This window comes from Hyperoodon ampullatus (assembly GCF_949752795.1).
Source record: "Hyperoodon ampullatus genome assembly, chromosome: 8".
Lineage (NCBI taxonomy): Eukaryota > Metazoa > Chordata > Mammalia > Artiodactyla > Ziphiidae > Hyperoodon > Hyperoodon ampullatus.
Window position 1 is genome coordinate 101,919,259 of NC_136921.1, and position 60,948 is coordinate 101,980,206.

The window sequence follows — 60,948 nt, forward strand, 5'->3', positions numbered from 1 at the left end:
ATCTTACTAAATTTTTAAGACTTTTTTGTGGCCTAACATATGATCTATCCTAGAGAATATTCCATGTGGAGTTGAGAAGAATATATATTCTGTTTTGGGGTGGAGTGTTCTGTATATGTCTGTTAGGTTTAATTGCTCTTAGTGTTGTTTGAGTCTTCTGTTTGCTTATTGATCTGTGTGGTCGTTCTATCCATTATTGAAAGTGGGGTATTGAGTGAACTGTTGTTATTGTTTAAGTATGTCTATTTTTTTCTTCAATTCTATCAGTTTGCTTTATATATTTTGGAGCTTTGATGTTTATCATTGTTATATCTTTTTCATGAATTGACCCTTTTGTTAGTGTTTAATGTTCTTTTTTGTCTCTTGTAACAATTTTTGACTTACAGTCTATTCTGTTTGATATTAGTATAGCCACTCTGGTTTTCTTCTGTTTCTATTTGCATGGAATATCTTTTTCTGTCCTTTCACATTAAAGCTATTGTGTCGTTAGATCTAAAGTGAGTCTCTTGTAGACAGCATACAGGAGCATCATGCTTTTTAAATTCGTTCTGCCAATCTGTGCCTGTTGATTGGAATGCTTAATTACTTTACAGATAAAGTAATTACTGATAGAGAAGGCATTTTATTTGTTTTTTGTATTTTTGTATTTTTTTGTCCCTCATTTCCTCCATCTCTGCCTATCTTTGTGTTTAGTTGATTTTTCTGTAGTGACGTAGTTTGATTTTTCTCACCTTTTTTAAAAATCTATATTCTGTTTTGTTGTGTGTGTGTGTGTGTGTGTGTACACACACACACATGAGGTTGCATATAACATCCTAAAGTTATAACAGTTTGTTTTGAATTGAAATCAACTTAATTTCAATCACATATGAAAACTCTATTTCTTTTTTTTTTTTTTTTTTTTTTTTTTTTTTAAGATGTTGGGGGTAGGAGTTTATTAATTAATTAATTTAGTTTTGCTGTGTTGGGTCTTCATTTCTGTGCGAGGGCTTTCTCTAGTTGTGGCAAGTGGGGGCCACTCTTCATTGCGGTGCGCGGGCCTCTCACTGTCGCAGCCTCTCTTGTTGCGGAGCACAGGCTCCAGACGCGCAGGCTCAGTAGCTGTGGCTCACGGGCCTAGTTGCTCTGCGGCATGTGGGATCTTCCCAGACCAGGGCTCGAACCCGTGTCCCCTGCATCGGCAGGCAGATTCTCAACCACTGCGCCACCAGGGAAGCCCGAAAACTCTATTTCTATATAGCTCTGTTCATCCCTGTTTATTGTTAGTGTCACAAATTACATTTTTATGCATTGTGTTCCTATTAACGTAGATTTAAAATTATTTTTGTGCATTTGTCTTTTATATCCTATAGAAAATAAAAAGTGAAGTTACAGACCAATATTGCAGTAATGCCGGTTTTTATATTTGCCCATGTATTTACCTTTACGGGCGGTCTTTATCTTCATATATCTTAGAGTTACTGTCTAGTGTTTTTTTCATTTGAACATGAAGAAATTCCATAGCATTTCTTGTAGGGCAGTACTAATAGTAATGAACTTCCTTAGCTCTTGGTAGATACAGAATTCTTCGTTGGCATTTTTTTTTCTTTTAGCACTTTTAATGTATTATCCCACGGCCTTGTGGCCTCCACAGTTTCTACTGATAATCTTTTTGAGGATCTACATAATGAGTGACTTTTCTCTAGCTGCTTTCAAGATTCTCTCTGTCTTTCAACAGTTTGATTATATTGTGTCTTGGTGTAGACCTGCCTGGGTTTGTCCTACTTGGAATTTATTGAACTCCTTGGATTTGTAAATTCGTGTCTTCTGTCACATTTGGCAAGTTTTTGGCCATTACTTCTTCAGGTAATCTCTCTGCCCCTTTCACTCTCTTCTTCTCAGACTCCTATAATGTTTATATTGATATATTGGTCTGCTTGATGGTGTCCCATAAGTTCCTTAGGCTCTGTTCACTTTTCTTTATTATATTTTTCTATTCCTCAGCCTTGATAATTTCAAATATTCTATATTTAAGTTTGCTGATTTGTCTTTATACTCAAGTCTACTGTTGAACCCCTTTATTTTATTCTTCAGCTCTGGAATTTCTGTTTGGTTCCCTTTTGTAATTTCTTTTTGTTGATAATGTAATTTTGTTTATATATTGTTTTCCTTGTTTCTTTTTTTTCTTTGTGTTTTCTTTTAGCTTTTTAAACATATTTAGGACAGTTGTTTTAAAGTCTTTATCCAGGGCTTCCCTGGTGGCGCAGTGGTTGAGAGTCCGCCTGCCGATGCAGGGGACACGGGTTCGTGCCCCGGTCTGGGAAGATCCCACATGCTGCAGAGCGGCTGGGCCCGTGAGCCATGGCCACTGAGCCTGCGCATCCGGAGCCTGTGCTCCACAACGGGAGAGGCCACAACAGTGAGAGGCCCGCGTACCGTAAAAAAAAAAAAAAAAAAAAAAAAAAAAGTCTTTATCCAGTAAGTTCCTCACCTATGCTTCTCTAGGGCTGGTTTTCCCACTTTATTTTTCTTCCTTTGAATGGGCCATGTTCTCCTGTTTTTTGTTTTTTGTATGCTTTGTCATTTTTTGTTGAAAATTAATCATTTGAAAAAATGATCACTTCTCCCTGCCTTTGCAGACTTGTTCTGTGTCTATCAGACCAGTCTTTCACTAATAAGCCGAGTGTGCTTTGGGGCTTAGGATCAGCCCAGTGTGAAGGCTTTTTGTCTTCTCAGGCCTTTTCTGGGCATACCTTTTGCTAAATCTCCATGTGACTTCTTCAGTTTCCCCATATCCACAACTGCCCTTTTTTTAAAAATGCTGATCCCAGTCTCTCTACCATTAACCTCCATTGGAGGTTAATGGGGTCCCACTGTCCTGCATCTTGTACCCCAAACTCTGACCTTTCTGCTGTATCTGACACTCCTTTTTTTAAAAAAGATTATTTATTTTGGCCACACCACATGTGCGGTCTTAGTTCCCTGACCAGGGATTGAACCTGCGCCCCCTGCAGTGGAAGTGCAGACTCTTAACCACTGGACTGCCAAGGAAGTCCCCACAACTGCTTTTAAAGGTCTTAAATTTCCAAAGAATCTTCCCCTTGAATCTTCTCCTCAGGGCCCTAGATGATCTGTTGTATGTATCATAATCTCTTGTTCCAGGCATTTGCAGGTCTGTAGGCCCCCTGCAGTTTACCCACATAGTACTGGCATCTTTTCCATCTGAGTTCTCAGTTAGGTACAACAGAGAGCAGTCAGTCCTTCAAGCAGCTCCCAGCAGCTTAGAACACTGCAAAGAAATTTGCTTTGTTCCCTCTAGTTTGGGGGAGGGATTTGGGAACCAGGCTGTTTGCTCCAGACCAAGACTGTGTAGGGAGGGGGTGGAGCAAGGTCAATAAAAATGCCACAAAATTTGTTTCTATTTTGAATGTAGCTTTTACTTGATTAGATATTTACTTGGTTGTTGTAGTCATTTAACTGTTTTCCAGAACTCCTAGTTTAACTGTTTTCCAGAGCTCCTATTTCACCAGCTTTCGGCTGACTTTAAATGTTCTGTGGGGGAATAAGGGCTTGGAGCTTCATAGTCCATCATGTTGCTGATGTCACTCCTGAGTATCTTATTTCTTTATATTGCCTACTAATAGTCTACTGTATAGATATATCACATTTTTCTTATCAACTCCTCAGGTGATGGACATTTGGGTTGGTTCCACTTTTTACTCCTATAAACAATGCTGCAGTGAATCCATTCAGTTTTGACGGAAAGACACTATGCATCAAAAATGTCCTATCCGTTTTATGAATCTTAAGTAACAACATATTAAATAGAAGTGTAAATATTTTAAATATACTTTAAAGATTTAAAGTATGTAAGTATATATGTATAGGCAGAATGGCATTTGTATTGTTAGAATGGCATCACTTTATAGCTCATACATCTCTGTTTAGTTAGTATTTTATTTTTGTCTGGAAATATCAATCAACATTTACATAGATATAAAAAGTTAATTTTTGCCTCTTTGTTAATTACCTATTCTGCATAAGAAGTTTCCTCAAAACTCAGGGGTTTAAAACAGCAAGCATTTGTTATCTCACAGTTTATGTGGAGCAGGAATCAGAGCACAGCTTATCTGGGTACTTTTGGCTCTGGATTCCTTACAAGGCTGCAGTGAGTTTTTTGGCCATGCTGTAGTCATTTTAAGGCTCACCTGGGGTGTGACCTGCTTCCTCATTCAGTTGGCTATTGGCAGGCTTAAGTCCGTGTTGGATGTTGGGTGAGATATTGTTTCTTTGCCATGTGAGCCTTTCCATAGGGCAGCTTACAGAATGTTGTCTGGCTTTCTTCAGAGGGTGCTACTGAGAGAGAGAGAGAGCAAGATAGAAGTCAGTCTTCTTGTAACCTAATTTCAGAGATGACATCTCATCATTTTTTTTCCTGTTCTTTTTGTTGAAAAGAGAGTCACTAGGTCCAGTTGTGCTTAACAGGAGGACATTACACAAGAACATGAAAATAAGTTTTCAGTATGCCATCTTGTTGAAGTGAATGCTTATAATTGAGGTTTTGGACAGTGAGGAACACTGTGATATAAAGGCTTTTCCCTAGTCTAAGCCTAAATGATTTTAGATAAAGACCTTAGATAGGTTGTGAGTGACATGAAATGTGTGGTCAGTGTAAATTATTTTGTTTGGAAAACTTCAGAAGATTATAGAGTGTTAATGATATTTCAATATAAATTATAGTTTTCATTTTTAACATATATTTTTGTGGGTTTAGTGTTTTAGAAAGTTGTTTGAATTATTGAGTTTCAGAAATACGTTACTTTGTTTTAAGTGTATTTTGATTAGATCCTGGAATGAGAATGATTCCAGGACAAAGGATATATTTTGGAAAATAAAGCCACATACAATCAGAATTTTAAAAAACTTTTTTACATGATACATAGAATATAGGTCATCTTTGCTTAGACTGAATCTTTATAGGCTGAAATGTCATGAGATGCTCTCAATTTACCGTCAGCTTCTCGTACACCACTTTCATAGATCTCATTTAGCTTGTAACTTATTCATATCAGGACAGAGTCTTCTAATCATTAGTTTCCTATAAACGTGAAAGTCATTAAAGTCTTGTTAGAACAGTTTAACAAATTTAGATTGAGTACCAGTTTTGACTGTCATTTGTTGCTGAGGATAAAGAGTTACATAACATTTTGTTTGATCTCAGTGAATTCATGATCTGCTTGCGGATGGGGGTGTGCTTAATTATAATGAAATGCACTTTAAATAATTAGTTGTAGTACAGTATGGCAAAATACTGTCACACAGTTGGGTTTTTCTTACCTATATTTTAGTGACATATCTCTGTTAACATGCATGACACTGCAGCAGTGTCTTTTCCTCTTTTCTTTATGGGTCCATGGGCTTTCTGAGTGTGGAGTGCAGAACTGTCTTACTAATGTCTTGCTCATTTTCTTATAGTGTGAGTATTTGTGTAGACCTTTTTTCCCCTGTTCTTTTATAATTATTTTTTCCCCTGTTCTTTTAGATTTAGTTTTTTATCTTTGCAAGCTAACTTCTCTCTTCTCTTATCCCCCACCTCCCACTTTTTTGCTTTCTGTCTTTCATTCTAAAATACTCAGTGCATTCTATGAGCCAGGCACTGTCCTGGGCATAGGAGATGCAGTAACCAACCATATCAATAAAGTCTCTGTTCTTAAGGCTCTTGTGTGCCATTGGGGGTGGAGGTACAATAAATAAGTAAATTAACTAAATTAAAAGTATTTTTGTATCATGATAAGTTCTATCAAGAAGCAAAAATAGGATGATGCAAAAACAATAATTGAGTGAGTGGGAGAAATATTTTATATTGGATGGTCAGTAGACATGAGCAGCCATTTAAGGACTTGGGGAAAGACTCTTAGATGTAGAAAAAACAAGTGCAGAGGCTCTAAGTTGGGTGTTGTGAATTGAACAAAGTCAAATTGGTTATGCACAATTACTATGTTCTTTTAGGTAAATAAAGGTAGCTACCAATCAATGAAGTTAAGTGAAGATCAGCTGCTTCCTTGTAATCTATTGGCTTATAATGAAAGTAAACCTTAGACTAAATTCTGCCAAATATAATAGACTTTTATTTCGCCAACATTTATTAGCAAGCAAGTTCAAAAATAGTAAGTGCCATTTGCTTTGTAAACATGTTAACTTCCCAACTTTCTATCCTTAAGGTACTTCAGCCATACCTTGCATGAAAGATAGACTTGATATATAGATGCAACAAAATTGTAGAGGCAGGAGTTGGTTAATCTTATTGGCAGCATCAAATAACCAGAATCCTCAAAATGAATGACTGACCTTGGCACTATCTTTAAGAATATAGGCTTTTACAGAAATAAACCAACACACCCACGGTCAGTTAATCTTTGACAAAGGAGGCAAGGATATACAGTGGGAAAAAGACAGTCTTTTCAGCAAGTGATGTTGGGAAAACTGGACAGCCGTATGTAAATCAATGAAGTTAGAACACACCCTCACACCACACACAAAAATAAACTCAAGATGGCTTAAAGACTTAAATATAAGACATAACACCATGAAACTCCTATAAGAGAACACAGGCAAAACATTGTCTGACATAAATCATACCAATGTTTAGGTCAGTCTCCCAAGGCAATAGAAATAAAAGCAAAAAGAAACAAATGTGACCTAATCAAACTTATAAGCTTTTGCACAGCAAAGGAAACCATAAACAGAATGAAAAGACAACCTATGGACTGGGAGAAAATATTTGCAAATGATGTGACCGACCAGTGCTTAATTTCCAAAATATACAAACAGCTCATACAGCTCAATAACAGAAAAAGAAACAACCTAATCAGAAAGTGGGCAGAAGACCTAAATAGACATTTCTCCAAAGAAGGTGAACAGATGGCCAACAGGCACACAAAAAGATGCTCAAATTGTAAATTATTAGAGAAATGCAAATCAAAACTACAATGAGGTACCACCTCACACCAGTCAGAATGGCCATCGTTAAAAAGTCTACAAATAAATGCTAGAGAGGGTGTGGAGAAAAGGGAACCTTCCTACACTGTTGGTGGGAATGTAAATTAGTGCAGCCACTATGGAAAACAGTATGGAGTTCCTTAAAAAACTAAAAATAGAATTGCCATATGATCCAGCAGTCCCACTCCTGGACATATATTGGGACAAAAAGATGCATGCACCCCAGTGTTCATAGCAGTACTATTTACAATAGCCAAGACATGGAAACAACCTAAATGTCCATTGACAGATGAATGGATAAAGAAGATTTGGTATATATACACACTGGAGTACTACTCAGCCATAAAAAAGAGTGAAATAATGCCATTTGCAGCAACATGGATGGACCTAGAGATTATCATATTAAGTAAGTTAGGCAGAGAAAGACAAATATCATGTGATATTACTATATGTGGAATCTAAAATATGACACAAATGAACGTACTTACGAAACAGAAACAGGCTCACAGACATAGAAAACAAACTTGTAGTTACTAAAGGGGAAAGGGGGTGGGGAGGGATAAATCAGGAGTTTGGGATTAGCAGATTCAAGCTAATCTATATAAAATAGATTTTAAAAAGGATTCTGTGTAGCACAGGGAACCATAATACACTATATTCAGTATCCTGTAATAAACCAAAAGAATATGAAAAAGAATATGTATATATATGTGTAACTGAATCCCTTTGCTGTACACCACAAACTAGCACTGTAAATCAACTATAATTCAATAAAAACATTCTAAAACTTTTAAAAAGAGAGTAAAGAATATGGGCTCTTATACGTTGTTCATGCAAGAGTAGAGGAATGTTTCTTTGGTATTTCAGCCAGCCTACTTATTTGAACCCCACCAGTTTCATGAATGAAAACTCATTTCTAATATCTTTCATGCCAGTTAATAACCACCAAAACACACATGCCCATTTTTATCATTTATTATGCATATAATAAAGGCTCTGATGTTGGGAATAAAAGGAAAAAGGATAGCAGAGACAGTAGTAACTGGAATGTAGCCTTTCTGAATAAATAGTAACTGAGCGTATTCCAATTTTGTCCATTGACCTAATAATGATCTCTATAGCATTGTTTCCCTCTAGTACAGGATCCAGTCTAGTGTCAGGATGGATTAAGTTGCCATGTCTCTTTACTCTCCTTGAATCTGCAACATTTCCATAGCCCTTCTTTGACTTCTATCTCACTGGCATTTCTGAGGAATGCAATCTCCCTTTTTGTTTAAATACAATGTTTCTTATTTTTTATTTGTCTCAAGTTTCTTTATGAATTGTATTTAGGTTATACATTCTCAGAAAACTGCTTAGTTTATGTTGTGTCCTTCTCAGAGTATCACATCTAGAGACACAGGATGTTCATCCGTCCTTTATATGTGACGTTAATTTTGATCACCTCATCAAGGACTTGCCCAGATTCTCCACTATATACTTAACTGACTCCATTAAATTTGTTAGAGTGAAGATATCATAGACAGAGTGTAAGGAGAAGACACAGACCATAATGAACATATCCAACAAAGTTCTTGTATCTAAAATTTTAAAATGTGCAAAATACTTAAGCAGTCATTTTACAAAAGAGGATATTAAAGTGGCCAGTAAACCAATGAAAATGGTACTCAACATCATTAATCATCATATAAATGTAAATTAAAACTATAGTGAGATATTACACAACCACCAGAATGACTAATAGTGTTTCTGAGGATGTGGAAGAACTGGAACTCTCTTACATTGCTGGTGAGAGTATATATATTTAACACAATCACTTTGAAGAAATGTTTGGCCATAACTGCTAAAGCTAACTATATGTATGTCTTAGAGATCTAGCAGTTCCCTCCTTGGGTATATATCCAACAGAAATATGTGTTTATGTTTACCAAAAGGCATGTTCAAAGAGGCTCATAGAAGTTTTATTTGTAGTAGCCAGTAACTGGAAACAACCTTCATGTCCATCAGTAGTAGAATGGGTAAATTAGTTGAGGTATAGGCTTATAATGGAATATTATTACACAGCAATGAAAGTGAACAAAATACTCATACAGGCAATGTGGAAGAATTTCAGAGACATAAAATATCAAGTGAAAATAAATACAGGGAATTCCCTGGTGGTCCATTTAGGTTAGGACTCCATGCTTTCACTGCCAAGGTTGTGGGTTCAGTTGCTGGTCGGGGAACTAAGATCCTGCAAACTGCACAGTGTGGCCAAAAAAAAGAAAGAAAAAAATACAAAGTTTGTCTTGTATGATTCAACTAACATGAAATTTTAAAAGGCAAAACTAATCTATGGCAATAAATGTCAAGATGATGGTTACCCTTGTGGGGAAAGGGTGACTGGGAATGGGTACAAAGGAGCCTTTATGGGTCCCGGAAATGTCTATATTTTTATCTGTTTGGTGGTTATGTGGGTAAATGCATATGTAAAATGTATATTTAAAATTTGTTCACTTTAGGTAAGCTCTGCATTCAAAAACTAAGGGTGGTAGGTAGAAAATGATGTTTATACCTCTGTTCCCTTCTTAGAGTTTTATAGATTTACCTTTTCCATTTAGTCTTTGATCCATTTTGAGTTAATTTTTACATATCATTTGAGGTAGGGGTCCAACTTAATGCTTTGGCATGTGGATATCCAGTTGTCCAGCACCTGTTATTGAAGACTGTTCTTTCCCCCATTGTCTTGGCACCCTTGTCAAAAATTATTTGACTATAGATGTTTGGGTTTATTTCTGGACTTTCAGTTCTATTCCACCAGTCTCTCTCCTTATGTCAGTACCCCCACTGTTTTGATTGCTATAATTTTGTAGTAATTTTTAAAATCAGGAAGTGTGAGTCCTCCAACTTTATTTTTCTTTTTCAATATTGTTTTGGCTCTTCAGGGTCTCTTGTAGCTCCATATGAATTTAAAGATCAGCTTTTCCATTTCTGCAAAGAAAGGCCATTGGAATTTTGATAGAGGATTTTGGTAGAGATTGCATTGAATCTGTATATCACTTTTTTTTTTTAGAGTATAATTGCTTTACAGTGGTGTGTTAGTTTCTGCTTTATAATGAATCTGTAGATCACTTTGAGAGTTTTGTCACCTTAAAAATATTTTGTTCCAATCCATGAACATGGGATGTCTTTCCGTATATTTAGATCTGTTTCAGTTTCTTTCAATAATGTTTTGTAGTTTCCAGTGTACAAGACTTTTTGTTATTCTTTTGATGCTGTTATAAATGGAATTTATTTCTAAATTTTATTTCTGTATTGTTCAGTGCTAGTGTATAGAAATACAACTGATTTTTCAGTGTTGATCTTGTATCCTGCAACTGTGCTGAACTCATTCATTAGCTCTAATATTGTTTTTGTGAACTTCTTAGATCTTCTGTATACAAGATTGTCAACTGCAAATAGGGATAGTTTTGCTTCTTATCCAGTCTGGATTCCTTTGATTTCATTTTCTTGCCTCATATTCTGACTAGGACCTCCAGTACAATATTAAGTATGAGTGGCAAGACTGGACATCCTTGCTTGTCCCTGATCTTAGGGGGCACATATGCAGTTTTTCATCATTAAATATGATGCTAGCTGTGGGTTTTTCATGGATCCCCTTTATCAGCTGGAAGAAATTTCCTTTTTTTCCTAGTCTTTTGAGTAGGCGGTTGGATTTTGGCACTTGCATTTTCTTTGTCTGTTGAGATGATCATGTATCTTTCTGTCTTTTATTCTACATTCTACATTTTATATCTACATTCTACATTCTACATTGTCTACATTCTACATTTTATTACATTGATTTTTGTATGCTGAACCTACCTTGCTTTTGTGGGATATATCCTACATGTTCATGGTGTAGAGTCCCTTTTTTTTTTTTTTTTTTTTTTTTGCGGTATGCGGGCCTCTCACTGTTGTGGTCTCTCCCGTTGCGGAGCACAGGCTCCGGACGTGCAGGCTCAGCGGCCATGGCTTACGGGCCTAGCTGCTCCGCGGCATGTGGGATCTTCCCGGACCAGGGCACGAACCCGTGTCCCCTGTATTGGCAGGCGGACTCTCAACCACTGCGCCACCAGGGAAGCCCTAGAGTCCCCCTTTTTAATGTTATGGATTAGGTTTGCTGGTATTTTGTTGAGGATTTTTCTATATTCACAAAGTTATCAATCTGTAGTTTTCTCTTGTAACGTGTTTGTCTGGTTTGGTTATCAGAGTAATACTAGGTTCAGTATTATTTTTTAAAAATAATTGGTGGTAATTCTTTCTTAAATGTTTGAAGCCATCTATCTGGGTTAGGACTTCTTATTTGTGAAAAGTTTTTAAATTTCTAATTCAATCTCTTTATTTCATCCAGGTGATCTAATCCATCGATATACAGTTCTTCATAGTATTGCCTTATCCTTTTTATTTCTGTAAGATTGGTAGTAATTCTCCTTTAATTCCTGAGTTTAGATATTTGTATCTTCCCTCTTTTTTTCCTTGGTTAATCTAGCTAAAATTTTGTCAATTTTATTGATCTTTTCAAGGAACCATTGTTTCATTGATTCAAAAAATTTCTATTGTGTTTTTGTTTTTTTGGTTTGTTTCCACTTCTAATCCTTATTGTTTCTTTCCTTCTACTTGCTTTGGGTTTAACATGCTCGTCCTTTTTTGGTGTTTTAAGGTAGAAGTTTAGTTTATTGATTTGAGATCTTTCTCTTTTTTTTTTTTAATATAAACACTAACCGTTACAAATTTCTCTCTCTCTCTCTCTCTCTCTCTCTTTTTTGGAGGGGGCCATGCTGCATGGCTTGCGAGATCTTAGTTCCTCCACCAGGGATTGAACCCGGGCCATGGCAGTGAAAGTGCTGAGTCCTAACCACTGGACTGCCGGGGAGTTCCCAACAGTTACAAATTTATCTTTAAGTTGTACTTTAGGTGTATCCAGTAATTTTCAGTATGTTTTGTTTTTATTTTCATTCTTCTCAAAGCATTTTCTAATTTTCCATGTGACTTCTTTTTTGTTCCATTGGTTCTTTAGGAATGTGTTGTTTAATTCTCACATACTTGTAAATTCCCCAAATTTCCTTCTATTATCAGTTTCTCATATCATTGCATTGTTGTCAGGGAACATACGTCATATTTCTTAAATCTATTTATACTTGCTGAGATAAGTTTTATTGCCTAACAAGTGGTCTGTCCTGGAAAATGCTGCACATGTATTTGAGAAAAATGTGTATTTTTCTGTTTTGGAGTTGAGTGTTCTATAGATACAGTGCTCTCTATCTATATAGCATTATTTTATCTGTATAGCATATTATAGCGTTATTTAAGTCTTCGTTTTTTCATTGATTTTCTTTTTACTTCTTTTATCCAGTATTGAAAATGAGGCATTGAAATCTCCAACTGTTATATTTGAATTGTTTATTTCAAGTCTATCTTTTTTTTTTTCCATGCATTTTGAGAGTCTGTTGTTAGGTGCATACATGTTCATAATTACTATATCTTGTTGATAAGTTGGCAATTTTTTCACTATAAATGTCCTTCTTTGCCACTAATAATGATTTTGTAATATATTCTTTTTTATATTTAATAATTATTTATTATTTACGGTTATAGGAAACAAATTTTAAACAAATTTGCATACATGTTTTGTTGTTGTGATATATGAGAGACTGATCAATAAAAGACTGTCAAGCATAAAAATATCAATGTATAACATCAGGATAAAATTCTGTAGGGGGGGCTTCCCTGGTGGAGCAGTGGTTAAGAGTCCGCCTGCCGATGCAGGGGACATGGGTTTGTGCCCCGGTCTGGGAAGATCCCACATGCTGCGGAGCAGCTGGGCCCGTAAGCCATGGCCGCTGAGCCTGAGCATCCGGAGCCTGTGCTCCGCAACGGGAGAGGCCACAACAGTGAGAGGCCTGCCTACCGCAAAAAAAAAAAAAAAAAAAATTCTGTGGGGGAAGTGAAATGGAAATATAATTTCAAGGAGTAAAAGGAATGATGTAAAATGTCTGATTCTTAAAGAGCTTGTCTTGTACTTTTAAAATGGATGATGGTGGCTCTCACATCATAATGATGCTTTTTTTTCCCCCAACATTTTTATTGGAATATAATTGCTCTACAATGGTGGATTAGCTTCTGCTGTATAACAAAGTAGATCAGCCATACATATACATATACCCCATATCCCCTTCCTCTTGTGTCTCCCTCCCACCGTCCCTATCCCACCTCTCTAGGTGGTCACAAAGCACCAAGCTGATCTCGCTGTTCTATGCAGCTGCTTCCCACCAGCCATCCATTCTACATTTGGTAGTGTATATATGTCCATGCCACTCTCTCACCTTGTCCCAGCTCACCCCTCCCCGTCCCTGTGTCCTCAAGTCCACTCTCCACATCTGCGTCTTTATTCCTGTTCTGCCCGTTGGTTCTTCAGAACCTTTTTTTTTTTTTTTTAAGATTCCATATATATGTGTTAGCATACAGTATTTGTTTTTCTTTTTCTGACTTACTTGGTATGACAGACTCTAGGTCCATCCGCCTCACTACAAATAACTCAATTTCGTTTCTTTTTATGGCTGAGTAATATTCCATTGTATATATGTGCCATATCTTCTTTATCCATTCATCTGTCGATGGACACTTAGGTTGCTTCCATGTCCTGGCTATTGTAAATAGTGCTGCAGTGAATACTGTGGTACATGACTCTTTTTGAATTATGGTTTTCTCAGGGTATATGCCCAGTAGTGGGGTGACTGGGTCATATGGTAGTTCTATTTTTAGTTTTTTAAGGAACCTCCATACTGTTCTCCATAGTGGCTGTATCAATGTACATTCCCACCAACAGTGCAAGAGGGTTCCCTTTTCTCAACACCCTCTCCAGCATTTATTGTTTGTAGACTTTTTTTTAAAATTTATTTTTGGCTGCGTTGGGTCTTCGTTTCTGTGCAAGGCCTTTCTCTAGTTGTGGCAAGTGGGGGCCACTCTGCATCGCGATCTGTGGGCCTCTCACCATCGCAGCCTCTCTTGTTGCGGAGCACAGGCTCCAGATGCGCAGGTTCAGTAGTTGTGGCTCACGGGCCCAGTTGCTCTGCGGCATGTGGGATCTTCCCAGACCAGGGCTCGAACCCGTGTCCCCTGCATTGGCAGGCAGATTCTCAACCACTGCGCCATCAGGGAAGCACCGTTTGTAGACTTTTTGATGATGGCCATTCTGACTGGTGTGAGGTGAAACCTCATTGTAGTTTTGATTTGCATTTCTCTAATGATTAGTGATGTTGAGCATCCTTTCATGTGTTTGTTGGCAATCTGTATATCTTCTTTGGAGAAATGTCTATTTAGGTCATCTGCCCATTTTTGGATTGTTGTTTGTTTTTTTTTGATATTGAGGTGCATGAGCTGCTTGTATATTTTGGAGATTAATCCTTTGTCAGTTGCTTCATTTGCAAATATTTTCTCCCATTCTGAGGGTTGTCTTTTCATCTTGTTTATGGTTTCCTTTGCTGTGCAAAAGCTTTCAAGTTTCATTAGGTCCCATTTGTTTATTTTGTTTTTATTTCCCTTTCTCTAGGAGGTGGATCAAAAAGAATCTCGCTGTGATTTATGTCATAGAGTGTTCTTCCTATGTTTTCCTCTAAGAGTTTTATAGTCTCTGGCCTTACATTTAGGTCTTTAATCCATTTTGAGTTTATTTTTGTGTATGGTGTTAGGGAGTGTTCTAATTTCATTCTTTTACATGTAGCTGTCCAATATTCCCAGCACCATTTATTGAAGAGGCTGTCTTTTCTCCATTGTATATTCTTGCCTCCTTTATCAAAGATAAGGTGACCATATGTGTGTGAGTTTATCTCTGGGCTTTCTGTCCTGTTCCATTGATCTATCTTTCTGTTTTTGTGCCAATACCATACTGTCTTGATTACTGTAGCTCTGTAGTATAGTCTGAAGTCAGGGAGCCTGATTCCTCCAGCTCAGTTTTTCTTTCTCAGGATTGCTTTTGCTATTCGGGGTCTTTTGTGTTTCCATACAAATTGTGAAATTTTTTGTTCTAGTTCTGTGAAAAATGCCATTGGTAGTTTGATAGGGATTGCACTGAATGTGTAGATTGTTTTGAGAGGTATAGTCATTTTCACGATGTTGATTCTTCCAATCCAGGAGCATGGTATATCTCTCCACCTGTTTGTATCATCTTTAATTTTTTTCATCATTGTCTTACAGTTTTCTGCATACAGGTCTTTTGTCTCCATAGGTGGGTTTATTCCTAGGTACTCTATTCTTTTTCTTGCAGTGGTAAGTGGGAGTGTTTCCTTAATTTCTCTTTCAGATTTTTCGTCATTAATGTATAGGAATGCCAGAGATTTCTGTGCATTAATTTTGTATCCTGCTCCTTTATCGATTAGCTCTAGTAGTTTTCTGGTAGCATCTTTAGGATTCTCTATGTATAGTATCATGTCATCTGCAAACAGTGACAGCTTTACTTCTTCTTTTCCGATTTGGGTTCCTTTTATTTCTCTTTCTCTCTGATTGCTGTGGCTAAAATTTCCAAGACTATGTTGAATAATAGTGGTGAGAGTGGGCAACCTTGTCTTCTTCCTGATTTTAGAGGAAATGGTTTCAGTTTTTCACCATTGAGAACGATATTGACTGTGGGTTTGTCATATATGGCCTGTATTATGTTGAGGTAAGTTTTCTCTTTGCCTACTTTCTGGAGGGTTTTTATCATAAATGTGTGTTGAATTTTGTCAAAAGCTTTTTCTGTATCTATTTTGATGATCATATGGTTTTTCTCCTTCAATTTGTTAATATGGTGTATCACATCAATTGATTTGCATCTATTGAAGAATCCTTGCATTCCTGGGATAAACCCTACTTAATCAGGGTGTATGATCCTTTTAATGTGCTGTTCGATTCTGTTTGCTAGTATTCTGTTGAGGACTTTTGCATCTATGTTCATCAGTGATATTGGCCTGTAGTTTTCTTTCTTTGTGACATCTTTGTCTGGTTTTGGTATCAGGGTGATGGTGGCCTTGTCGAATGAGTTTGGGTGTGCTTCTCCCTCTGCTATATTTTGGAAGAGTTTGAGAAGGATAGGTGTTAGCTCTTCTTTAAATGTTTGATAGAATTCGCCTGTGAAGCCATCTGGTCCTGGACTTTTGTTTGTTGGAAGATTTTTTAATCACAGTTTCATATTCAGTTCTTGTGTGTAATATATTCATTTTATGTGCTATTAGTATAGCTAGGTCTCCTTTGGCTACTGTTTGCATGGTATATCTTTTTACAGTCTTTTACTTTCAACCTGTTTTGTGCCTGAATCTATAATGTGTCTGATGTAGACAGCATATAGTTAGATCTTGTTTTTTAACCTCGTCTGCTAATCTCTGCCTTTTAACTGGTTTGTTCCTTTCTCTTATATTTTATATAATTACACATAAGGTAAGATTACATCTGCCATTTTATGTTTGTGTTCTATGTGTTTTGTATCTTTTTTGTTGTTGTTGTTCCTCATTCCTCCCTTACTGCCTTCTTTGTGTTAAATAGATATTTTGTTGTGTGCTATTTTAATTCTCTCATTTCTTTTGCCATTTAAAAAAATGTATTCTTCAGCCATTGACCTGGGGATTAAAATTAACATCTCAACTTAAAACAATGTAGTTTGAGTTAATGCCACTTAATTAGAGTGGCATACAAAACTTTCCTTTTAACTCCATCCCTCCTCTTTCCTTTGTACTACACAAAGGGAAATTTGTGTATATTGTTGTACAAATTATATCTATATATTGTACACCCAACAACACGCTTATAATTACTGCTTTATGCAGTTTCTTTAAACTTGTCTGTTAATTTCCTTCTGCTGTTTGTATAGAAAAGAGTTAACAGAGCCTCACTGCTTATCCTTGGAATGAACTGCTTATCATTGGCTGGCATGTGAGAACTTGGATTTCAGGAGAGTTCCCACCTGCCTAACTGATAAGAATGGGTTATTGTGCCTAAGCTGCTTATACAAACAATATAGTTTATGCTGAACACTTGCTTTTCATCTGGGAATCTGGAATTTTTTTATGTGTCTAGTTAGTCTGACATTTAGGCTTTCTCAGGGTCAGTTTCTGTTGATTGCTTTTTCTCTGTGTATGGACTAATATCTTTGTATGTCTCATTTTTTTCTTGAAAACTGGACATTTAAAATATTATAATGGGCCACCTCTGGAAATCAGATCCTTCTCCCTCCCCAGTGGTTTTTTGTTTCGTTGTTTGTTTGTTTTTTGGCTGTGCCACACAGCATGCTGAATCTTAGTTCCCTGACCAGGGATTAAACCTATGCCCCCTGCATTGGGAACATGGAGTCTTAACCACTGGACCACCAGGGAAGTTCGCTCCTCAGTGTTTTTTGTTTATTGTTCTTATTTGTTTGTTTAGTGACATTTCAGAACTCACTTTTTAAAGTCTGTATTCTTTGTCATATATGGTCACTGAAGACTGCTCTTAGTTTAGCTGTCATCTAATGATTAGACACAGATTTCCTTAGATACTTGGAACAGATAAGTCTCGAAGTCTTTTTTGAGTGGTTTTCTGTGTGTGTTGGGGGTGGCCTTTAACATTCTCCCAGGCGTTTACAACTCCACCTTATCCTTTACTTACTGCTACACAGAGCCTCCGAGTTAGCCAGAGGTGAAAGCCGAGGGCCTTCTTAGGCCTCTCTTGAGTAAGCAACAGCCTTGGGCATTTGTGTACCTTCTAGAGTCCCAGGAGTCTGTTGGAGCTTTTCAGAGTTCCCTGTTGACATCTCATTTCTCAGCTTTTCTAAAAAAGTTTTTTCTTAACCTATTGTTTGCCCAACTATTTTCCCCTTCCTCAGACAGTTGACATATGTTGTCCCTGATTGATTTCAGCAAACACTCCAAGTTCTTTGCAATGGAAAAGCTTTGAGTCAGGTTAAATAAAGGCAGCCTTTCAAATGGGGTCTATCAGCCAACCATTAGATAGGCCACATAATGACAGTTTTTTTGGAATCAGACTTTGAAGGCCTTCCAGTTCCATTCTGCGCTTTCCAGTTGCTGCCAGTCTGCTCATTTTCATGGTGACTGTGGGCTGTTGGTTTAGATTGCTACTTTGGAGCTGGGAGTAAGGGGCAGGAAGATAGGAATAGGGAAGGTCAGAATGCCACAAGGTTTTCTCTTTTTACTGTGACTCCTAAATGCTGCCCAGATTGCTGCAAACTTTGGGTTAATTCCTTTTTGTTGATTGTGATAATATTTTTTTATGGAGATTTGTAGGCCTTTACTATTTTGTTGATGTCTCTAAATATGACATTTGCCACTCAGTCTTTATATCTGCCATTGCCCTGTGGGAACTTCAGTTTTGTTTTTGTTTTTTTTGATATTTATTTATTTATTTTTGGCTGCGTCAGGTCTTGGTTGTGGTGCGCGAGCTTCTCTGTAGTTGTGATGCATGGGCTCCAGAGCACGTGGGCTCAGTAGTTGTGGCATGCCAGCTTAGTTGCCCCACTGCATGTGGGATCCTAGTTCCCCTACCAGGGATCAAACCCGCGTCCCCTGCATTGGAAGGCGGATTCTTATCCACTGGATCAACAGGGAAGTCCCAGAACTTGAGTTTATTAGATTATCTCTTAAGTTTTTTGACTCTCAAAAATCGTTTTGTTTTGTTTTGCTTTAGCTTAGATAGATAGGAACCTGAAAAATACTGAGGTAAATTTAATTTAAAATAATAATAATTTTCAGTTCCTTCTCAATAATTGAATATCTGGAAAAAAGAAAGCACTTCTCCCCAGCAAAATGTGTAAAGTATTAATATTGTACATTCACATTAGTGTTATTTATACTGACTTTTCTTTTTTTGTGGCTACCTCTTCTCTTCCTTCGTCTTATTAACGTGTTCATCTTTTTACGTTCTTAGGCAATAGAGAATGCTGATGAGAGAACCATTTCCCTAATTTTCACATAGTCAAGCTGATTGCCATGATGGGTGAGTTCCAACTAAAAGCATTTCTCATCTATAATTAAAGGATAAAATGGGAGGGAAAACTTTTTCTCTGTGTGTATGATAAGCTTTTTATGAAGAAATTTTATGATTAATTAGATCTATGTAATATTTTACATTTATTTACTTAGTAGATTTTCAATTAAAGCACTTTTGTGTTGCCTTTTACAGTTTTGGGATAACCAGTTTATGCAGGACGTAGTATGGACACATTCAAAATAAACTGTTAGGATGGATTGTGATTTTCTTAGAACCTGATGGCCAGAGAGAATACTTGGTAAAGAAACCAGATTTTAAAGATTGAATAAATGCTGAAGAATGAATTGTTATAATTACTCAACAGTGTAATAATATAGATAGGCTAAAGAAAATAACTGCATAAAAATAATAAATCATAAAACTTTATAAAAGAATAGAGCAGTAAATCATTGGTGCTTGAAGAGGATATGTTTTACAACTCTTGTGAATTTCCTGTGGTGTCATAATGTTAATGGAAAGAGAGGCTAAAGTATGGGAATGGATTGTGGGTATCCAGTTTATATATCATTTTGTTTTCTTCTTTACTCTCTTTTCTTTCTTTTCTTTTCTTCTCTTTTCTCCTTGGGATTGAGCGTTCCAATGTGAGGCAGGAATTGGACAGTTAAACACTAGAAAGAAATGGAGCAACTGGCCTGTCCTATCTTAAATGGGGAAAAATGGACTGGGTAGTTGGAAGCTAAGGTTTTAAACTTAGACCAGTATCTTATAACGGTATCTTAATGCTGACATGTATTTGCCAATGTTTGTCTTTGTCACACTTTTCCTACCACTTGCTTAACAAATGTATCAATATTAGTCACTCGGATTTCCCTGGTTGATGCAGTGGTTAAGAATCTGTCTGCTGGGGCTTCCCTGGTGGCGCAGTGGTTAAGAATCCACCTGCCAATGCAGGGGACACGGGTTCCAGCCCTGGGCCGGGAAGATCCCACATGCTGCAGAGCAACTAAGCCCGTGCGCCACAACTACTGAGCCTGCGCTCTAGAGCCCACGAGCCATAACTACTGAAGCCCATGCGTTCTAGGCCCAGTGCTCTGCAACAAGAGAAGCCACTGCAATGAGAAGTCTGTGCCCCACAACAGAGAGTAGCTCCCGCTTGCCGCAACTAGAGAAAGCCTGTGTGCAGCAACGAAGACCCAATGCAGCCAAAAATAAATAAATAAATTAAAAAAATATATTAGTCACTCATATATGTATATACATGGCATTTAGGCCAAGGAACTTTAATCTGTCCGTGTTCTTTAGTGGAAGGGCTAGCACACTTTCAGTGTGTCTACTCGTGGTAAGTGCGTAAAACAATCCTCCACTTTCCTACTTTCTAAATTTCTCTTCTACTGTCTCTTTTGTTTATTTATTTATTTATTTATTTACTTACTTACTTACTTATTTACTTATTTATTTATTTATTTAAATTTTAAAATTTTTGGCTGCGTTGGGTCTTCATTGCTGCACACAGGCTTTCTCTAGTTGCGGCAAGTGGGGGCTACTCTTCGTTGTGGTGCGCAGGCTTCTCATTGCGGTAGCTTCTCATTGCAGTGGCTTCTTTTGTTGTGGAGCATGGGCTCTAGGCGCGTGGGCTCAGTAGTTGTGACTCGCCGGCTCTAGAGCGCAGGCTCAGTAGTTGTGGCACACAGGCTTAGTTGCTCCGCGGCATGTGGGATCTTCCCGGACCAGGGCTCGAACCCGTGTCCCTTGCATTGGCAGGCAGATTCTTAACCACTGTGCCACCAGGGAAGCCCTACTTTCTCCTTTTTTAACCATGAGTGCAGTGCCATCATGTCCAAATTCTCCACTTTTGTCACCTTCGCCTCCAATTCCAAATTGGATATCCTTTTACTGAATTCATACCAACTTTTCATTTTTGTTGCTCTCACTTGCAGTCTGAACTTTATATTAAATTGATTTATACCATACTTCTCAAATGATACTTATAGTATGCAAAGAACATTCATTGCTTAAAAACATGTACAAAGCTAATCACAAGAAACTGAATATTTAAAAGTGTGTCACAGATAATTGAATGTTTGATTGAAGATTTTCTTCTGTAGTTTTAAAGTAAAATTAGAATATAAGATATCAAATTAAACATTTCTGATAAATTTTTTATTTGAAATTATTTCCCAAGTATTTTCCGGTTTTCTGCTCAACTCACTGTCCTTTTAACGTGTGTCAGAAATACACTGCTTCTCCTGTGTGACTGTTGGTCAGGCTCTGGGATCCTTCAAGCATCCTCTCTGCCATTTGGATCAACTCATGATCCTATGACGTTTATAACCTGTCTAATTCTCCTAGTACCTGTAACCACCATAGAGATTCTTAATAGAGTAAAACAGTCTAGGAATAGTTAGAACAGTGCTTGTAGTGTATGTCCACCACTTTGCTTGATCCTTTGGGGATTTGTTAGCTTACATCTTATCAAAAGTAAGTTATCTACTGGTTACTAATTTACCATCTGATTCTCCTTCATTCCAGAAAAAGAAGGAATTCAATTAAGTAACCCCTCAGTTGTATGTCATCTCCCTAAGAAGTTACTTTTATTCAGATGGCTCTCTTTACTTTTTTACATGTACTATAGAAAACAGTATTCATTTTTTTAAACAAGGAAGTTAGTATATGTAAATGTGATAAGAGATTTAAGCCAAAGCCTTCCCAGGCATTTATTTATTTTGGTGTTATAATATTAAACATGTAATATTAAACATTAAATATTGTGAAAATGCCTAAATTCAAGTGTTTAATGAAGAAAATAAAACATAGATATGTTTAAGAGTTTTCCTTTCCCCAGTATAGAATTAAGGGTCTTACTTTTCTTAAGAAGTTACATCAGATAATTTTATTCCAGTTCAGATCATTTTCAACTTATTCTTTTCCTAAGGGAGGATTTATTTTTATCAATAAATGACATAATCTGGCTTGGGCCCATATACAGTACACATGTTTTGATTACATTATACCCATCTGGCTCAGTTACTGTTTGGCTAAGCTAATATTATGTAGAAATTTTATTTTACAAAGAATACTTTGTGAAGGATTAACATTTTCTCCAGACCTGGAATTTATTAAAAACCTTTGGAGCCATTATTTTAATTTTAATATGCAAGTTTTTTCACTGTAGAACAGAATATATTGAGTGTTATAAAAAATTAACACGTTAGAGAAGTCAGCTGTTTGTGTGTTTGAAAGACTGATGAAGCCATTGACTTGCCTCATTCTTTTTAATGATCTCCCTTTACAGGATAAAGCATGTTTTAATTACTACTGCTCTGGAACATAAATTATTCTTCACCAAAATGGTTACATTTTAAAATGTAAGCTGTAAAGTCCCTCAGTTCCTTTATTTACCAGTTGTTGATTATCATTAGTAGAGTTGATTTACTAGTGAAAATCAATTAAATTGTCTCTGAAGTTTTCCAGAGATCATATAATTGACATTACTAGGAGGCTCATGCTTATAGTCTTAAAAAGAAATCTTTGATGTGTTTGGAAGAGATTAAAAGTTCATGGTTCATGATCCTTTCATTCAGTTTTATGGATTCATTACTTTTTTCTTTTAAGTTGTTAGTGCTGAGACCATTAAATAGTTTGTTAAATGTAGTCTTGTTGAACGTTATGGTGAAGAAGTTAAAAAAAAAAACACTTCCAAGTATCAGTAGGTCTTCATCCACTGATAAAGCATTTCTTTGTTTCTGACTTGAAGTATTGATGAAAGAGAAAAACTCTAAAAGGCGTTCCATACTTTGAACATAAATGTTAAATAATGATGGTATTTATAGAAAGTTGTTTATTTTTTCCCCACTTGTTTTAATTAAGATTTTAGATGTCTTGTTGATGTTTTGTTTAGGAGTCATAGAAAAGAATTTGTCATAACAGGGCTGTTTTGACCCATATGCTAGGATGTTACATCATTAGAAGCATCAGAATGACTTTACTTGCCTTATAAATGTCTCGTGTGAACACCTATGCAAGTAAGATGCAAGTGCTTGAGTCTAGTGCAGTTTTAATGTTACTTGTCTTCAGTTTTTAAATGACTAAATTTTTATTTCACCAAAATAGCAGGAATGTAGGCATTGAAAATGTTCTAGATGCATTTTTGCATTAAATTAATGTATTTTTGCATTAAATTTTACTATAAATTTTTGTATTGGTGTCTATGATAAATACATATTGAAATTACAATTCTGTGTATATGTTATTTTAAAAATACCTAGATGATCAGCAAGCTTTGAACTCAATCATGCAAGATTTGGCTGTTCTTCATAAGGCCAGTCGACCAGCATTATCCTTACAGGAAACCAGAAAAGCAAAATCCTTATCACCAAAAAAGCAGGTATTTGTCTCAATAATATTTTAATAAATATATATCGTTATTCTATGAATTACTTTCTTTGAATATCCTAATCTTATAGAGGGCTTGTTTAAAGTGATTAGCTTTTACACTTTCGAATCAAGTGTTTTGTTATTTGTCATACATTTTTCCATAGGGTGTCTGTTTTGTTTTTTTAAATGGTAGTTTCATTTAATGTGGTAACTTCTCTCTAGAGTTGATACTTCATCCAGTTCTTAAGGCATGTAACACAAGCAAATGGTTTTTATTTAAAATAGTCTATTATTCTGTATATTTACAGATGACCATTTTGATTCTTTTTTTAATTAATTTTTATTGGAGTATAATATAAAATTTGTTTGGGATGTCTAACATAAAAAGTGGAAATACAGTATTCTATATTTCCCTCTAACAGAATTAACAAATGTCGCAGACCCATGATGCCATCACTGATAGATCTTGGTGCTCTTTCCTGTTGAGCCCAGATTCAGCAACCTAATTCTCAGCTCAGCTCTTTGGTAGACACTATCAATTGATTGGAGTTGACACTGAAAATGAAACCTCCTTCCCCCTCTGCTCTATTTTAAATGAGTGACTAAGAAAAAAAAAAGTGATTTAGAAATTCTGGAATTTTTATCTGATCTCTGAAATGATTTATTATTTCATTACAGAATGATGTCCGAGTCAAATTTGAACACAGAGGAGAAAAAAGGTAAGGAAGGAAACATTATATGTCGGTTTATTGATATAATCAAATGCATGTCCTAGTAAAGACCATTAGAGGTTGCTTTTAGATTTTAATGAAGGTTCTTGGCTTACAAATTGAGAATGGAATAGTCCTTGGTAACTGTAATGTGTACTTGGACTTAAGATAGAACCTGTCAAAATTCAGGCTAAACATCAGAAATGATTAATGTTTTTACTTTGCAGTACTAGGAAATAAATAAGGTCATTGCATAATGCAGTTTTAAATATTACCATTTTTAAAAATTTTTACTCAGTGGAAATTAAATGTATTTCTCCTTATTATAATTGTATCATCCCTTCAGATACTATATAGAATTTAGGTGCATGGACTTAAATTCACAATTTTGATTATTCTCAAGAGACTTTAATCATATGACCTGTATTTAATTAACAACACTGAGAAAAGTGAGTTGGAATGGTGACTACAAATTACTTAGTGGAGGTGGAAGCCTAGCCTTCAACTGGGTATCTGTATCTCAGTGGAATGGTGGAAGTCATAGTAGTGGGGTTGACAACAGAATTGCTAAACAAGACCTAATAGGAGTTAGAGAAGATGGGATTTTACTTCTATTATTAGTGTCTCATTAAATTAATTTATTGAAAGATCTATCCATTTTAAGAAATTTTAAAAGGCTCATAAATCTAACAACCTGAAGATGTAAAAATGTTTTACACGGAGATGGTTAAAAAAAAGAGGGGGGGACATACCAGATATACCATACATGTATTGTCCAATCTACTTTTTTCCTATTTACAATTCTTTATGGATATTTTCTCAATTTTTTTTAATTCATTGAGCACTATTTATTGAGTACTTACTATATGCTAGGCTATGAAGGGACTAAAGTAAGTGAAATAGACATGATCCCTCCTGTTAAAAAACCTACGGTCTAGTAGAGTAGTCTCCAAGCTTAGGTGCATGGTCCCCAGGGGCAACACAAATCAATCCTTTGTGAAATACAAAGAAAATTCTAGAATTAAAAAATTTTAACTCTTTAAAGATATTTATCTGGGGGAGATATGCTTACACGATATATATATGTGCTCAGAAATGTTGAGTTGATAAGGGTATAGGAATCAAAATTTGGATCCCTGGAGAACAGCTTTATTCTTTTTAACAGTTTTGATGCATTTCATCGTATGGATGTCACATAGTTAAGTTTAATCACTTTCCTCAATGAACATTTTACATTGCTCTTTTATGTTCATGTAACACTTGCAGCACAAATTATAAAGTGCAAAACATTTAGAGAATTTCCTTTTTATAATTTTTATTAAGATAGAACAAACTTCAGAGTTCTTAAACTTTGTGTTGAAATATTGGTGCACTTGATCAAAAATGTGCCATTGTAGTGTTTAAGTGAATGTTTACATTTTAACTTAATTTTTATATTTCTCTATCCAAGTGATAACTGTTGCAAGTAAGTTGTTTTAACTATGCCTAAGAAAATAAAATATATAAAAATTCTGTCTATATAGAATCCTTCAGTTTCCCAGACCAGTTAAACTGGAAGATCTGAGGTCTAAAGCTAAAATTGCCTTTGGACAGTCTATGGACCTACATTATACCAATAATGAGGTAAACATGTACAGTTTAACTTTCAATAGTTCTTATTTTGGAAAACAGTGTGTTTATTTAAGAGATTGTTTTAGGATGGTTGTGCTTTTATTTGGGGCTTGATAAGGATATGGTATTTTAGAGAGGAATAAGATAACAAGTAAATTTTAACTTATGAGTTTTTTCATTGTGGAAGATACTGAAAGGTGCTACTGTGCAAATAATTGAGAATCTATTAAAGGAGGAAATATATGCATTACTTAGAGGTTTGCTGCTTATTTGTGTTTTATTTTTACTCTTTGTTCTTTATTGATGAACTCTCTTTTCTTTTCATACTGTATACTTGTCTACAGCAACAGAGCTTTGGTCATTGGACAGTTTAGTTAAAGCTTAAAGGATTACTTTCATGTTTGTAAGGACGTGATTAGATCATCATGTTTATGTTGGGGGTCAGTACGTGTAATATTAAGGGCTCACTGTGACATGCAGGAGCTCTGTGTTCTGGGGAATCCCTTTTGAACCTTCTGTAAAATTTGGATTGCAGATCTCTGAGATTTCTTTCAAGTCCTATGATCTCAGATCAAGATCTTGAGATTTAAAAAATTTTAGGGACAATTTAGTTAATTGGTTAATTTGGTTTTTTCCCTCTCGAAAAATACTGTTGAACTTGCCAGGCATGATGGCTGTGATTTATGAATTACAGCTCCTCATGGAGTTTATAGACTTGTGGTAGAAGCAGACAGTTAATAATTGAATTAAATAGATGAAGTTCTTTGAAGGAAATGCGTAAAGTGTTATGATAAAGACAAGGGCAGTAGGTGTCCTATTTAGGTAGTACTAAGGAAGAGCTGAGTGAGGTGGTAATATTTAATTGTTGAGATCTGAAGTATGAAAAGCCAACCCTGCAGAGAGTCTGAGGGGAACCACATTCCTGACAGAGCAGCTTGAGAACAGAGCACACACAGATCCTAAGATGGAAAAGACTTGTGTGTCAGGAATAGAAAAAGTGTCAGTGGGAATGGAGTGACAGTGGAAAGCTCGGTAAAAATTAATTTGAGAAAATGTGAACGTACTTTGCAAATGTTAAAGCATTGTGCTAATAAACATATTTGAAATACTAGATTTTCAAATGAATTATTATTTTAAAGCAAAAGAACATGCTAATGTAGCTTGTCTCAAGAAACCACTTATAACTGAAAGTGGAAAATATTTTGATAAAGTAAAAATCCATATCCAAATAATATTTCTGAACAAAGTGGTGAGTATTATACTGTGGTAATACCTTAAAGTGTTATTTTTCAAATACTTTTTTGGGTTTTCAGTTAGCCATGAACACCTCTTGTTGCCTGGCCCTCTCGTGATACTTATTTCTGTTTGTGCTGGCCTGGTTTCCATCTGCCAGCCCCTGAGACTCTGAGGGCTTTTCAGAGGTATGGCTGTAGGGTGTAAGCTGAAGTACATATGGCGGTGGGGAATTGGGATTGGCGATACGAGGCTCAAGGATGTGGTGGGAGGTGGGGATGGGTGGGCCCCGCTTACCCACGGTGGTAACTAGCTGGATCGGATACCCTTTATGGGGCTCCTTCTCTTCCCTGTCTTCCCCATTCCCCAATCCGTGTTTCCTAGTATCTTTTATAAACATACTTGAATCTTTATCTCATGTTCTGATTCTAAGGAACCCAGTTATATCTTTGTTTTGGTTTTGTTTGGTCTAAAATTGTATCATGGAAAACTTTGAAATGCCAAGATACATTGACTACAATATTGTCTTGATCTGTGAGCTTAGTAGTTCTGTCAAGAAAAATGAAGTTAGTTTGACATGATTTGTTCATATTATACCTGTCTGAGCTCCTAAAATTGCTGTTTGTTTTCTGAGTTCTCCCAATTTGTTTATAGGCACACCTTGGAGATACTGCAGGTTCAGTTCCAGACCACTACAATAAAGTGACTATTGCAATACAACTAGTCACATGAATTGTTTGGTTTCCCAGTGCATATAAAAGTTATGCTTACATTATAATATAGTCTCTTAAATGTGCAATAGCATTATGTCTAAAAAAATCATACTTAAAAATACTTTTATTGCTAAAAAATTCTAACCATCATCTTAGCCTTCAGCAAACTATAATCTGTTTGTAATAGTAACATCAAAGGTCACTGGTCATAGATCACCATAACAATTATAATAATAGTGAAAAAGTTTGAAATATTTGGAAGAATTACCAAAATGTGACACAGAGACATAAGGGGAGTAAATGCTGTTGGAGAAATGGTGCCAGTAGACTTGCAGCAGGGGTGCCACAGACCTTCAATTTGTAAAAAACACGGTATCTGTGAAGTGCAGTAAAGTGAAGCACACTAAAACAAGGGGTGCCTGCATATAATTTTTTCTAGGGTTTTCTTGAGGATTGACATCAAGCTAATCTGTAGTTTTAGGAACCCTCTCCCGTTGTCTAAAAATTGGAAAATGTCTCCATTTCCGTTTCTTTTTCTCATGCTTTCTAAAGGATTTCTGAGAGTGGTTTTGCCATTATGCTGGGTAGCTTCTTGGCAGAAATGTGGTGGAGGAGGCATTGGGGGAACCTTACATTGTTTAAAATTGTCTTGCAACTCTGAGTTTCTGTGAGAATCTGTGATTCTGTGAGTTAACCATGTCCTGGTTCACATCATGACAAGCCCAGGGCATGTCCTTGGACATTGGGGGCACCAGGGAAAGACTTAACAAGGGGTATTAGTTTCGTGGACTTGTAGACAAGCTAAAAACTCATTTAGACTGCTTGCTTTTCCAGTTCTATAAATATTTTTTCTCGTGTAATATAAAATCCTCTGTTCTAAAAGACTTTAAACTTCTGGTTTGCCAGAATTGAAACAAGCAAATTTAAGCTGGGATTGGTTGGATCTGTGAGTTAGGCTACTCTTTATCTAATAAAGTGTCGGGTGTGTGTGTATTGTCACAGGAGATAAATGGGGGTGTGCAGGCAAAAGTAAGTGGGTTTTCTAAGACCTTTCCCATTTTAGATAGGTAGAGGAGGACAAGCCTTTCTATGGGCAGTTTTCATGTTTCATTATGTAAAGTTAGGAAGATAATTAACTTATTTCAAATTTAGGTTCTATTTAACGGGGTTTTGGACTTAATTTTTAGTTTCCTTTCCAGAAATGATTTTTATTAACATACAACTGGATTTATCAGTAATAAGCCAGAGACAAATAGATTTTATGAATGAGGCCAAAATGAATTCACCAAGCAGGGAAATATTGGGTGACTTATTTAGTATAATTTAGGTAGGGTGGAACTTGTTCGTGACTCTTAGTCCTTGTTTTAAAATTTGTAATAAGTGATCTCAGTACATATGAGGGATTACATCAGTGATACAGACAGTAGTCCAGGGTGCCACTCCAGGTACTCCAGAATGTCCAGATTTCACTTTTGTAAGCTAAAGAAGAGCGGAATCATTTATGTTCATACTTTGTTACTGTGATTTAAATTAGTGTCTTTTGCTTCCAAAGCAGCAGTATCTTGGAGAAGTAAACAATCCAATTATAAATAATGTGTAGTTAAAGTAAACATTCAGGTTTCCCCCAAATGAAAAGTTGGCAGAACAATCCTCTTCATTGCTTTAAAATGTTTTCTAGTGCTTAAAATATAATTTAAAAACTATTAAAGATGGGGACAAGGTGTACCAATATGGTTCATGATTGATAGGAAAATGAAAGGAATTTAATTAAGTAGATCAGACTTGTTCTATGATACCAGTTAATATTCTTTTTTTTATTAGAAAAAAATTCTCACAGAGAAAAAAAGGCCTGATAGTAGCTAAATTGTGACAGTGTAAAACTAGCTATATGAACAGAAATTGGGACTATAATTTCAAATACAGAGTAAGTAAATGTAAGCAGATTGTATGATGTAATTCACATTAGTTCTGCTTTGTATTTGTGTCTGGCAGCCTTTCTTAAAACAAGGAATAGTTTTCATAAAGAAATCTATGGAGAATGAATGCACACCATGTCAGCTAGTGGGTTTGGGTGCAGATGAAGCTTTTACCCTATGATATTTATTAAACAATATTTACCAAGTATTTGGTTTTTGATGTGCTCTGTGTTCATTGCTGGCTTAGGGGGAGTCCTTACCCGCAAGGTATTTGTACTGTAGAGGACACTTGACTAACTAGGCCTTTACGTTTGATTGGCTTATATACTGTGTTAGTTAGTGCCGGCTCACAAGTATGGAATATGTTCACTTGTTTTTATTCTGTCCTTTCAATGAAACGGAATGTACTTTGAAGATTATTGACAAAGTCATCTTAAGCTACTAAGTTTACATTTTTTAAAAAAGAAGTATTTTGTTTAGTAGTATGAATCATGCTTTTTCCTCACAGGCTGTTCAGGTGCTTTTGTCCCTTAAAACATCTGATCCATGAGAGAGGACTAATGAAAGCAGATTTCAACATTCAGGGGTTACTGTAGGATGGCTCACCCATTTAGCTTACTTGTTTTAGACTGTAGTGGTCAAGTCAGAGATAAGAGCGCCAGGTAGGCTGTAGATCGCAGGTACATTACTGGTGGCACCCCTCCATGGCATCCGTCACTGATGCTCATTGTATTTTGTATGTTGGTAAGCATACAGGGTGAGGACGAGAATCTGTGGTTGCTATTAAAAAAGTAAAACTTTCATCAATGCAGATAAAAGATAGTACTTTTATTTTACATAGCTTTTGTATATGTTCCTTAATGCTGTTTTGAGGTGAAGATACTATAGCTTAAGTTTAATAATATTATGGAAATACCCTAGAAAATTGATCTTTAACCTTTAAATGTGTTTTCTAGAAGAGTTTAATGTTCAGTAAAGAAAAAAAATTTATTAATCCATATTCATTTTATGATTTTAGCGATGGTAGGATGGGAAGAGCAAAACAATCTAGATACATGTATTCATTCAGAATTTCATTATACTGACAAATCAAAGAGCAAGGTATTTTGAGATTTATAATTCCATAGTAATGGAGATGCTCCTGGGAGGACTTGACCTGGTGAGATGGCTACACAATTCCTATGTTCCCTTTTGTTTAGTTGGTGATTCCATTAACCACCCAAGATGACTTGGACAAAGCTGTGGAACTGCTGGATCGTAGTATTCATATGAAGAGCCTCAAAATATTACTTGTAATAAATGGAAGTACACAGGTATGAATTGGGATTTTTTTTTTCAGTGAGGATTATAGGATTTATGCTTGTAAAAGTCAATATATGAAACATAGTTACATAGAATGCCTGGGTTATATTTGGTAGGGGAAAGGATTCTGATTAAAGCCCTAAAGGGGAAGAATAGCATGAATCTTTTTTTCTTCGTAGGCTACTAACTTAGAGCCATTGCCATCACTAGAAGATTTGGATAACACAGTATTTGGAGCAGAGAGGAAAAAAAGACTTTCTATAGTAGGTAAGAAAGCTAGCGTCAAAATCATGAAATGGGTGATTTCTTGGTTTCATCTCCATCCTTTAAGGTAGGGCAACACCTAAACATAATCCTGATAAATAGCAGCCTATCTCTGTACTCTTTGTAATTTAGTTCAGTTAACTATGTTCTGCTATCTGATGTCCCTTGAAAAGTTAATGTCAAGTATTACACGATTAGCAGTCTCCAGTTTAAATATTTCCTTTCTTTATATACCCAGGGTATTTTGATGTTTAACAAGTTAAAAGTAAACCTCAAGAGCGTTTTAATTGTACAAATAAGCTGAAGGGAAAAAAATTAAAAGAAGTAATTCTAACATATTAAAATTAATGGATGGACTAAGTTCATAAACCTTTCTCTAAGTTTTAGTTATTGCCAAGAATGCTACCAAAAGAAAGATTGCTAAGAATTTCCAGATTATGTTTTATAATTACTTTATTAGTCATTAAAAATACACTTATATTTAAGTTTATGGTAAAAAGAAAAACGGATCCTGTGTGCCTTTTTTTTTTTTTTTTTTTTAAAGGAGGCCTATTAGAGGGGCATAGGCTGGGCAGAGGTGCTCTGAACTCCCCAGTTCTGTGTATCTTCTTCAATTTGTATAAAACATTGATAATCTACATTTTTATATGATAAAAACATTTCATTGCTCAAAAAACACTGTTATAAATCTTTTTAACAAGGCAGTGAATATGAGTATTAAAGATAGCATGAAAACATATGTGAGGGATGGATTTAAAGGGGGAAGTAGGAGACATAAAACAGATGAATAAGGAGGAAGCAGGAAGGGAATCTAAGACTGGTGATAGAAGAGGATTGTTAGTCATGAAAGAAAAGATTAAATTAGCATGTGAACCAACCAAAAAATCTGTTATTCATCTTCTGTTTTGGTACCCAAAAGCTTTTTTATGACTACTTCCTTCTAAGTGTCTGTCTTTTGTCTTACTTTGGGTTTCAGAAGTGTTGGAAGTATGACCAGCAGAGATAATATACAAGTAAAATAAAAATTGCTTGTCTTCATTTGGATGCATTTTGATATAATTTAAATTTTTGATGAAAGAACATTAGGGGTACCTGAATTCAAATTCCAGCTCTATAATTAACCTGAGACCAATAACATTGTCCTCATCTTTATTTTGTTTTTTTTTTTTTTTTTTTTTTTTGTGGTACGCGGGCCTCTCACTGTTGTGGCCTCTCCCGTTGCGGAGCACAGGCTCCAGATGCGCAGGCTCAGCAGCCATGGCTCACGGGCCCAGCCGCTCCGCGGCATATGGGATCCTCCCAGACCGGGGCACGAACCCGTATCCCCTGCATCGGCAGGCGGACTCTCAACCACTGCGCCACCAGGGAGGCCCTGTCCTCATCTTTAAATCATGGGATTGTTGTAGCAGTCAATTGAGAGAACACTTTTTTCTTTTTAATAAATTTATTTATTTATTTATTTTTGGCTGTGTTGGGTCTTCGTTGCTGCGCATGGGCTTTCTCTAGTTGTGCCGAGTGGAGGCTACTCTTCCTTGTGGTGCCTGGGCTTCTCATCGTGGTGGCTTCTCTTGTTGCAGAGCAAGGGCTCTAGGTGCACTGGCTTCAGTAGTTGTGGCGCAAGGGCTCAGTAGTTGTGGCGCCTGGGCTCTAGAGCACAGGCCCAGTAGTTGTGGTGCATGGGCGCAGTTGCTCCGCTGCATGTGGGATCTTCCCAGACCCAGGCTCGAACCTGTGTCCCCTGCATTGGCAAGAGGATTCTTAACCACTGCACCACCAGGGAAGTCCCTGAGAGAATACTTTTAAACTACATTTTGCTTTTCAAACTAGAAAGCATGACTATTATTAATCATACACTTCTTTCTTTATCCTTTTTCTTATCATTATAGTACCTATCATTTTAAAGTAAAAAATTGCTAATTCATCTTAGTTGCATTAGACAGAACAAGCTAAATACATTAAATTGACATTTTAAATTCATTTTGATGTAAAACTGTACTGAATGTCTCACTCTTATTCTACTAATAAATATTCTTGTTTGACTTCAGTGCCAACATAAGAAGAAACTGGAAATTGTAAAGTATAAAATTTACTAGTCTTTTCTTGGCACCTCTTTAAACTTGAAATGGCTTTGATAGATATGACCATTATCTTTTTTCCGTATGTATTGATCATTATCTCCTTCAATTATTTTTACAAAAGATAGAGGAAGAACTTCCTTTGGGATGGGAGTATATGCTGGTGTGGAGGTTTTGACCAAGAGTGCACTGGCATACCTATTAATAACAAAGTTTAAAAAAAATGGGTTATCAAGTAAGAAGATGAAGAAATTTTCTAAGCTTTTTTTCTTCCCTATCTGCTTCAAATAATGAGTATATTTATCTTCATTTATAAATAGGGGCATATGGAAGAAATAAAAATATTAGGGACATTGTGATCATAGTTCTTACAAAGCCCAAATCAACCACTGGCTCAGTAGTTCCTAATAATTTTGGAGTCCCGTGTAGAAAAATTATCTTTTTCACGCATATCTCTTGATAATCACTTTGTTTTCTTTCTCCCTATCTCTTCACTAACAAATGCCGACACGTATTTACAGTGACCCCTTTACATGAGGCAAAAGCCTTTTTTGCTTTAAATCTGACCAGAACTCAAATGCTCACATGATTTCATATTTTTTTAATAGTTTAATTTCAAAAAATAAGGAGGAAAGCTGAGAAACTGTATTAATAAACATAGCATAATTAGATGAACTGTATTAGATTCTCTAATTTTCTAAACTATGAAGAAATTTAAATTCCAGGAATATGGCTTGCCACCAAAAGCCTAATTTTAAGTACCCAAGAATAAAGTCCAGGATTCCAAATTGGAAACATTCTAATGTTGACTAAATGACTAAGAAGTAACCTCACTTTAGGTTTCTAAAGATTAAAGAGCGGCAATGAAAAGAACATCATGTAGACAGATGTGCACAGCATATGTTCATTACGAATAATTTTGCCATCACAACACCCTTGCAAAGGAGAGATTTAGTCCCATGTTTACAGATGAGGAAACAGGTTCATGGCGATTGGATAACTTTCCCAAAGACACAGAGCTGGTAAATAACTGGAACTGAGATTTAAATTGAGGTTAGACTGTAAAGCCCATATTCTTTCCACTACATCATGATGCCTTCCATAAATTACATTAAAGGGTAACATATACCAGGGTACAAGTGACCTTTGGAAGTGCAGAAGCAGTGGCATTTATCTAAAAGTCTTTATTATCAATATAATACTCATAATGCAGTTGTCAGCAGTCAGAAGAACATACCACCTAATAAATGTAAGTGAATATTACAATAAGGTTAACAATTACAGTAGGTGAGAGTTTAGAAAGGAATAAAAACATTTGAAGTTTTACAGACATGAGTGCTCCGACAAGCTTTAATAACAACTAGATTTCAGTTGCTAAAAGCATTTGTATTATAGTCCAGAAATTTTGAGTGTATATTTAATTAAAACAAGAATTGGTTCCCTGCTGGAATTTATAAAATCATATAATTTTTCTCCTTTGAGGTCCCACTAGTAGAGATAGAAGCTCCCCTCCCCCTGGATACATTCCAGATGAATTACACCAGGTTGCCCGGAATGGGTCATTTACCAGTATCAACAGTGAAGGAGAGTTCATTCCAGAGAGCATGGACCAAGTAAGCAAAATTTGGATGTGGTTTTTAATTTCATTTAAAGGGATGTTGTCAGGGAATAGTGTGGTTTGGCAGGTATATGGAGGAGGGGGTATTTGTTTTACCTCTTCTCCAATCCCATATCTTCCTTTATAAGCGAACAAAATAGCAGAAATATAGGAAAAACCCCACTAATTTACATGTGTCTGTGTGCATTCATGTATAAAGAAAGGTGGAATAAGGCTGATTTTCTTACGTTGCTCATCCATAAGTGAATGAATGCATTTGTTTATAATCCTGGGATTAACATTCGGATTTTTTTAAATTAACATTTGAAAGACACAATAAAACTATAAATATTTAACTTTGTGAAGCTGAGGTTTGTCTACTTTCTAAAACATTTTAAAATGTTTTTTAAAGTTTTGTGGTATTGAAGTATTTTCATGGATTTGCTATTGTTTTCTTAACATTACATTGGCTGCTTATATTATTACAGGAGTTTACATTTTCTAATAATGTAGCAGTCATGGTGTCATTTGTTTCAATTTGGGTGGTGCCTTTGTTCAGTTTTCAGTAAACAAAATTATGTGAAGTGTTTTAGCTTTTAATTATTTAGATAATAATCCAGAGAGAAAGAAATAGAAAATTCCTATTTTTCTGTTAGGAAATTTTGAAGTAGCCTACCTACAAGGACAACTATTTTTAAAACATTTAAAAATGAATAACTCTGGGGATGACTGCTGTTGGATATGGATTTTCTTTTTTGGGTACTGAAAGTGTTCTGAGATTATGGTGAGGGTTATACATTCTCAATATTAACCACTAAACTGCACTGTATACTTTAAATGGGTGAATTTTATGATACATGAATTATATCTCATTAAAGCTGTTTTTAAAAAACAGTAACTTCTGGTTATATCATGCAGACTCAAGGTGGACCCATTTATTTTTCTAGATGCTGGACCCATTATCTTTAAGCAGCCCTGAAAATTCTGGCTCAGGAAGTTGTCCATCACTTGATAGCCCTCTGGATGGGTAATGTTGATTGTAGTTTTTGTTTTTTAATATATGTGGGTAAATATGCATATATATAACATGTCGAAATATCAACTCTTTTGTGCTACATTCAGAGGAATGTAGTTGATACTCATCTATACTTACGGCAAATTGATTTTTTCAGTTTGGACAAATTTCTTAACTTCATGGGCTCAGTATCTTTTTTAGTTAAAATGATATCTGATTATAATATTTTGAGTTTCCTGCTTGCTAAATTGTGTTTGAAACTAAGGGCAAACTTAGAATTTATGTACGTTTACTTTTAAACCTGTGTTGGTGAAACTGCTGTCAAATTTTTCATAATAGGTTTTGTTTTGGAGATTCTTGAGTTGTTGCACCTTTCAGGATTATGTTCATTCTGGCACCAAATTATAAATAACATATATTCATGGTAATTATGTCCCAGTATTTTGCTCAATTAAAGTTTAAGTACTTTTGTGAGACAACTGTTCAGGAATATAAGCTGGGGCAAGTTGCATCTGTGAGTTTTTGGTTACAAGTGCTCCCTCTCTCTTGGTCTCAATCGGACAGTGTTCACCTGTAGCATGCAAAGTCAATATCTCTATTAAGATCATGACCTATTTAATCTATGGAATTGCTCTATGAAAGCAAATTTGGAAAATATAACTAATATTGTATGGAACTTTATGTTTAATTTTTTGTTACCCATATACATGAAACCTTTGTCTGTGCCCATGTCTATCTCAAGATAGATATTTAAAACATTTAAGAAATTCAGGGAAATTGTGTTGTGAAAGCTATCTATTGAGTACTTAATATTTGAAAGACACTGTCCTGAGGTATAAAATTGATGAGTTAGACATTATTATCTCCTTGTTACAAATGCAGAAATAGTCTCAGAAAGGTGATTTGCCAAGGTTGCAATAGCTAGTTTAAGTGGCAGAGCTAGGATTGAAACACAGGTGTTTCCATGCATCTGTAATTCCAAAATGTATCATTCTTACCACTGTACTCTGTGGGTTAATTTTAAAAGCCAGGCTTTTTGTGGTGCATGTACCAAATAAGTGTTTGAAAAGAAGTTCCCCCTTTCTCAGTTAATGTTTCAGAGAGAGCGTGTATATGTATATATATATGTATGCGTGTGTGTATATATGTATGTATATATAAAATATATGTTATTTTATATATGTATGTATGTATATATACACATACATACAGATAGATATTGGTATTGCATAAAGATTTTTTTAATGTCTTAAATATTTTGTCTTAAAATAACAAGACTTTTTCTACTTTTAGAGAGAGCTATCCAAAATCACGAATGCCTAGAGCCCAGAGCTACCCAGATAATCATCAGGAATTTTCAGGTTAGACTGTTCACATTCTAAATGTTTAAATGTTGTGTCATTGAGTAATCTTTTGACTGGGAGGGTGAGGGGACTTTTTTAAAAAATCAAATAAAAATGAGTAAATGTGTTTTTCATCATTGGAAATATTTGACTTTTGTATAACTTGTATACAACTTTCTTGTGTGTCTTAATAGACTATGATAACCCCATCTTTGAGAAATTTGGAAAAGGAGGAACATATCCAAGAAGGTATCATGTTTCATATCATCATCAAGACTATAATGATGGTAAGTTTATTAGATCAAAGAACAGTTTGTTAAAAATCTCAGAAACAATAAAAATAAACTTGTTCCTATATCACTTAGTTTTCTGCTTAAAACTTTTTTTAAAGATATTGGATCATAATTAAAACTACAATAACAGCTTTATGCCAACTTACCTCATAATACTTATCTTTCCCCTAGAAAAAAGAAAGGAGTGGTTAAAAATGGTATTAATTAGGAAATTATTCCTTGATATTGAAATGCATACTTGAATTGTCCTTTTAAGGAAAAAAAATTGCTGCCTACAAACTTTCCAATTTTTATTTTGTATTTTAAATCATTATTGGAAATGAGAGTAAAATATATTTTTTCTCCTTTTTATACAAAACTGAGGGAGTTCTATGCTTTTATGAATGTGTGTGTGTTAACATGAGGTTATTTGAATTTATATTCAGATTCTGTTTCTTTTTTCCCCACTTTTCATTTCTGCTTTCACTTTTCTCTTCTTTGTATTTTTATTTTTTACTTCATGATTCAGTGTTAACAAAGATATTTCTTTGCACTCTTAAAAAATACTATTCTTAAGTTTAAAACATATAATCAAATAATTGCTCTTTTAGTTTCTTAGCCTAGTCACAGAACAAATTTCTGTTCCTTATGTAACAAATTTTAAATACTTTTAATTATAATATATTAATAAAAGTTGCAAGGTAATTCTGTTTTCACTTTGTAGGTCGTAAAACTTTTCCAAGAGCTAGAAGGACCCAGGGGACCAGCTTCCGGTCTCCTGTGAGTTTCAGTCCTACAGACCACTCCTTAAGCACTAGTAGTGGAAGCAGTATCTTTACCCCAGAGTATGATGAGAGTCGAATAAGAAGAAGGGGAAGTGACATAGACAATCCTACTTTGACTGTAATGGACATCAGCCCACCCAGCCGCTGTGAGTAATAGAAATTAGCATAGTGAAATGTGTAGCAGAGCCTTTGCAGAATTTTATAGTATTAAAAAAGAATAAATACCAAGCCAGTCTTCACGGTGAGACCAGAATCTCAAAAGAGGTAAAAATGGTATTTCTAAAGGTGGTTGTAATGTCAGGTATAAGCATGGTATTACTGCTGTTACTTTAAATGATTCTGTCCTTTGCTTTTATTAGGAAAATTGTTACCAATTAGTCATTCATTCATTCATTCCGCATATCCTTATTGAGTGCTTAGCTCTGAGATTTCAAATATGGCCTCTAAGATGTAATCTAATGGGGAGAATGATGTGCATAGGAATTCACCAGTTAAGGAGGTGACATGTGCAAGAGGCCATGATATATTCTGAAAATGGGGAATAGTTCATTTTTGGCTGAAGTAGAGGGTATCTTACTTGAAACAGTGGAAGTAGAATTAGAATGGTAACTAAGGCCGGATTGTGAAGTATTTGAACTTTATCATGTAAGCAATGTATAAAAGATTCATGCTCAAAGATATTTATTGCAGCAATATTTTTATACTCTGAATTCCTCTCTTTTGTGCTAGTGTTGTCATATTTTACTTTCATATCTGCTACTCTCACTACATTGCTGCTATTTTTGCCTTAGACAACTATATTTTAAAGTGATTAAAAATAGGAGAAGACTGTCTTTTAAATATACCTCCAGTTTATTTCTGTAGATCTTTATGTAGATCCAAGATTCTGTCAGGTATCAAATTCCTTTTGCCCGAAGAATTGTTTTTAACCTTTTCTTGTAGTACGAGTCTACTGGTAATAAATTCTTTCAGCTTTTGTTTGTTTGAAAAACTCATATTTCTCCTTTATTTTTGAAAGATATATTTTTCTGGGTATAGAGTTCTGGGCAGTTTTTTTTCTTTCAGCACTTTAAAGTTATTTCTCCATTGTCTTCTGGCTTGTATACTTTCTGAGGAGAAGTCTGCTGTATTTCTTATCTTTGTTCCTCTGTATATAGTGTGCTTTTTCCCCCGCTGGCTGCTTTCAAGATTTCCTGTTGTTAGAATGAGAGCGATGGTCTTTCCAGCTTTCTACATTGTAGGCAGTTGAAAAACTAACTACAGATGTTACTGCAATAAAGATTAGACGTAGTGCATCTTACATAATCAGTGGCATCTTAAATTGAATGAAAGATGCTATTATGTTTATAATCAGGTGAAAAAAAATCTCATTGGAAAAAATTAGTCATAGGGATCTGAACCTTGTTTGGGTTTAGAATTCTTACAGTTTTCAAAGATGATGATCATTATGAATTTGGATGAACATGATTTTTCCTTAATATCCAAGCATATTCAATTAAGGATATCACTAATGCAGTAGTCCTTAACCATTGTGTGCCATTGGGCTATTCCATTTTAAGAAAATGTTCTTTTTTAGCACCTCGTGCTCCAACCAACTGGAGATTGGGCAAACTGCTTGGCCAGGGAGCCTTTGGCAGGGTCTACCTCTGTTATGATGTTGATACAGGAAGAGAATTGGCTGTTAAGCAAGTTCAATTTGACCCAGATAGCCCTGAGACCAGCAAGGTAAGAATCACTGCATAAGCTACTTTGTCACATTATAAGAAGCATTTTTACTAAAATAAATATAACACATAATAGAATTTTTTGTTTTTCCTCAATACAAATTATTTGAAAAAAAATAGATAACTAGATATGTTTGTTTACTTTGTACTATGGATTTTTCTCTTTTAGTACTCAGTTATATTCCTAATGTGATTTAGTGTTGCTTTAGCATACCATCAAGGACTGTTACAATAGTTATTATTGTTTAGAGACTTTAAAATGTTTATTCCTTGGGAAGTGAAAATTTCAGAGTGAAATCACCTTGATGGTCCATGAAGTTAGAATTTTTTTTGCTTTTACTAACAATGCTGTAAAGACTTAACAGTGAGTTCTGTCTTTCAGGAAGTAAATGCACTTGAGTGTGAAATTCAGTTGTTGAAAAACTTGCTGCATGAGCGAATTGTTCAGTATTATGGCTGTTTGAGGGATCCCCAAGAAAAAACACTTTCCATATTTATGGAATATATGCCAGGGGTAAGTTAGTACATCCTTTGAAAATAGAGATACTCTATTTAAAGTCTTAGTTGAGAATAAAGAAAAACAACAAAACTTTGATTATTAAATGCTAAGGACATTTTGAAAGAGTTTTAAATGAGAACTGGGTAATATAATTTTATTTTCTGTCTTCTTCATCTATCTTTGTATTTTTTAGCTCGTTTTTTAAAAATACTAAAGTGTACGAAAATAGGTTACAGACATCATAGCAGTCTATACTCAGATTTCCCTAAATGCCCTAAAAATAACCTGTAATAACTGGTTTATCCAAACCAGGACTTAGTCCAGGACCACACATTACATTTTGCTGCTATGTCTCTTATTCCTCTTTTAATCTAGAACAGTTTTAGTTGACAGATTTGACAAAGAGACCAAGCTATTGGTGCTTTGTGACCACCTCGAGGGGTGGGATAGAGAAGGTGGGAGGAAGACGCAAGAGGGAGGAGATATGGGGATATACATATAGGTATAGCTGATTCACTTTGTTATAAAGCAGAAACTAACACACCATTGTAAAGCAATTATACTCGCAATAAAGATGTTAAGAAAAAAAAAGAAAGAGACCAAACTAGTTGTTCTGTTGACAGTCTCATCTCATAGATTTCTCCCCTTGCATCCTTGTGATGGTGTTTAGTTTGTTCATTTATCCCTGTATGTCCTGTAAACTCCAAGTTAGATCTAAAATCTAAATTATATTCAAATTCAGCATTTATTTGCACGCATCCTAAATGATGCTGTGCATCCCATTAGGAGACATAGAATTTCTGGTTGTTCTACTGGTAGTGATGCTAAGGTTGACTGCTTGACTAGGGTGATTGACGTCCTGATTCTTCCATTGTAAAGTTTTGTTTTTTCCTGAAGACCAGAAAGTAATCTGGGCTTACAGCAGTGGCACATAGGAATATCCAGTTCCTTTTCAACCATCCACCTAATGTTTTTTACACAGATTGATAGTCATTGCCTGAGTCAGTAATTTCATTGGGAGGTGAAAAATGTGATTTGCAAAAAACTCTGTCATTCCTTCTTCATTATTTCTAGTATTTGTAGAGTACATTCTAATACTAATGATTTTCAAGATGGTGGTATATTTACTCACTTAAAAATACATTCATTCTTATAATAGGCAGTATACGATAGAAAAAGTCTTGATTTATGGGTCTTTAAGGAAATAGCTTATTAGAATTGCATGTAGAATGTACAGGTTGCAGTTTAATCTTATGGATCAATAAAACTGTGGATCAGTATCTCATAGTACAGTTGTCCCTCGGTATCCCCAGGGAATTGGTTCCAGGACCTCCCACGGCTATCAAAATCCAAAGATGCTCAAGTCCTTTATATAATGGTGTAGTATTTTTTGCATATAAGCTACGCATATCCTCCCATATACTTCGTCATCTCTTAATTACTTATAATAGCTAATACACTGTAAGTGCTATGTAAATAGTTGCCAGTGCAGCAAATTCAAGTTTTGCTTTTTGGAACTTTCTGGAATTTTTTTTCCCAAATATTTTCAATCAGCAGCTGGTTGAATCCCCAGATGTGAGGCCTGCAAATACAGGCCGATTGTAATGGTCTTAAACCATCCTCAGTCTTACAACAACAACAGTAAATTTTACTTTGATTTTTATGTTCGTGAATAATTGTTTATAGGGACACCACTGTTATTCATCATTGCTACTTTTTTATTTTCAAAGATTATTTTGGCAGTGTAAATTGTTTTTTAAAATTTAGTCTACAGCAGTAATCCAAAAGAAGGAGAAAGCTGTGAACCTTTATTTTAGTACTATCTGTGATGGAAAAAGTGGAAATATCAATTCCCCCAGTGGAAGTAAATTATGATGGCATTGTCCAAGGGAGTATATATTAAAAATTAAAATTGTGAAGCCCATGTAGCAAAGTTGGAGGAAGTACTTAGAGAGAGGAAAAGAATATAAAATGCTTTTTAATATTGGTAATGATTTTTTAAAAGTATCTGTATTTGGACAAGAACAGTAAAATGAAAATGTATTATGTTGGAATTGTGATTGACTTTTCTCTTATTCAGATTCCCATTACTGTTTGTGCAACAAATATTTAAATTAAAAATAAGGAAATAACTATGAATAAATGTGAATAGAGACCCAGATTGTTGAAGATAAAATTAATTAAAATGGCTCATTGGTTAGAACCAGTTTACATCGCAAATGGAGATATGGGTAATCTTTATATATTTAGCAATCTTAAGACTAAACTAGGACTATTCAGGAAGAGGCGTTAGATCATGTTTCTCATTAGGTTTTGTAAAGGCAGCTGTCTTTTCAAAGTCTAGGTTATCACTCCTTGAATTTGAAAAGCATGTTACTAAATTAATGATAGTTCACTGACAATCTAAATGAATTATGTGTATGGCAAGCCCATGGCATATATGGGATGGATGTAGATGTTCCTAGACTTTCCTGAATCTCCAAGTCTGTAAATGATGCTATATAATTTCTTTCATTAAATTTGGTATAATGGACCCCTTTATGCCCTGGATTCAAGCTTTGCCAAAATTGTCATTCCATTCTTCAGTTTTTCCCAACATAACATTCCATTCCTTAGTCTATCTAGAACTACTTTCACACCAGAACCATAACTTTCTTTTATTTCCAATACCTGGCCTAGCAGTTGACTTCTCTCTGTTACTCTTACACACACACACACACACACACACACACACACACACTGTTTTTATCTGATACAGTGCTTTCCAGCCCATTCCAGTTGTTCCCACTGAAGAAGGTAATATTTTCATGTTACACAGCAGTAAACAGACTGCACTGATGGAGCTGTTAGCACCATGGGCCACTGGCCCAGCTGCCTGAGGGCCCAGAGGATCTGTAAGTCTGACACTCATTTGCAGCCTACAAGTATCTGGGGGCTTATAGTTTGGAAAGCTCAGTTCTAGCTGTGTTATTTTGTGCATTACTGCAAGTAGAGACATAATAAGTTGACTGAAGAACAAGCTGCATTGAGTTATAGGTATGACTGGTTGTCTGGGTTCACTCACTGCCTAAGGCTTTCCACACGTGTTTGCAAGTTGGGGTCAGCAGAATTGCATCTTGCTGTCTCTTCAGGGATTGCTCATGAATAGTGGAAACAGCAAATGGCTAAACCTGTAAAATCCAAGGATCTATTTTTATATGACAAAGTACACAGTTTACCACATTCAAGGAAAGACAGGAACATTTGGATATGTTATCTCTAAAAGATTTTGTCCCTCAGGAAGCATTTTATTTCCATCTTTTAAAGTCGTGATTATGTATCAAATTTGCACATTGGAGTCAGCAGGGAAGCTTTTTCAAAATTCAGGTGCCTATGCCTCACCAGATTGATTCCCTCTTCTCAGAGATGGCACCTCATCCTGCCTAAAACATGTAAGAAAATTAGAAGTTCCTTTTTAATTTTCTCACGTTTTGAACTAAAATGGTGAGTATATAAAAGAAAAACTTCAAAATCTCACGTGTGTTCTGATCTTCTAATCATACCCATTCTTTCTCCTGAGAAGTAAATTTGCAGGTATCAATAAAACTGTTTTAAAAACAGAGTAAGAACAAAATAAACAAAATTAAAGTAGGATGTATATAGAAGAGCAAGTAGGAAAGTAAAAAATGTATTCAGGGCAAAAACAATGCAAGATAAAAGCACTGGAGAATTTTAAAGAATACAATTGCAAGGAACAGGAGATAGAACCGGCATAGTCATAGAAACAAGGGTATCAGTCAAAGAATAGTTTTAAAGGCTTCCTTCCACAATTCTAGTCAGGGAATATAGTAGAGCTTTATGTTAAATTAATGGCATATAATGTCCTTCCTCAGAATTCCTGTGCTGTCCAATTAAAGCCTCCCAGTCATGAACTAGGATGCTCCAAATTAAAATGTCTAGTTTTAAGATAAATAAGTCATGGGAATGTAATATACAGCATAAGGAATATAGTCAATAATACTGTAATAACTTTATACAGAGATAGATGGTTACCAGACTCATCGTGGTGATCATTTTGTAATGCATTTAAATGTCAAATCACTATGTTATACACCTGAAACTAACATGACATTGTATGTCAACTAAACTTCAATTAAAAATAAATAAAATATTGTAAAGCAGTTATACTGCAATAAAGATGTTAAAAATAAAATAAAGATCACTTTATTCAGTCGATAAGAATAATAAATACCCATGTACACATCTTTAAAAATAAAGATTTACTAGTAGTTTTCATTTCAAACCATACTAAAGTTTTCTTTCATCTTCTTTTATCCTAGGGTTCAATTAAGGACCAACTAAAAGCATATGGAGCTCTTACTGAGAATGTGACTAGGAAATACACCCGTCAGATTCTGGAGGGAGTCCATTATTTGCACAGTAACATGATTGTTCATAGAGATATAAAAGGTAAGTAATGAGGTATTTTTTAAGTACACAGTTATTTTCTTTTAACAAAACATGTGCTGTGGTTAAGAAATTCAACATTTAATACATGTACCTTTAAAATACCATGGGAAAACAGTTCCAGCTAGTTGTGTTGTTCGGGTCACCACAAGAGGGAAGCTCCCCTGTTGGGGCTCACAGGATCAGTAAAGTTCAAATGAACATGAAAATAAGACATGTTTTCACATATAGCGCACAGGCATTCGAACGTAGCGGTTAAGAATAGGGGCTCTGAATTTGACCTGATTCAGATTCAGGCTTTATCCATCACCACATGTGTGACCTTAGATGAGACAATCTCTCTATGCCTCAGTTCCTCATTTTTAAGGAGGATGATAATAGTGAACAGCTCACAGGATTCTTACAAGGATTAAATGAGTTAATACATATAACATGCTTAAAACCATTCTTGGTACCTAGAAAGCACTCAAAAGTTAGTTATGGTAATGATGTACTTTATGCTGAGATCATATTTAAAGCTGAGGGAGTGGACCTCATTACCTAAGGGAGAGAATGAGAAGAGAGACCAAGACTGAGCTTTGATAAACTGCAACTCAGTTAAGCTCACTTTTTAAAACTCAAAAACTCAACTCTTTTCATGGATCAGTTACATAAGGTAACTGCATGAAGTGAGACAGAATAGTGGTGGAAGTATGTAAGTTTGAGAGTCATAAAACTGTACTGCAAAGCACACTGAGAGGCTTCATTCTGTAAAAACCAGGTTGTGACCCGAATGTAAAGATCACTTTATTCAATCATTTGATGAGAATAATGAAAAAATACACAACACACATTTATAAATAATAAATTGAAAAATTTTTTTCATTGGTCTTTCTAGGTTCTCTTATGAGCTACCAGGAATTTACTTCCTTTCTGTGGTATATCACACCCTGAATATGGCCATATTCAGGCTAAAGAGAACATTCCTAACCATTGTCTGGTCACAGAGTAGGATCTGCTGCAGAATGTCTGAGCCAGATCACATGTAAAGAATGGACCTGACTAGTGAGTCTTAGAGGATGACAGCATGGCTCATGATCTGAAAGAAATAGGAGCCTGTCTTTCACCTCAGGGTCTACCCAGCTTAGGCAGACCTCAGCTATCAAGTTCAAAACCCTAAAGCTTAAGGAACCACATAAGGCGGTGACCATTTTGTAATGTACGGAAATACTGAATCACAATATTGTATATCCTGCAACTAACATAGTGTTGTAGGTCAAGTATACTTCAATTAAAAAAAAACACATAGGAAAATGATTTGATTGTGAATTATTCTATTAGGAATAATCTCTATTCAAGCCAGTTTCTCTTTACCCCTGATAATAAGATAAGGTAAAGGAACCAAGGGGAGCTACCCCACAAGTGGATCCTCCTCTAACCTTGCCAGTAAAATGAGGAGGTTGGAAACAAGCTGATTTAAAAACATTATAGGGGAAATATATCGATAAGAAAAATGTAAGGTATGAAATTGGATAAAGCAGTATGATCTCAAGTTTGTTCTTCTAGGTCATACTTTAATTTTACAATCTTTACATGATTATTTCCAAGTGGCAGAATGAGTGATATAGTTGTTTTTCTCCTGCATACTTTTTACTTTTTATGTATTTCCTAAATTTTGATAATGAGCAGTTTTTAAATGGCGAGGGCAAAGGAAAGCTAGCTGATTACTTTTAAGTTTAGACTCATGAGTTCATAATGAAACCTAGGGTAAAAATTAATTGATCATTGTTGCTAGGGAACCAACTCATTATTTCATAATAGGGTTTCTTTATTGGACCTTTTATGAACTGTACTGAGGACTAAATGGTGGATGAAAGGAAACTTACCTTTATAAAAATATTTTGGCTAACAAATGAAGCAGGAATGATAGAATAGTACCATTTTACAATGACTGACAGATTAGTAGACATAAGCACTAAACATTAATAGCTGTTAACATCACTTCACACAGACAGTCTATCGTTACATACTTCCTATTCATAGACTATATCATTATCTACAAAGTAGTTTTGCAAAGAAAAAATTTTTTTTGAACCTGAATCTGATCAAGCCTCTAGATTCAGCTACTAAATTGGAGAATTATAGAACATATATATAGAACAGATGAACATGTTAAATGACTCCTTGGGATGGACTCAGCAAAATCTAGACAATAAGAAAGCTATAGGCAGACAGCTTAGACTCTTCATAAACTACAAAGGAAAAAAAAAAAGGTTGGAGGGAACTTTAGGAAAGACTTAAAAGATGTATTAGTGATTCTCAATGTAAGGACCTTATTTGAATTCTGATTTTTTAAAGAAAAACAAAAAAACACTGAGTGTACATTTAATAATATTAAAGGAGTTACTGTCCATTCTCTTAGGTGTGATAAGAGTCTTTATCTTTTAAAGATATGGACTAAACTTTTTTTTTTTTTTTTTTTTTGATACGAGGGCCTCTCACTGTTGTGGCCTCTCCCGTTGCGGAGCACAGGCTCCGGACGCACAGGCTCAGCGGCCATGGCTCATGGGCCCAGCCGCTCCGCGGCATGTGGGATCTTCCTAGACCAGGGTACGAACCTGTGTCCCCTGCATCGGCAGGCAGACTCTCAACCACTGCGCCACTAGGGAAGCCCTGGACTGAACTATTGATTGATCGCGTTGTCTTTCATTTGATTCAGATAGTGTGAGGGGTTCATATGCGGTTCGGTCTGCTTTTCTGTATATTTGAAAACTCTCCTTCATAGCTTACTTTTAACATATCCAAAGTAAGTTTTTAAAAACTTAGATAACTGTATTGGGAACCTGGCTATACATTTTCTCCTCAGCCCTTTGTATGGATGGCCGTTGGTTCAGCATTGGTGATTACTCCCTGGAGATAGCTCTCTCTGTCTGTGACCTGCCTGGGACTGTTCCTTCCCAGCTGGTAACCAGTAAAAACTGGCTTGTTTCTTGTCCTTCCCCAGGTTAAATATTTTAGACACGGTGGCTTTTTTTGACAGAGTCCTTCTTTAAGAATTGGACAGCGGGAGTTGTTAAAAAGGCAGTGCTGTCTTAGAGAATCACTGGTACCATGGCATACTTAGGCTTATGGCATGCAGAGAATGGATCCTTAACCCTCCCCGGAGAGAGGCTTTGAAAAGCCTTAATTGACTAGACTGGGAAATTAGCTGGGAGAACAGAAAGACAGGTACAGAAGTTCATGGTGGGGATGGACAGTCTGTATTCTTTCCAGTCTATAATACAGATTTTCTCCACTATTCACTCTCCTTCTTAGAGGCCATTAAAAAAAAAAAAACAAACAAATAGGGAATCTTTTTTTTAATATAAAATATGATTAAGGTTAGGAAGACTTAAAAATGATTGAGGTAAATTTAGAAACTAAAATTAGATAAGCTAGTAAAGTGAATTGCTCATTTAAAAACAGGTAGTTTATAGAAAAAGCTAAAAATAAGATTAGAAATAATTTACGTAAGAAGAAACTAGAGAGGGACTTCCGGGTAAGATGGCGGAAGAGTAAGACGCGGAGATCACCTTCCTCCCCATGGATACACCAGAAATACAGCTACACGTGGAACAACTCCTACAGAACACATACTGAACGCTGGCAGAAGACCCCAGACCTCCCAAAAGGCAAGAAACTCCCCACATACCTGGGTAGGGCAAAGCGGAGAGATTCCCTCACAGAGGAGCGGTGCCGAGTGGCACTCACAAGCCCGAGAGGCTTGTCTGCTCGCCCGCCGGGGCGGGCGGCGCTGGAAGCTGAGGCTCGGGCTTCGGTCAGAGCGCAGGGAGAGGACTGGGGCTGGCGGCGAGAACTCAGCCTGAAGGGGGCTAATGCGCCACAGCTAGCTGGGAGGGAGTCCGGGAAAACCCTGGAGCTGCCGAAGAGGCAAGAGACTTTTTCTTCCCTCTTGGTTTCCTGGTGCGCGAGGAGAGGGGATTAAGAGCGCTGCTTAAAGGGGCTCCACAGACGGGCGCGAGTCGCGGCTGAAAGCACGGAGCCCAGAGACGGGCGTGGGACGCTGGGGCTGCTGCTGCCGCCGCCAAGAAGCCTGTGTGCGAGCGCAAGTCACTGTCCACACCGCCCTTCCGGGAGCCTGTTCAGCCCTCCACTGCCGGGGTCCCGGGATCCAGGGGCGGCTTCCCTGGGAGAACGCACGGCGCGCCTCGGGCTAGTGCAACGTCACGCCGACATCTGCCACTGCAGGCTCACCCCGCACTCCGTGCCCCTCCCTCCCGCCCGGCCTGAGTGAGCCAGAGTCCCCGAAGAGGCTGCTCCTTTAACCCTGTCCTGTCTGAGCAAAGAACAGACGCCCTCCGGCGACCTACACGCAGAGGCGGGGCCAAATCCAAAGCTGAGACCCAGGAGCTGTGAGAACAAAGAAGAGAAAGGGAAACCTCTCCCAGCAGCCTCAGAAGCAGCGGATTAAAGCTCCACAATCAAATTGATGTACTCTGCATCTGTGGAATACATGAATAGACAACAAATCATCCCAAATTGAGGAGCCAGGAGTCAGTGCTGTGCCTCTGAGGTGGGAGAGCCAACTTCAGGACACTGGTCCACAAGAGACCTCCCAGCTCCACATAATATCGAACGGCGAAAATCTTCCAGAGACCTCCATCTCAACACCAGCACCCAGCTTCACTCAACGACCAGCAAGCTACAGTGCTGGACACCCTATGCCAAACAACTAGCAAGACAGGAACACAACGCCACCCATTAGCAGAAAGGTGGCCTAAAATCATAAAAAGTCCGCAGACACCCCAAAACACACCACCAGACGTGGACCTGCCCACCAGAAAGACAAGATCCAGCCTCATCCACCAGAACACAGGCACTAGTCCCCACCACCAGGAAGCCTACACAACCACTAAACCAACCTTAGCCACTGAGGACAGACACCAAAAACAACGGGAACTACGAACCTGCAGGCTGCAAAAAGGAGACCCCAAACACAGTAACATAAGCAAAATGAGAAGACAGAAAAACACACAGCAGGAGAAGGAGCAAGATAAAAACCCACCAGACCTAACAAATGAAGAGGTAATAGGCAGTCTACCTGAAAAAGAATTCAGAATAATGATGGTAAAGATGATGCAAGATTCTATTTCCCAGATCCAAAATCTTGGAAATAGAATAGACAAAATGCAAGAAACAGTTAACAAGGACCTAGAAGAACTAAAGATGAATCAAGCATCGATTAAAAACACAATAAATGAAATAAAAAGTACTCTAGATGGGATCAATAGCAGAATAACTGAGGCAGAAGAACGGATAAGTGAGGTGGAAGATAAAATAGTGGAAATAACTAATGCAGAGCAAAATAAAGAAAAAAGAATGAAAAGAATTGAGGACAGTCTCAGAGACCTCTGGGACAACATTAAACGCATCAACATTCGAATCATAGGGGTTCCAGAAGAAGAAGAGAAAAAGAAAGGGACGGAGAAAATATTTGAAGAGATTATAGTTGAAAACTTCCCTAATATGGGAAAGGAAATAGTTAATCAAGTCCAGGAGGCACAGAGAGTCCCATACAGAATAAATCCAAGGAGAAATACGCCAAGACACATATTAATCAAACTGTCAAAAATTAAACACAAAGAAATCATATTAAAAGCAGCAAGGCAAAAACAACAAATAACACACAAGGGAATCCCCATCAGGATAACAGCTGATCTCTCAGCAGAAACTCTACAAGCCAGAAGGGAGTGGCAGGACATAATTAAAGTGATGAAGGAGAAAAACCTGCAACCAAGATAACTCTACCCAGCAAGGATCTCATTCAGATTTGATGGAGAAATTAAAACGTTTACAGACAAGCAAAAGCTGAGAGAGTTCAGCACCACCAAACCAGCTTTACAACAAATGCTAAAGGAACTTCTCTAGGCAAGAAACACAACAGAAGGAATATACCTACAATAACGAACCCAAAACAATTAAAAAAATGGGACTAGGAACATACATATCGATAATTACCTTAAATGTAAATGGACTAAATGCTCCCACCAAAAGACACAGATTGGCTGAATGGATACAAAAACAAGACCCATATATATGCTGTCTACAAGAGACCCACTTCAGACCTAGAGACACATACAGACTGAAAGTAAGGGGATGGAAAAAGATATTCCATGCAAATGGAAACCAAAAGAAAGCTGGAGTAGCAATTCTCATATCAGACAAAATAGACTTTAAAATAAAGACTACTAGAAGAGACAAAGAAGGACACTACATAATGATCAAGGGATCGATCCAAGAAGAAGATATAACAATTGTAAATATTTATGCACCAAACGTAGGAGCACCTCAATACATAAGGCAAATACTAACAGCCATAAAAGGAGAAATCGACAGTAACACAATCATAGTAGGGGACTTTAACACCCCACTTTCACCAATGGACAGATCATCCAAAATGAAAATAAATAAGGAAACACAAGCTTTAAATGATACATTAAACAAGATGGACTTAATTGATATTTATAGGACATTCCATCCAAAAACAACAGAATACACATTTTTCTCAAGTGCTCATGGAACATTCTCCAGGATAGATCATATCTTGGGTCACAAATCAAGCCTTGGTAAATTTAAGAAAATTGAAATTGCATCAAGTATCTTTTCTGACCACAATGCTATGAGACTAGATATCAATTACAGGAAAAGAGCTGTAAAAAATACAAACACATGGAGGCTAAACAATACACTACTTAATAACGAAGTGATCACTGAAGAAATCAAAGAGGAAATTAAAAAATACCTAGAAACAAATGACAATGGAGACACGACGACCCAAAACCTATGGGACGCAGCAAAAGCAGTTCTAAGAGGGAAGTTTATAGCAATACAATCCCACCTTAAGAAACAGGAAACATCTCGAATAAACAACCTAACCTTGCACCTAAAGCAATTAGAGAAAGAAGAACAAAAACATCCCAAAGTTAGCAGAAGGAAAGAAATCATAAAAATCAGATCAGAAATAAATGAAAAAGAAATGAAGGAAACGATAGCAAAGATCCATAAAACTAAAAGCTGGTTCTTTGAGAAGATAAACAAAATTGATAAACCATTAGCCAGACTCATCAAGAAAAAAAGGGAGAAGACTCAAATCAATAGAATTAGAAATGAAAAAGGAGAAGTAACAACTGACACTGCAGAAATACAAAAGATCATGAGAGATTATTACAAGCAACTCTATGCCAATAAAATGGACAACCTGGAAGAAATGGACAAATTCTTAGAAATGCACAACCTGCCAAGACTGAATCAGGAAGAAATAGAAAATATGAACAGACCAATCACAAGCACTGAAATTGAAACTGTGATAAAAAATCTTCCAACAAACAAAAGCCCAGGACCAGATGGCTTCACAGGCGAATTCTATCAAGCATTTAGAGAAGAGCTAACACCTATCCTTCTCAAACTCTTCCAAAATATAGCAGAGGGAGGAACACTCCCAAACTCATTCTACGAGGCCACCATCACCCTGATACCAAAACCAGACAAGGATGTCACAAAGAAAGAAAACTACAGGCCAATATCACTGATGAACATAGATGCAAAAATCCTCACCAAAATACTAGGAAACAGAATCCAACAGCACATTAAAAGGATCATACACCATGATCAAGTGGGGTTTATTCCAGGAATGCAGGGATTCTTCAATATACGCAAATCAATCAACGTGATACCCCATATTAACAAATTGAAGGAGAAAAACCATATGATCATCTCAATAGATGCAGAGAAAGCTTTCGACAAAATTCAACACCCATTTATGATAAAAACCCTGCAGAAAGTAGGCATAGAGGGAACTTTCCTCAACATAATAAAGGCCATATATGACAAACCCACAGCCAGCATCATGCTCAATGGTGAAAAACTGAAACCATTTCCACTGAGATCAGGAACAAGACAAGGTTGCCCACTCTCACCACTCTTATTCAACATAGTTTTGGAAGTTTTAGCCACAGCAATCAGAGAAGAAAAGGAAATAAAAGGAATCCAAATCGGAAAAGAAGAAGTAAAGCTGTCACTGTTTGCAGATGACATGATACTATACATAGAGAATCCTAAAGATGCTACCAGAAAACTACTAGAGCTAATCAATGAATTTGGTAAAGTTGCAGGATACAAAATTAATCCACAGAAATCTCTGGCATTCCTATATACTAATGATGAAAAATCTGAAAGTGAAATCAAGGAAACACTCCCATTTACCATTGCAACAAAAAGAATAAAATATCTAGGAATAAACCTACCTAAGGAGACAAAAGACCTGTATGCAGAAAATTATAAGACACTGATGAAAGAAATTAAAGATGATACAAATAGATGGAGAGATGTACCATGTTCTTGGATTGGAAGAATCAACATTGTGAAAATGACTCTACTACCCAAAGCAATCTACAGATTCAATGCAATCCCTATCAAACTACCACTGGCATTTTTCACAGAACTAGAGCAAAAAATTTCACAATTTGTATGGAAACACAAAAGACCCCGAATAGCCAAAGCAATCTTGAGAACGAAAAATGGAGCTGGAGGAATCAGGCTCCCTGACTTCAGACTATACTACAAAGCTACAGTAATCAAGACAGTATGGTACTGGCACAAAAACAGAAAGATAGATCAATGGAACAGGATAGAAAGCCCAGAGATAAACCCACGGACATATGGTCACCTTATCGTTGATAAAGGAGGCAGGAATGTACAGTGGAGAAAGGACAGTCTCTTCAATAAGTGGTGCTGGGAAAACTGGATAGGGACATGTAAAAGTATGAGATTAGATCACTCCCTAACACCATACACAAAAATAAGCTCCAAATGGATTAAAGACCTAAATGTAAGGCCAGACACTATCAAACTCTTAGAGGAAAACATAGGCAGAACACTCTATGACATAAATCACAGCAAGATCCTTTTTGACCCACCTCCTAGAGAAATGGAAATAAAGACAAAAATAAACACATGGGACCTAATGAAACTTAAAAGCTTTTGCACAGCAAAGGAAACCATAAACAAGACCAAAAGGCAGCCCTCAGAATGGGAGAAAATATTTGCAAATGAAGCAACTGACAAAGGATTAATCTCCAAAATTTACAAGCAGCTCATGCAGCTCAATAACAAAAAAACAAACAACCCAATCCAAAAATGGGCAGAAGACCTAAATAGACATTTCTCCAAAGAAGATATACAGACTGCCAACAAACACATGAAAGGATGCTCAACATCTTTACTCATTAGAGAAATGCAAATCAAAACTACAATGAGATATCATCTTACACCAGTCAGAATGGCCATCATCAAAAAATCTAGAAACAATAAATGCTGGAGAGGGTGTGGAAAAAAGGGAACCCTCTTGCACTGCTGGTGGGAATGTGAATTGGTACAGCCACTATGGAGAACGGTATGGAGGTTCCTTAAAAAACTACAAATAGAACTACCATATTTCCCAGCAATCCCACTACTGGGCATATACCCTGAGAAAACCATAATTCAAAAAGAGGCATGTACCAAAATGTTCATAGCAGCCCTATTTACAATAGCCCGGAGATGGAAACAACCTAAGTGTCCATCATCGGATGAATGGGTAAAGAAGATGTGGCACATATATACAATGGAATATTACTCAGCCATAAAAAGAAATGAAATTGAGCTATTTGTAATGAGGTGGATGGACCTAGAGTCTGTCATACAGAGTGAAGTAAGTCAGAAAGAGAAAGACAAATACTGTATGCTGACACATATATATGGAATTTAAGAAAAAGAAATGTCATGAAGAACATAGGGGTAAGACAGAAATAAAGACACAGACCTACTTGAGAATGGACTTGAGGATATGGGGAGGGGGAAGGGTAAGCTGTGACAAAGCGAAAGAGAGGCATGGACATATATACACTACCAAACGTAAGGTAGATAAATAGTGGGAAGCAGCCACAGAGCACAGGGAGATCAGCTGGGTGCTTTGTGACTGCCTGGAGGGGTGGGATGGGGAGGGTGGGAGGGAGGGAGATGCATGAGGGAAGGGATGTGGGAACAGATGTATATGTATGACTGATTCACTTTGTTATAAAGCAGAAACTAATTAAAAAAAAATTTATACTCCAAAAAAAAAAGAAGAAACTAGACTTACAATCCCAGAAAAAAGATTGAGTTTAAAGAATGATAAAGGGGGGAAAATAGAGAATAAAAATAAATGAACCTAGCTCCTAGATCTTGGTTTCTGATACCATTCTTCAGTAAAAGGAGAAATGGCTGATTCTAGAAGTGGTACAGGGGATACACAAGGTGAGCCTGTAGCATCTTCTAGTACCAGAACGTAAGACGATACTAAGAAACAAACAAACAATCCAGAAATCAAATCAAGCAAGAACGCAATGATTAAGGTATGGCAGAGGGACACAGGAGCCAATAGAGAGAGCTCCCAGTGGCCAAAGCTGGAACAACTTGAGCAAAAAGTCATTGGATTATAACCCAAAGTATAAAATTTATATCCATGTGTTCAGACTGATAGAAATGGATGGTTGAATAAATAAATGGGAGAGAAGAGACAAATCTCCCATGCAGAATAATCCCCAATATATGTAACTACTAAGCCTGGAGCATAACTTCTCACTCCTTTACACATAGTGAACTTCTTCCAAAGAGCTAAGTATGGAAAAGGGGAAAGAGTAACTTTACAGGGGAGGACTCTGCCAACACCACCTCAGCCAGGCTATCAAGGTCAGTTTATAATAAATAAAATTAAAAGTTTATTATAGAAGTAAATGAAATTTTAAAACAGAAACCTCAAAGCATGCTTAGATTAGATTTAAAATATACTGTACAGAAATTGAGAATGAAGAATGAAAAAATTTTGATTATGAAGGTCCCTTAAGAGGTTCCTGAGGAGTTGCTAGGTCCTCAGGGAAATAATCTATAGACATGGGCTTCTTACTTTATGACAGAGAAACTGGGGCCAAGAGCCTGCTACTGCTTTCTTCATCCTTCTCTGAACTTCACATTCTTAGTTCTTTCCCTCTTTGTCTTCTTTTTCATCCTCGCCTCCCACTTGCACCAGTCCTTTTCAGTGGGAGAACCTTCTTAGGTCTTGAATCACACAGGTGACTCTCAGTATTCAGTGTTCATGTAACAAGTTTTTAATGCACACTGACTGTATGACTGGCATTGTGCCAGGTACTGCTCGGCAGGTGAAGAGCAGCCTGATGTTGGAGACAAATTGAAGAGTCTGCTAAGTAGTTTTCTGCCCTTGTTCTTTTATGGTGTATTCCAGATTGCCAATAAAAATAACGAAATGAGGATATTTCTTATTTTAGGCGCAAATATTCTGCGAGATTCAACAGGCAACGTCAAACTGGGAGATTTTGGGGCCAGCAAACGGCTTCAAACCATCTGTCTTTCGGGGACAGGAATGAAGTCTGTCACAGGCACGCCATACTGGATGAGCCCTGAAGTGATTAGTGGAGAAGGCTATGGCAGAAAAGCAGATATCTGGTAGGTTTTGATGGGGGATTTGACCAAAAGCACATGCCTTCTTAACATATTTCCACCCAGGATGGAATTTACTGAGGTAAATTTATTTTTTGTACTTTTGAAATGGGATGTCAGGATTACAAGGATTACTATCACTTTAACTGTGTGTGTTTGAGGCTTATTAATAAGTGACTAAATAAATAGAGTTTTGAACCTGTCTTCCATTCTTTAGGAAGGATCTCTTTTTTCTTTTTAGCAGAGGACAGCTTATTTTTATTTTTATTTATTTTAATTAATTAATGTATTTATTTTTGGCTGCGTTGGATCTTCGTTGCTGTGCGTGGGCTTTCTCTAGCTGTAGCGAGCGGGGGCTACTCTTCATTGCGGTGCACGGGCTTCTCACTGCGGTGGCTTCTCTTGTTGTGGCTTCTCTTGTTGCAGAACACGGGCTCTAGGCACGTGGGCTTCAGTAGTTGTGGCACACGGGCTCAGTAGTTGTGGCGCACGGGCTTAGTTGCTCCACGGCGTGTGGGATCTTCCCGGACCAGGGATCGAACCCACATCCCCTGCATTGGCAGGCGGATTCTTTTTTTTTTTTTAATTGCGGTACGCGGGCTTCTCACTGCTGTGGCCTCTCCCGTTGCGGAGCACAGGCTCCGGATGCGCAGGCTTAGCGGCCATGGCTCACGGGCCCAGCTGCTCTGCGGCATGTGGGATCTTCCCGGACTGGGGCACGAACCTGTGTCCCCCGCATCGGCAGGCGGACTCTCAACCACTGCACCACCAGGGATGCCCCGGCAGGTGGATTCTTAACTACTGCGCCACCAGGGAAGTCCCAGGAAGGATTTCATCTTGAGCAAATTTCAGCATTAGAAAGCTATCTTCATTTTATTTCCCTGAAGAACTTTAAAAGTAATTAATCTTTATTATTAGTCTTATAATTCAGTTAACCTTTAATTGCTTAATAATTTTAAGTTAGAACATAAAATGGCCATTTCCTACTTCCCACTGAGAAGTATTTTTAAAAATTTATTTAATTTTGGCTGCGTTGGGTCTTTGCTGCTGCGCACAGGCTCTCTCTAGTTGTGGTGAGTGGGGGCCACTCTTCGCTGCGGTGCGCAGGCTTCTCATCATGGTGGCCTCTCCCGCTGCGGAGCATGGGCTCTAGGTGCACAGGCCACAGCAGTTGTGGCATTCCGGCTCAGTAGTTGTGGCTCATGGGCTCCAGAGCACAGGCTCAGCAGCTGTGGCGCACGGGCCCAGTTGCTCCGAGGCATGTGGGATCTTCCCAGACCAGGGCTTGAACCCATGTACCCTGCATGTCAGGCAGATTCTTAACCACTGCACCACCAGGGAAGCTCTGCTTACTTTATTTAACAATGAAATAGTAATGACAGTAATTTAGTTGTAACAGCCATCAACAGAGCGATATAAAAACAAAGCCCAAATTGATTATCTCCTTTAAACAGGAAAAACCACCGTTAGTCTAGTGGTTCTCAAACCTATCCACACATTTGAGGAATGGAGGGAAGGAGGAGGATTGGTGCTTAAAAACTAGCTATACCCAAAGCCCATATCAGAACAGTTATATGAGAATCTCTCAAGAGTGGGGCCCAGGCAAAGATTTTTGAAGTATTGTCAGGATTGAGAACTACAAGCCTAAAGTAATAAGCAATAAAAACCATGCCTTCAAAGCAACTCAAAAGAAGAAGTTAGAAAAAAGAAATATGATAAATTTCTTTCCCCTTATCCTGGGAAAAGGAGGGAAGCACCAATTCGTTTCCTCATTATTTTTTATTCATTTTTGATTGCCCAGAGTTGAGTTTAACAAACATCAAATATTGGAAGTTATGCAAACATTTTACCCAAATTGAAATTCTCACTACTTTACATTTAGAAAGCTCTTTCAAAACAGGACCAGCTTTCAGAAAGAAAAGCACATTTTAAGTTTGCATTAGCTGTTTAAACTGTTTGTTAAACTAAGAAGAGTCAATAAAATGCACTAGAAAGTATTTCACTAAAAACAGTTATTATAAAACAATATTCATTTCATGTACCACAAATTAACTTTTTGGTGCAAGAGGAATATTTGAGTGTTTCCCATCTGTTTCTACAACTGTCAGAATTCACTGAAGTCTAGAATCCAAACATAAATTTTTCTTCAAGACTGCGTACATAAAATGCTTCCCCTCTAACTGCCCTGTGCCCTTAACAAATCCCTGTTGGGAGGTCCAGTAGTGTCTGCAGGCATATTTATCTTTAAAACAGACTTTCCTCATTTTTCAGGTTTGGGAATGATACCACATCAAGTATGGATATATTTTTCCTTAAGAATACATAAATTCACTTAAAGTCTCCTCAAATTCAGAAAACCCCGTTTCTTCAGCCCTTTCTGTCAGGTCTCCGTGTCAGTCGATCTTAATCGCCTCATTCCTGCCCCGAAGCCTTCTTCTCTCAGGTTGTCTTCATTCGCGCCCTCAGTGTCCGCCAGACAATAGGAGCGGAGGGATTCTCCTCCAGTACCGGGAGGGGGCGCGGGGCCCGGGCAGGTGTCCCTGCTGTCGGGTGCTGGCCGCGCTGCAGGCCGGGCCCGCCGAAGCCACGCGCACCCCTGCGTCTTTTTGGCGCTTTGCGGCGGCCCGGGGACCCCGCGGGGCTGCCCGGGTTGCCGCGGCGGCGGCGGCAGCGCCTGGGCAACTCGGAAGTGAGGAGAGGGAGCCGCTGCCGAGGCGTGTGGAACCGCCCGCCCGGCCCCCGGCCCCGGCCCCGACCCCGACCCCGACCCCGACCCCGACCCCGACCCCGACCCCGACCCCAGAGGCTCCGTGCGGGAGGCCGAGCGCCGACCTCAATTTTTACAGCCTTTTAATGAAACTTTACATTTGAAACCAAGTCGTATTTAAATGTATATGGACTTCACGCCTGTTTCTCATTTTGTAGTTAGCTGACTTCATGATGATGTTGTTTGTGTAAGGTCTTTCTTTTATTTCTTCTTAGGAGCGTGGGCTGTACTGTGGTGGAAATGCTAACGGAAAAGCCTCCTTGGGCAGAATTTGAAGCAATGGCTGCCATCTTTAAAATCGCCACTCAGCCAACGAACCCTAAGCTGCCACCCCATGTCTCAGACCATACTCGAGATTTCCTCAAACGGATCTTTGTAGAGGCCAAACTGAGACCTTCCGCTGATGAACTTTTAAGGCACATGTTTGTGCACTATCACTAGCAGCCAGTAACCTCTCCTGTGCCTCTACCCAGCTCACATCTATTCATTCACCTTCTCTCTGACTGCACTTTTCTTTTTTATAAAAAAGAGAGATGGGGGAGAAAAAAAAGACAAGAGGGAAAGTGTTTCTCTTGATTCTTGGTTAAATTTGATTAGTAATAATAGTATCCTAAAGTTTTTATATTTAATCTTTTTTTCCCTTACAAGAACTTGAAACTTTTTTGTTTTTAAATTTTTATAATGTACTGATGTGGTTCAGAGACATAAAGCACTTTAGTACATAGTCACTCTTTTTAGTACAAAAAGATCATTTGGAATACCTAAAGACTGTAGAGTCCTTCCCTGTGTCACTGACAGATTGGCAGTGATGGGGAGACATGGAAAACAAGGAGAAGAAAATGATGTATAATTTGTAGTTTTTAGTGATAGTATTTAAAATAGATTCTTGTTTGTGGGGTTGAGCCCTAAACTTGAGTTTAGGATAGGTACTCAGCTTAAAGAATATAGGTTCCTTCTTGTATCTGTATTCTTTAGATCCTAACCTCTGTCTACCAAGCTTTTTGCTCAGTAGGACTCTTGATAGAAAATATGAATCTCTAGGAGGTATGTTTGTTTGTTAATCCTAACCAGTATAATAAGCAAATACACTATAATAGATCCATGTTACTGGAATCTGTAAACCTTGAGGGATAGCTTTCTGCTTAAAAAAAGAAAAGATACTGTTTTATTTTAAAACAGATATGGGAAGTCAATAAGCAAATCCAAGTTAAAAGACAAAAGGAGATTGCTCTAATTAAATGTGTACGCAGTAGAAGAGACCACATTTGCCGGTCAACAGAAATAATGAAAAGAAGAACTAAGTGTTGTTTAGTGTATTTTTAAACTGTGTTCTTTACCCGAGGGGGAATGTCCCAAAAATCAAGGGGAAGGAGAAATAATCAAAATCATGTATACTATATCTTCCTGTTTCTAGCTCCTGATTCCCCATAGATAACATTGTTTAGGAACTAGGAGTTTAACCTGCAGTGTCCATGTGTTAAAAGCTAGTGTCATGATATGAAACCCTTGTTCTTGTTCTTTGGATCACAGACTACTAAAGCACCTCAAAAAACAGTTAGCATGTAAAAACAGTGGTTTTCACAGCTGGGGTGAGGATAGTTTTGCTTGGCATTTGGCAATGACTGGAAACAGTTTTGGTTGTCACAACCAGGAGGGTGCTAGAGGCATCTAGTGGTTAGAGGCCAGGGATGCTGCTGAACAAACTAAAGTATACAAGAACAGCACGTCCAGCCCCCCAACAAGGGATTATCCTGCCCCAAATGTTAAAAGTGCCGAAGTTGAGAAACCCTGATGTACATACCAGCCCCAGTTATAAACGAAAATGGCCATTTACAAAGCAGGT

At 36.9% G+C, this 60,948-nt stretch overlaps 1 protein-coding gene across 1 annotated transcript; it reads left to right on the forward strand.

Annotated features, from left to right (window-relative positions):
* Nucleotides 1–23,218: 23,218 nt before the first annotated feature.
* MAP3K2 (mitogen-activated protein kinase kinase kinase 2) lies at nucleotides 23,219–59,546 on the forward strand (the record flags this gene model as incomplete). The annotated part of the gene is made up of 15 exons (XM_079710488.1): nucleotides 23,219–23,332; nucleotides 24,001–24,041; nucleotides 25,556–25,655; nucleotides 30,705–30,818; nucleotides 30,987–31,074; nucleotides 34,629–34,759; nucleotides 35,691–35,770; nucleotides 37,052–37,119; nucleotides 37,296–37,388; nucleotides 38,098–38,304; nucleotides 39,735–39,883; nucleotides 40,265–40,396; nucleotides 44,701–44,830; nucleotides 56,167–56,344; nucleotides 59,321–59,546. Exons 1-15 carry the CDS (start codon nucleotides 23,240–23,242, stop codon nucleotides 59,544–59,546), a joined length of 1,830 nt encoding a protein of 609 aa, XP_079566614.1. The 5' UTR covers nucleotides 23,219–23,239.
* Between the last annotated feature and the right edge of the window lie 1,402 nt (nucleotides 59,547–60,948).